This window comes from Mandrillus leucophaeus, unplaced genomic scaffold (assembly GCF_000951045.1).
Source record: "Mandrillus leucophaeus isolate KB7577 unplaced genomic scaffold, Mleu.le_1.0 Scaffold101, whole genome shotgun sequence".
Taxonomy (NCBI): Eukaryota; Metazoa; Chordata; class Mammalia; order Primates; family Cercopithecidae; genus Mandrillus; species Mandrillus leucophaeus.
Genome location: NW_012098210.1, coordinates 4,171,008 through 4,243,096, shown reverse-complemented (window position 1 = coordinate 4,243,096; position 72,089 = coordinate 4,171,008). Strand labels below are relative to the sequence as shown.

Here is a 72,089-nt window from a genome sequence, read left to right as displayed (position 1 = left end):
CTATGCAGAGAAGAGCTGAGAGACTCCTCTGACTGTCATCATAGCAGGCTTGCCACTCTCCATCCGATAGCAGAGCCTGAAGAGGTCATGAAATTCAACTCCACCCCCTTCATTGGGAGCTACCCTAATGACAGAGAGAACTTCTGGGAGATGTGCCCATCTATGCTAACTGGACAAGCTTGCCAGACTCTTATCCCATAGCGGATCCTTAAAGGGGTCCTGTCTCAGCTCCAGTTCCTCTCTGCAATAGCCTTAGAGTTACCCCACCTGTGCAGGAAACTCCTAGGAGATGCATCCAGACAGACTTGCTGGCCTCTGACCCATAGCAGTTCCATCCCACAAGTTCTAGGAAGGGCTCTGAATGTCAGCTCCAGCTCCTCTTAGCTCTAATAGGCAAGCAAATCTGCCTGCATAGGGAACTGCTGGGACCACTGCTGCCACTAGTTTGGGCTTGCCAACATTGGTCTCATAGCAGATTCTGATTAGCCCTGAAGCTCAGTTTCACCCTCTCCTAGCTGTGGTCTAAGAGCAGTTCTACCCAGGCAGAATCCTGCTGGGAGACAGGCCCATTTGAGTTCCTGTCTTAAAATTGTCAATGTCTATTTCTCAGCAGATCCTCAAATGGCCTTGGATATTGGTCCTGACCCCTTTCATCTATGGACTGAGAGCAGTTCTGCCTGCCTGGGAACTCAGAGAGAGGCATGTCTAATAGTGTTCATGGAGGCTGATGCCTGGATCTTGGTCACATTGTGAATCTTGAAATGACCCTATAAATTGGCTCCAGTTCTTCTCATCTGCAGTCTGAGAACAAGTCTGCTCACCCAGGAACCCAATGGGAGACACACCTATCAGTGATCCCAGAGACAGACCTGAAGATCTTGGTCTTGGCCGTGGACCTGAAACAACCCTGTGTCTCAATTCTAGCCCATCTCAGCAATGAGCTCAAGCAGTACAGACAGCCCAGGGAGCCATCCAGTTATCCAACAGGAGCTCTCTCAGAGACCCACAGGAAGACATACTCATCAGTGCACCTAGTAATAGACCCACTATCTGCAAATCCTGAAGTGGATGCTTATCCCAGCACCAGCCCTACAAACCAAGGTCCTAAAGACAGTCCAATACCCAGGAACAAGATAACACTTGCACCCAATAAAGTCCCTGGACATAAGCCCTCCAACTGTGGTCTCCACTAAGGACCTAGCATCAGCCACATAACCTGAATCCAACCCCACTCAATTGCAATCTCAGAGGCAATCCCTTCAACCCAGAGACCTAAAAAGAAAAGACTTAAACTTATCAAAACCATTCTTCAAGACTGAAAGAGGGGTATTTTTCCTTCAAACACACACATACACACCAATGCAAGATAACAAAGAATCACAAATAACAAAGAATCAGGCAAACATGACACTACCAAAGGAAATCCATAATCCAAATCATAAGGCTCCAGTAACTGACCCTAAAGAAAAGAAGATATATAAATTGCCTGAAAAAGAATTCAAAATAATCATCTTAAAGAAGTTCAATGAAATACAAGAAAATATAGACAATTAAATGAAATTAGGAAAACAATGTATGAACAAAGTGAGAAGTTTAATAAAGAAATAGAAACCATAAAAAGGAACCAAATACAAATCCTGGAACTGAAGAATACAACAACAGAACTAAAAAACTCAATAGAGATTCAACAGCTGACTCATCATGCAGAAGAAAGAATTAATGAACTTAGGTCATTTGAAATGAGCCAATTAGAGAAACAAAAAGAAAAATGAGTGAAGAAAGCATAAGGGATCTATGAGGACACTGTCAAACGTAAAAATATATGTGTTATAGACGTACCTGAAGAAGAAGAGAGAAACAAGGAGGCAAAAAACTCACTTAAGAAATACTGTTGAAAATTTCAGATCTTGAAAGAAATATGAACATACAGATTTAAGAAGCTCAAAAGAACCCAAAGGAAGATCTATTCAAAAAATAATACTCCAAGATATAATCAAATTATCAAAATCAAAGACAAAAAAAGAATCTTCAAAGAAGCAAGAGGGAAGAAACTTGTCATGTACAAAGGATTTCCCATAAGGTTATTAGTGGAATTCTCAACACAAACTTCATAAGCAAAAAGGGAGTGGGATGACATATTCAAACTGCTCAAAGAAAAAAAATGTCAACCAAGAATACTATACCCTGCAAAAATGCTCTTCAGAAATGAAGGAGAGCTGGGTGCAGTGGCTCATACCTATAATTCCAGCACTTTGGGAGGTAGGAGAATTGCTTGAGTCCAGGAATTCAAGACCAGCCTGGGAAACATAGCAAAACCTTGTCTCTACAAAAAAAATAATTTCAAAATTAGCCGGGCATGGTGGTGCACAGCTGTAGTCTGAGCTATTCAAGAGGCTGAGGCAGGAGCATAGTTTGAACCCAGCTGTTTGAGGTTGCAATGAGCTACGATTGCACCACTGCCCTCTAGCCAGGGTGACAGAATGAGCCGCCGTCTCTAAAATAAAGGAAAAGGAAAAAAGAAATGAAGGAGAGATATTCCAAGACTTACAAAACCTGAGGAAGTTTATCAACACAAGGCCAGCCTTACAAGAAATGCTAAAAGGAGTTATTTGAAATAAAAGAGTGATAACTATGAAAACATATGAAAGTATGAAACTCACTGGTAAAGGTAAACATACTCAAATTCTGGATACTGTAAGGGAAATATGAATCAGTCATAATTCTAGCATAAGAGTTAAAAGACAAATTGATTTAAAAAACTAGAGCTGTAAAAAAATGGTTAATGAATACCTAATATAAATAGATGATACTAATAGCATAAAATGTGGGGAGAAGGAGAAGTATAATTATAGAGCCTTTGTATGCTACTGAAGTTAAGGAACCATCAGCTTAAATTAGGACATTATGACTATAAGATGTTAAAAAATAAAGAGAAGGCCAGGTATGGTGGCTCACACTTGTAATCCCAACACTTTGGCAGGCCAAAATAGGAGGATTGCTTGAGGCCAGAAGTTCAAGACCAGTCTGGCCACCATGGTGAAACCTTGTCTCTACTAAAAATAATAATAATAATAATAATAATAATACAAAATCTAGCCAGGTGTAGTGACACATGCCTGTAATCCCAGCTTCTTGGGAGGCTGAGGCACAAGAATTGCTTGAACCCAGGAGGTGGATATTACTGTGAGCTGAGATCATGCCACTGCACTCCAGCCTGGGCCACTGAGCAAGACTCTGTCTCAAAAATAAAAATAAAATAGAGAGAAAAGAATCAAGTCATACCACTATAAAAATACAACAAATCGCAAAGAAAGTGATTGGAAGTGAGGAACAAGGGAAATATAAAATAGCTGATAAAAAATTAACAAAATGCCAGTAGCAAGTTCTTACCTATAAATAACCACTTTATATGTAAATAGGTTAAATACTCCAATCAAAAGACACATAGTGGCAGGATGAATTAAGATCCAGTAATATGGTGCCTGTAAGAGACTCATTTTAATCTTAAAGACACACATAGTTTGAGAGTGAAAGGATGACAAAAGATATTTCAGTCAAATGGTAACCGAAAAAGAGCAGGGGTGGCTATATTTGTATCAGATAAAATAAACTTTAAGTCAAAAACTGTATAAAGAGATGAAGAAGGTTATTATATTATGATAAAGGTATTCATCCATAAAGAGGACATAACAACTTTAAATATATGTGCACCTAACATTGGAGCACATAAACATACAAAACAATATTTATAGATCTGAAGGATGAGATAGACTGCAATATAAAAATACTAGGAAAGTTAAATACTCCACTCTCAACAGTGAACAGATCATCCAGACAGAAAATCAATAGGGAAACAGCAGACTTGAACAACACTTTAGACCAAATGGATCTAACAGACATATATAGAACACTCTATACAACTGCAAAAGAATATACATTCTTCTCTAGCACCTACAAAGCATTCTCTAGGATAGATCATATGTTAGGCCACAAACAAGTCTTAACAAACTTTAAAAGACTGAAATAATATCAAGTATCTTTTCTAACCATAATAGAAATAAAATTAGAAATCAATAACAGAAGGAGTCTTGGAAAACATACAAATACATGGAAATTAAACTACCTGCTTCTGAACAACAAATGGGTTGAAAAAGAAATTAAAATGGAAATGTAAAAATATCATGAGATAACTGAAAATGGAAACACAACATATAAAAACTTATGGGATGCAGCAAAATTAGTTCTAAGAGAAGCTTATAGCAAAAAACGCCTTCATCACAAAAAAGAAAGATCTCAAATAGACAAACTAGAATTACACTTCAAGGGCCTAGAAAAAAAAGAATAAACTAAGTCAAAAATTAGAAAAAAATAATGAAGATCAGAGGAGAAATAAATGAAATAGAGAATAGAAAAACAATAGAAAAGATAAAACAGTTGTTTTTTTAAAAAATTGACAAAACTTTAGCCAAAGAAAGAGAGAATATTGAAATAAATAAAATTAGACATGAAAGGGGAGATATTACAACTGATACCACAGAAATACAAAGGATTATAAGAGATGACTGTGAACAATTATATGTCAACACATTGGATAACCCATAAGAAATGAATACATCCCTAGAATCATACAACCTATCAGGCCTGAACCTAGATGAAACAGAAAATCTGAACAGACCAAGAATGAGTGAGAAAATTAAATCAATAATTTAAAATTTAAAATTTTCCATCCAAGAAAAGCCTAGTACCAAATGGCTTCATGGCAGAATTTTACTAAATATTTAAAGAAGAACTAATAGCAGTCCTTTTCAAACTCTTCCAAAAAATTAAAGAGGAGGAAGTATTTCCAAACTAAGTTTATGAGGCCAGCATTACCTTGATATCAAAGCTACATAAGGACACTACAAGAAAAGAAAAGTACAGGCCAATATCTTCATGAGTATAGATGTAAAAAATCCTCAACAAAATACTAGCAAACTGAATTCAACAACACATTAAAAGATCATTCACAACAATCAAGTGGAATTTATCCCTGGGATTCAAGAATGGTTCAACATACACAAATCAATAAATGTGATATACCAGATTAACACAATGAAGGATAAAAGTCATATGATCTGGATGGGTGTCCTGGCACATGCCTGTAATCCCAGCACTTTGGGAGGCTGAGGTGGGAGGATCACTTGAGCTCAGGAGTTCAAGGCCAGCCTGAGCAACACAGTAAAACCCTGTCTCTACAAAAAATACAAAAATTAGCCAGCCATAGTGGCATGTGCCTGTAATCCCAGCTACTTGGGAGGCTGAGGTAGGAGGATCCCTTAAGCCCAGGAGATCAAGACTGCAATGAGCCAAAATCACACCACTGCACTCCAACCTGGGTGACAGAGTGAGACCCTGTCTCAAAAAAAAAAAAAACTATATGATCATTTCAGTAGATGCAGAAAAAACATTTGACAAAAATCACCATCCTTGAATGATAAAAACTCTCAATAAATTAGGTATAGAAGGAATGTATCTCAACCTAATAAAGTCCACATATGATGAACCTACAAGTCACATCATACTCACTGGTGAAAAGGTTAAAACTTTTCCTCCAAGATCAAGAACCAGGCAAGAATGGCCACCCCTGCCACTTCTATTCAAATAGTATTGGAAATCCTAGCCAGAGCAATTATGCAAGAAAAGAAAAAGAAGACATCCAAATTAAAAAGGAAAAAGTTACTCTGTTTGCAGATGACATGATCTTATATACAGAAAACTCTAAAGACTTAAAAAAAAAAAAAAAAAAAAAAAAAGCTATGACCAGATGCTATGACAAAAGGAGAAAGGGGGTGGTCTCATAAAATATTATCAGGGTGGGCACGAATTTGGTTGAGCAGAGTCCGGGGGGCACACAGGAACTGCTGCAGACACAAGCATGGGAGCCACCACTGACAGAGGGAGCAGATGGTGAGGGGCAAGGTCCTAAAGGTGTGCTTGCTTCTCAATGAGGAAGCTTACAGCCTGGGACAAGGTCTGAGCAGGGAGGTACATCTAATTTTTACCTCAGTATTTAACATTAAGTATCTAATATTTACCTAAGTATTAATAATAAACTACAGACAGTGACAATTCACCTCGTAATATTTTCATATGCATCTCTAAAAAAGCAGGATGTTTTCTTACATAACCACTATCTTATCTTGTTCAGACTTCTATGACAAAATACCAGTGGCGGGGCATGGTGGCTCATACCTGTAATCCCAGGACTTTGAAAGGCCAAGGTGGAAGGATCACTGGAGCCCAGAAGGTCGAGGCTGCAGTGAGCCATATTCGCACCATTGCACACCAGCCTGGGCAACAGAACGAGACCCTATCTCAAAAAAAAAAAAAAATACCATACGCTGGGTAGCTTATAAACAATAAAATTTATTTCTCACAGTTCTGAAGGCTGGGAAGTGCAAGGGCACCATCGTGGTGAGGACCCTCTTCCAGGTTGCAGAATGACAACTGCTTGTTTTGTCCTCACATGGTGGAAGGGCCAATGAGCTCTCTGGGGTCTCTTTAATGAGAGCACCGATTCCATCCATTTGGGCAGAGCCCTTATGACATAATCACTTTCTAAAGGCCCCACCTCCTAATCTCCTAATCAATTTTGGGGGTGACGCACTCAGACCATATCATTATCATACCTAACAAAATGAGCAGTCATTCTTTTATATTACCTAGTACCCAGTCCATGTTCCGGTTTCCCCAATTGTTGCCAAAATGTCATGCAGTTGGTCCATTTGTGCCAAGATCCATGCAAGGGCTACACATTTCAACCTGTTCAGCATTGGTGCACTAAATTCAGCAATGTGTCTGGACAAAGCTGCATTAGCCTCTGGGACCTTAACAACGTGGCATGTCATCAACTCTGGGAGTGATGAGGTGCTCCTGGCCATAGTGCAGAAGTCTGGAACTGGAAAAGCAATTAGGCTTCCAGAAGATCTGATGGAATTCTCACCCGATCACATGTTACCATCTGACACTGTGTGGCTCTGGGAATAAAGGTAGTGGACAAGTTTACACCTCTGCATGGTCCAGTTAGTGTTTCTAATCTCTTTGCAGTGAATTCTGACCATGCCAGCTTCCTTCCCCATTCATGATATAAGTGAACCTTACTGACTTACCCATCAGTGTTTGTTTCTGGACTTTCTGCCAATCTGAGCCCTTCCTGTCATTTGTCAGTTCTACTGATAGTCACTTGTCTTCCCAGAATAGTTTCCCAAATTTGAAACATTTGTCATCTCGTCATAAAGGAAAACTGTATAACTCATTTTTAAAGAACTTGACCACAAGGTAATTAGTGAATTTCCTGTTCAGGCAAAAGACTTTCACCCTCATCCTTATAAAATGCCTCTACCCCATCCTTATAAAATGTCCCTATAAAGCAAGCTATATTAATGGAGCATCTCTGTCTTTAATTTAATTCATTTTATTTATTTAATTTTTTTTAAAAAACTAAATCTTTTTTTTGAGACGGAGTCTTGCTCTGTTGCCCAGACTGGAGGGCAGTGGTGCAATCTCTGCTCACTGCAAGCTTCCCCTTCCCAGGTTCACGCCATTCTCCTGCCTCAGTTTCCCGAGTAGCTGGGACCACAGGCGCCCGCCACCACGCCCGACTAATTTTTTGTATTTTTAGTAGAGATGGGGTTTCACCGTGTTAGCCAGGATGGTCTCGATCTCCTGACCTCGTGATCCTCCCGCCTACGCCTCCCAAAGTGCTGGGATTACAGGCGTGAGCCACCGTGCCCGGCAATCTTTTTTAGTTTTTATGGGGGAAGGGCGCGGAGCTTCAATGCCCTCCCTGGGTGCGCCACCTCCAGGAATCTCCACACGTTCAGATATCCGGAAGCTCAGCATCTCTGGCTTTGACCTCTGTGCTGTAACACCTGGCCTATGAAACAACGGTGGATATGTTCTTTATGGGAAATTCAATATTCTCACTGCAAAGTCCTTTCTGGTCCCCTCCCAATTCAAAGCAGATGACTCTTGGTAGTGTTTCTGAGTTTCACTTTTCATCAAACACTGGTTTTTCTTTGTTTTGTTTTTTTCTTTCTTTCTTTCTTTCTTTTTTCTAACCACTAGATGATGTGGAACATCAAACACTGTTTATTTTCATAAGTCATTATTATTGAGACTATATCTTATCTAGTTCATCTTTCCTTTCATGGCTTATTAAAAAGTACTTCTTTCAATTTATGACAGACACAGAGTCTGACAAGCACTCTAAGCTAGGACGTGTTAGAAACATCTGTGCTTTTATCAAACTGTATCACAAATTTCCCACCAGTGTAATTCGTTTTAATGTTTTCCAACTCTTTGGCAATATTTTCTATATTTCTTCCACTTATTCGACCAGCAAGGACTGCACTTTAATTTTGCCCCTTTGTTGCCTCCAGATATTCTTTCCATTGTTTTTATTCCAGCAGAATGAGACAACTGTTTATAGTGTATTTTCCACTCTTTACTCTTACATAAGAAATCTCAAAAGAGGCTTTGTAAGTATTTATCGTTAAGTTCAATCAAATTTTGTAAAAGTGTGAATTAGGTTTATCATGATAAAGTAACAAAAAACCGTGAAGCTTTTTCATTCTTGGGATGCTTTTTTGTTTTTGTTTGTTTGCTTTTTTGAGATGGAGTCTCACTCTGTCGCCCAGGCTGGAGTGCAGTGATGCAATCTCAGCTCACTGCAACCTCTGCCTCCTGGGTTCAAGCAGTCCTTGTGCCTCAGCTTCAAAAGTAGCTGGAACTACCAGTGTGCACCACCACACCTGGTTAATTTTTGTATTTTTGTATTTTTAGTAGAGATGGGGTTTTGCTATGTTGTCCAGGCTGGTCTCAAACTCCTGGCCTCAAGTGACCTGCCGCCTTGGCCTCCCAAAATGCTAGGATTATAGGCTTGAGCCACTGCATCTGGCCTAGGATGCTTTCTTTTAAAAAAACTAAAAAGAAAGAAAGAAAAAGTCATATTAATCATGATAACTTTATGTTAAATTGAACTGTATTGAATTCCTAATTTTGTATCAAAATATAGATAAATATTGTCAACTCCATATGATCCAGCCTAATACTATTTGATTTCTTCATTTCTCAAGACATATACACCTAAGGCAGGGTTTAAAACTAGTAAAAATAGCTATAAAGCCATAATCCAGAAAGAATTCTTAATAGTTTTGAATTTTTTGTAAACCAACTGTTGGTCAGCACTGATTAGACTGTCATTGTTTTCAACCTGATGTTTACTGATACTAGGAATGGAGACTCAGCTCCCCCATTTTCTTGTAGAGTCTGCGTAACTTGCCTCATTAGTCTCTTCAATCTGTCAGTTCTTTGCAGCAATTTTTTTAAGCCACTTGTTCATTTGGAGAGTATAACCCATAAATCTACTTGGCAGGCACATTTAAACCACAGAGAGGATGTGAGGATGCCACAGGCAGCACCCTTCTTCTTGGGGAGCACCCTCTCTTTTGGGATCCCCCACTCCATGGGAACCTCATAACCCGTGACCCAGCAAGGATGTCAGTGTCTATTGATACATGCAATATTAACAAGGCTTTAAATACAAATTAAATAGCCTAGGTATTACATTTTATTTCTGCCTTTCAGTATGGGCACTTCCTTTTTAGGAGGTCATTGTTCTAGGTTGGGCGTGGTGGCTCACACCTGTAATCCCAGCACTTTGGGAGGCCGAGGTAGGCAGATCACTTGAGCTTAGGAGTTCGAGACCAGCCTGGGCAACATGGTGAAAGCCTGTCTCTTCCTAAAATACAAAAATTAACTGGGCATGATGGCATGCACCTGTGGTCCCAGCTACTCAGGAGGCTGAGGTGGGAGGATCACTTGAGCCCAGGAGGTGGAGGCTGCAATGAGCTAAGATCATGCCACTGCACACCAGCCTGGGTGACAGAAGGGGACCTCATCTAAAAAAAGAGAGAGAGGCCGGGCGCGGTGGCTCAAGCCTGTAATCCCAGCACTTTGGGAGGCCGAGACGTGGATCACGAGGACAGGAGATCGAGACCATCCTGGCTAACACGGTGAAAATACAAAAAACTAGCCGGGCGAGGTGGCGGGCGCCTGTAGTCCCAGCTACTCGGGAGGCTGAGGCAGGAGAATGGCGTAAACCCGGGAGGCGGAGCTTTCAGTGAGCTGAGATCCGGCCACTGCACTCCAGCCTGGGCGACAAAGCGAGACTCCGTCTCAAAAAAAAAAAAAAAAAAGAGAGAGAGAGGTCACTGTTCATTATGACTGTGGGCAGATCCTCTGCAACAGGCTGCCCATCACTCTCCAGTCCCACCAGCAACTCATCAGACTCAGCCTGTGGTTGATGGCTCAGCCTCTCTCTTGAGGCTTATGTTCACAAGAAGCCACCTTCCCTGTCTGTCCTTCCCTAGTCTGCCCTTACGCCCACATTCTGTATTCTTAACCTAACATGCTCCTGTGGAGTCTCAGGCGCAGCATGTGTATACATTGCATTAGTAAGAATTGGCCTTCAGTCTGGCAAGGGAGGAAACTAATTTCTAAACTGGAAAGCACCTAGTCAGGCCCAGCCCAGGACTACTGGATCCAAGTCTCTGGTGCATGACCTGGACGTCTACGCTTTTATCCCCCTTCCTACTTGTTATGCGCAGTTATGTGTATTTAAATTTCAGAACTTCAGAATTAGACCTCACATCACCTGCCTACTCTTATTTTAGGAAATTTCTGACAATGCCGTACGATGTCAGAGAGTACTCTCTTCATTAAGAGTGAACTTAAAAGCATGTGATCAGTACTGCACTTGTTGAATGCAGTAATTCCTCTGGGCTTCTGGGAGAAAGATAACTTTTCGTGCTAGTTGGTTGGGGAAAAAAAATCTTCACTGAATCTGCTGTTGAGGACTGTAGAATTTCAATTAAGAGTCAAGTATTGGAATAACAAAGGGGGAAAGACGTGAAGTCAGGGAAGATTTTTGGTCTTGTTCTGGTTCTCAAAGAACTGGAAGGATTCTATTCCTTTAAAAAATCAAAATTATTAAGAAAACTTTCTGAACTGTGGATTTATGTCCACTCTCACTAGTTTTGAACCTTGCCTCAGGTAAATGTGTTTTGAGAAATTAAGTAATGATTGTACTATGCTGAGTCATACGGGTCCACAGAGAAGGCTTTTTGTGGAGTGTGTGTTTGTCTCTAGACATGGCTTTGAGCAAAGCATCTATGCAGTGCTTGAAACAGAGGAAGAAAAAGGAGCCTCTGATGGAATGTGCGCCCCAGGATAGGGTAGTGCTGCTGGCTCCAGGCACCAGTCCAGACACAGCCAGCCAGGACCATGGAAAGGCTAGACCTGAGTCCCATGATTTTTTTCTAAATCAAGTCCTATAGAGATGTTGGAAGCAGTGCTGGAATAAAAAATAATTAGCATAATGGACTTTAACAACAAGCACTCAGGAACTCTCTGGATAGGAGAAGAAAAAGAGGAAGGAAATGAGGAAGCGGGGGACTCGCCATTATGACCGACCCCACTCCACCGCAGAGACTGTCTGTCTACACAACCAGCAGTGCTGGGCTGAGATTCCTCCAAGAGCACGGCTTACTGAGCTCTGCTTGACTTTCACTGATCAGGTTGAGGGTCATGAAATAAAGTGGGTATATACCCAAAGGATTATAAATCATGCTACTATGAAGACACATGCACACATATGTTTATTGCAGCACTATTCACAATAGCAAGACTTGAAACCAACCCAAATGTCCATCAGTGATAGACTGGATTAAGAAAATGTGGCACATACACACCGTGGAATACTATGCAGTAATAAAAAAGGATGAGTTCATGTCCTTTGCAGGGACATGGATGAAGCTGGAAACCATCATCATTCTCAGCAAACTATGGCAAGGACAGAAAACCAAACACCGCATGTTCTCACTGATAGGTGGGAATTGAACAATGAGAACACTTGGACCCAGGGCAGGGAACGTCACACAGCGGGGCCTGTCTGGGGCTAGGGGGCCCCCTATCTGTTGGAGAAGTGGCAAAAGGTCCCCCCAGCACTAGCGTTCTATGTCTCTATAAATGAGACAACCCAACGTGAAGTGCTGTAAAAGCAAGAAGCTGCACATGCAGGAACACCATGGCTGCATCCCACGACTGTCCAAGGGAGAAAGGTTGACTGGTAATACCATTCTGGCTTCTGGCTCTGCCATCAGGTTTTGCGTCATTCAGATCCAGACAGGCTAGGTCCTGACTGCTGTTCAATCAACAGACATCATTACATCCTCTAGCCATAGGAAAGCTCTGTTCAAGAATATTTCTTCCGGCTGGGTATGGTGGCTCACGCCTACAATCCCAGCACTTTGGGAGGCCCAGGTGGGCGGATCACTTGAGGCCAGGAGTTCAAAAGCAGCCTGGCCAACATGGCGAAACCCCATCTCCACTAAAAATACAAAAAAATTAGCCAGGCACAGTGGCTTGCGCCTGTAATCCCAGCAACTCGAGAGGCTGAGGCAGGAGAATCGCTTGAACCCAGGAGGTGGAGGTTGCAATGAGCTGAGATCATGCCACTGCACTCCAGCCTGGATAACAGAGTGAGACTCTATCTCAAAAAAAAAAAAAAAATTCTTCCTACCTGTAGAATTAATTGATGTTCATAATAAGAGCCCAGTGACACTGCACAGGCTAGGAGTATCTTCTGAATCATCAAAGAACAACAAAAATATCTTTTGAAAAGTGTTCCTGTGAAGTGTGTTTGAGTGATTTCTTTGAAGTTCACAGTATTAGGTTAAGTCCCTTGAAAGAAGAGACGGAGAGAGGATTCGGGTACGGGGGATTTATTGAGGGTAACTCAGGAGAAGGCAGGTGAGTGAAGTAGGAGTGGGCAGGGGAAGGAGCTGAGCAAAGATGTGGTCTTAGCTGGAGTCAAACTTAGCTCCAAAGCAGGAACTGCACCACAGAGCTGGTCCCAGTTTAAGGCAAAGGGATTGGCCCTTTGTACCCCCATGTCAGTCAGTCATTGGCTGTGGGCTTCGGGAGAGAGGGCAGAATGTATAGAGCAAGGAAGATCTTGCACAAGGAAAAATTGAGAAGGGGGGTGACTGAGCTGATAGCAGCCAACACTCACAGCAGCTGGGAGATGGCTGCACTAGACTGGCTGATACAGGGGACCAGAATACAGCCCCCATGACATCCTCTCCAGTTGGTAATACATGAATGGAAGAGAAAGGGGGTGTGCCTGGATGTGGTCACCTACATTGGCTAGCTCTTGAAAGGCCAAGATTCTGGGTTAGCCTGGAAATCTCACCTCTCAACCCTGCTAGAAAACCCTGGCCATAGTGTTTCATTATTCCCAACATCCAGAGGCCACCAATAAAGACGAATTCCCCTAGTGTGTGGAAGCATTGGGAACACTCAGGCATCTCATTAGTGTATTTCCTACACCCATCTTAGGGTGGTTTATGCCTCAGGGAAGCAGGTTTTGATTGGCTAAGAATTATACATTTGAGAGCTCCTGCATTCAGGGTGTTTTGAGTAACAGTGGGCAAGAAATGCTATTAAACCAGGCATGCTTGTTGTCTTCTGTTTATGGAACATCTTCGCCTTTATAACGGTGTCTGGGGATACAAAACGTCACTGGTTGGCGAATGCTTTGTAACAACACAATCTTACTCAAAGATTTATTGATGGTTGGATTATGATGGAGAAGTGCTCAAACAGGTATTGATTTCTACTATATTGTGTGGGGGCGGGGAAGATATACTGCTATGACTTTACCATCCTCTCCACAATTAACAATGAGTTGCTTTTTGGTAAGGAACAGCTGGGCACTTGTTTAACCATTAGGTGGCGCTGTCTCTGTGGTAAAGCAGGGCAACCCTGTAGCTACATTGTTACAATTAGCCACAATGTTACAATGTTACATAGTTACAATGCTGTAAATTCATGACTGAGGCCATCTCTGAATTAAAAGTAATTTCCCAATTGTCTAAGCTGATGCACAGGACAGGAAAAAGCAAGGTCTACCATAATCACAATGAGCGAGTGGTGGGGTCAAACAGGACTTACATGGCTTATTGCAGTTTCTTTAGGGGACTTCGGAATGGAGAGCCCAGGTCTCGGATCTACTGACGTTTTAACAGCATCCTACCCTTTGAGCACCACCCCTAGCTAGCAGAAGTATGTTAGAATGAACAATGGAGCCACATCTGAGGTTGAAAAAAAGGCAGCTGGGAGAAGAGGTAGTTTTGCTCAGACTATCTGTGTCAATAATTATGGAAGCAGCAGGAAAGACAATATTTTTTGATACAGCTTTCTATTTATAAATGAAAAATATATCAATGAAACACTATGAAAGCACACATACAGTATTTTTCCAAACATTTCAAATCACCCCTCCTCTCAATGTACCTGTTTTGAATATGGTCTACTCTGCTGGTATTTATGTATATATGATTTTATATGTAAGTAGTTAACCCATATGTGTAATATAAGCATGTGTATTTATAATTTACATCTCCCTATATAATTTACCAAAATGAGGACTTCCTGTACACTCTGCTTCGCAGTCTGCAATCTATTGCAGTCAATATTATTTTATTGACTCAATATGATTTAGAACCTGACTATAGAACTGTGAAGTAAACCATCATATTGCCACACTTTGATCACCTAGCTGCATCCCAGGGGCCTTAGTCCATTTTCTGTTGTTTGGAACAGAATATCTGAAACTGGGTACATTGTAAAGAAAAGGAATTTATTTCCAACAGTTATGGAAGCTGAGAAGCCCAAGGTCAAGGGGGTGCATATGGTGAGGGCCTTCTTGCTTTGCTACTGGGGACTCTGCAGAGTCCTGAGGTGGCTCAGGACATCACATGGTGAGGAGCTGAGTGTGCTAGCCCAGGTCTCTCTTCCTCTTCTTACAAAGCCACCAGTCCCACTCCCATGATAACCCATTGATCCATTAACCCATTAATCCATGAATACATTAATCCATTCATGAGTGCTAAGCCCTCATGACCCAGCCACCTCTTAAAGATCCCACCTCGCAATACTGCCACATTGGGGGTTAAATGTCAATACGAGTTTTGGAGAAGACAAACATCCAAACCGTAGCACCAGGGTTAGATGTTTAGGTGGACAGATTTTCAATTAGCTGTTTCGTTTTGTTTTGCTTCCTTATCTTTGAGGCAAAGAGTTGGACTGCAATGGCCAAAGCAAGGATGAGGACTGAGAAGGTAGGCAAAAACCTTTCTGGTTTGTCCTCCTCCCCCATATGCCCCTGTCCCCCACCGTTTCTTCTACTTCCTCAACTCCACACAGGGCCCACAGTGCTTGAGTTAATTAGAAATGCTTGAGAAGCATGGAGTGATGGTAGTAGATTACATCTCTCAAAGCTCCATAGAACATGATGTCACATGGGATTATGAAATGCATTATTTATTTCAAACACAACTTGCCCCCAGGCAGGCAATTCAGCCTTTCCACAGTCTGTCCATGCTACTACTCTACTCAAGGACACGGAAGCTAACCTTTGTACACTGGATATTCAAGAAAAATTATACATTCAAGTGTGTGCTTGAGGTTGATCGGCAATTTGAGGCTGTATGGCATTTTTTTTTAAAACAATAAGTCCCAGAGTTCTCATCCTATCCTTTTTAGAAAATTTCCAGGAAGAAGGAACATTATTCTTTCATACAATTTTTCTGTTTCTTTGCTTGCTGTCATTCATGTGGCCAAGAGAGAATGCATCATACCCTGGATGCTCTGAATAAAAAGCAATTTCCAGCTGCGGTATGAAGCCTCAGGGTGGACTTTGAGCTCATAGAGTCCAATGTGACAAGAAAAATACATGTTTTAATTGCTTACAGTTTGTGCAGTAGCACAAACCCAGAGACGGAGGCACATGTGCAGGGGAGACCTATTGTTTTGCTTATCTTAGAGTCTTGAAGGGTGGGGCTAGTCAAGAAGGTGAAGATCCCCATGTGAATAGCTTAGGTGAGAGAGGTAAGGATAAAGAAGAGTTAAATTGCACTGCATAATAGTGTTAGCATTGCTTCCTGAGGCTTGAGGAAAAAGTGGAAGGGCAAGTGGGAGGAAATGGGTCCTAGCCATAAGGGGGAAAGAGAAGCCCGTAGGAGGACATGTGCAGCAATGGGAAGGGAGGATGGGGGCCAGTACTCCACCCATCCAGAGAAAGAGAACCCAACAAGCAAATGTATGAGGTGCTTTCAGCTGCCTGGAGGCAGCAGGCTCTGTGCCTGCTGAGAAGGAGAAGTCAGCAGGAGAAATGAGTGTCCCCCAGAAGTTGAGCCCGAGGCAGGGATTTCAGTACAAGTAGCTTATTAGGGAGGCGATCCCAGGAAACACTGGGAAGGGGTAGTGGGGTAAGCAATAGAGGGATGATAGGAAGTGTTAATGATCAGGACAGGACCCTGGGCAACTGGGGCTCAATCGTGTGGGATAACTCTGGGAGACAGGGTAGAACACACCTGGGAGTTACACCCCAGAGGGGCAAAGGAGCTGGGTTATCCAGTTCTCATACGTCATTGGCTGAAGGCCGCTCCCAGGGACACACACTCCTCACAGCTTCCAGCCCGCCCATCCCTGGTGGATAGAAAACCTCAGCACAAAGGCCCAGGAGCTCACAGTGGAGTACAGTTGGCGTGGCCTGGAACAGTCAGTTTCAAGAGCTTAGGATGGTCACTGATGGCTTCTGCTACAAGCAGTGGAGACAGGGACTCAACAAAGGGAATCACTAACTACTCTGCTAATATGTCGTGGTTATAATATAGCCTGTTTGAAGCTTGGCCAGGTGAAGGTAGAAATTTAGAAGACAATAAATCAAAGACTTGGGAGACTAAAATTAGGATCTGGGAGACTCAGATCATCCAGTTCAAATGCATTATTTTGCAGGAAACCATAGCCCAGAGGATTCAATGGCACCCTTTTGTCCATACAGCCAGACAGAGGCAGGAGATGAGAGAGGACCAGAACACCTAGGCTGAGGATTCTTGAGTGAAGTGATTGCAGTGGCCAGTTGGCATGGTTGCTGAAAAATTCACAGACTGAGCACCTCCAGGTCCTCACTGTTCACATGCATGTGTTCACTTAATGTGTCTTTGCAGGGCACTCACCATGGCCCAGCCACTGCTCTGGGCAACAGGAATACCTGAAGGTGAAAAGAAACTCACTCTCAAGAATCTCACCTTCTAGAGGGAGAGACAAATAAAGAACCAAGAAATATGTAAAATATGTAATATGTTAGGTATCAACAAGCGCTAAGAGAAAAAGTAAAGCAGGAAAGGGTGAGGGGTGACCAGGGGTGTAAGTGTGTGCACCGTCAGATGGGTTGCCTGAGAGAGCCCGCTGAAAAGGAGGCATCTGAGCAAGGACTTGAAGGAGGTGAGGGAGTAAGCCATGTAGACTTCCTGGAAGGGCAATGCAGGCAAAGGAACAGTGAGTGCAAAGGTGGGCCGTGCCTGGGACAGCATGTTCTTCCAGGGGCCAGTGCAGCTGGTACAGAAGGAATGAAGGGGACACGAGGAGGAAGGTAAGACAGATCGGAGGCACTGTAAAAACTCTGGCTTTTCCTAAGCAAGACGGGTGTCCCAACAGGGTTCTAGGTAGAGGAGGGACAGGATCTGAGTGAGCTGTTTCATTCTGTCAGCTGAAGACAGGAACAGGGACATAAGAAGTGAGACCAGTCAGGAGACAGGGACCATAATCCAGGGGTGAGGTTACAGTGGCACATTTCAAGGTGGTAGCAAGGGAGGGGATGGGATCACATGAGAAGTGCATCACTTGTAAGAGAAAGTATAAATAAAACATGCATTTTTTCCCAAAGCGATGTTACAGAGATCCATGTCATAAAAACCTAAATAGCAAGAAGAGAGCCAGACACGGACACTGCCAGTATGAGATGTGAACTCAGAGAGGCAAGGAGGGGGTGCCCAACTTGGCCAGTGCCTCACTCCTTCCTCCTATTCCTTTGCTTATGGCAAAGACGGTCTTTGCACTGTCACTATTTTCCCCATGAAGTGCTGATATGGTTTGGCTGTGTGTCCTCTCCAAATCTCATGTTGAAGTGTGAGTCCCATGTCGAAAGTGGGGCCTGGTGGAAGGTGATTGGATCATGGGGGCGGATCCCTCATGAATGGCTTGGTGCCATTCCCAGGGGTGATGAGTGAGTTCTTGCCAGTTGTTTACAAGAGATCTGGTTGTTTAAAAGATTCTGGGAGTTCTCCCTTCTCTCTCTTGCTCCCTTTCACCATGTGACACCGCCAGCTCTCTCTTACCTTCTACCATGATCGGAAGCTTCCTGAAGCCCTCACCAGAAGCAGATGCTGGTGCTATGCTTCTTGTACAGTCAGCAGAACCATGAGCCAAATAAACTTCTTTTTGTCATAAATTACCCAGTCTCAGGTATTCCCTTATAGCAATGCAAACCACCTAACACAAGTGTCCATGCCTGTAAGGTGCCCACAGCTAGAACTTGGATTGCAACTTTCCTGTTAAATTTTTTAAGGCCGATTAAATCTATGTTCACTGGATATTGAATTGCAGGGGGAACCAAAGTCAGCATTACCTCATTTATTTCCACACATCTCCCAAAGCTGGTTAGTGTCATGGTCTTTAAGACCCAACTGGTGGGCTCCTGAGTTTCCTTCTGCCCCTTTCTGTAGCGTAAGGGTGAGCTGTTATTTGGTGCTTGCTTTTACTATTTTTTTTTTTTAAGTAAAAGCTGTTCTTAAAGATGACCAAGGTGATTTTCCACTTAGTCTTTTGCAGCTTAATAGTTAATGCCCTCAGAAGGACCAGCCTGTATTTGAACTGATTTGGGAATAAATCTGTCAGCTCCTAGAACTGATTATGACTCATCTTCATATCCATGCTGACGCAAATGAAGTGCCTCTATTGTGCCCAATGGTTGATGAAATGACAAACTATGGAGATAAAGCATTCTTTTCTAAACCTTTCCTATTTGGCACTCCATTAATGCCTATGGCAACTCTGTCCAAATGAGAAAAGGATAGACCCTCCAGACATGACTCCTTGCAAGACACAAGACAAGGTAAGTGAGCTGGGCTACATTTTGGCCTCCATGGCCCCAACGCCCAGCTCCCAGCCCCCTTGTGTAACGTGGAATCTGCACCACAGCATCCAGCAGGCTGAGCCCACACAAGCCAAGTATCACTAAATGAAAGCTAGCTATATTACACATTCCTGAAAAAGATCTGCCACTCCCATATATATAATTTCATATATATATATGAAACTCATATAATATTTTGGCTGGGTGTGGTGGCTTATGCCTATAATCCCAGCACTTTGGGAGGCCAAGGCATGTGGATCACCTGAGGCCGGTAGTTTGAGACCAGTCTGGCCAACATGACAAAATCCTGTCTCTACCAAAAAATACAAGAAAAAAAAAAAATAGCCAGGCATGGTGGCACATGCCTGTAGCCCCAGTTACTTGGGAGGCTGAGGCATGAGAATCACTTGAACCCAGGAGGCGGAGGTTGCAGTTAGCTAAGATCAGGCCTCTGCACCCCAGCCTGTGCAACAGAGTGAGACTCTGTCTCAAAAAAAAAAAAAAAAAAAAAAAGAAAGAAAGAAATTCATATAATATTTAGGAGATGGAACCATCATGGAAATTCTTTTTCTGTTGTTTCTAAGGTGTGAGGATCTCAAACTGTGAACTGTCACTGGCAGTGACAGCATCCTTTGTATTATGCAGTTGTAGCAGCACTGTCAATGTCCTCCCCCCATGCCCTTGGCCATCACCATTCCCACACATGCAATGGCTTCCTACAGCAAGCGCTTCCAACTCATTGCCTAAGAGCTATCTCTCGCTGCCGGAATGTTCTTGGCTGCGGGTGCAGCAGGGAGGATACGCAGGATCTAATGCCCCTGCCTCATCTCTTAGTGGTAACAACTTTGAGAAGTGTTCTTTATAATCTCCCAAGTTTCTGCAGTAGAATTAAGCTTCAATTGCCCTTAGCAGCAACCTGCTCATTACAGGATCTTGCTCTGTCACCCGGGCTGGAGTGCAGTGGTGTGATCATAGATCAGCAGCCTTGAACTCCTGGGCTCATGCAATCCTCCTACCTTAGCCTCCAGAGTAGCTTGGACTACAGACACACATCACCATTCCCAGCTAATTTTTTGTTTGTAGAGATGGGGTCTCCCTATGTTGACCAGGCTCAAACGTCTGGCTTCAAGCAATCCTCCTGCCTTGACCTCACAAAATGCTGGGATTACAGGTGCGAGCCACTGTGCCCAGCCAGCAGCAACCTGCTCATCAATAAAATTTATCTGTATCGCCTCTCCACTGCACTGCAAGTTCTTCCTGAGCTCCTACAAGTACACTGCTTGCACTCAGATTCTTGTCTTGATGTCTGAAGCCTAACCCAAACCAGTTGCTTACTGGGTTAGTTAAATTGATTCCTCCTTTACGTCTTCCTTTAGGTCCTCTTCTTCAGAGTCCAGGATAGACAGGAAGTCTTTTCACAGAGGAATTTAAAATATGCAAATGACATTCAAGTCCCAGAGTAAGAACTACTGTAATTTCTGCCAACCTACTTATGCTCACACCCACCAAATGCCAGAAAAAGAGAGGCTGTCAAAACAAAGATAACAGAAACAAATGCAGCAAAGCAGTCAGCCCTGGCGAGCCTCATCAACTCCCAGATGAATAAGACTCTGCTGTCAAGAGCTCTGATCTCCAAAGTTGGGATAGAGAAACGGAGAAGTAAGGGTCCTCTTCCCTCTGAAACATCCTCATGACCTTTGCCCAGTGATGTTCCTACTCCCTCCCCATCCCCATAACAGCCTCTGCCCTACACTAAGCAGTAAGAGTCTTACAGGGAAATAATGGTACCCTGTCCAACTGTTGGGCAAGTCTAAAGACTTGTTTTTTGTTGTTTGTTTTGTTTTGTCTGAGACAGAGTTTCACTCTGTTGCCCAGGCTGGAGTACAGTGGTGCGATCTCAGCTCACTGCAACCTCTGTCTGCTGGGTTCAAGTGATTCTCCTGCCTCAGCCTCCCAAGTAGCTGGGACTACAGGCTTGCACCATCACACCTGGCTAATTTTTGTATTTTTAGTAGAAACAGGGTTTCACTAAGTTGGCCAGGCTGGTCCCAAACTCCTGACCTCAACTCAAGTGATCCACCCACCTTGGTCTCCCAGAGTGCTGGGATTACAGGCATGAGCCAATGCACCTGGCTAAGATTTGTTCTTGATTCCTCTTTTTCTCACCACTCTCATCCAATTCATTAGCAGGCTACAATGGTTCTGCCTCTAAAATACATCCCAAGGGATTCTGTGCCTCCCTTTCAAGCCTGACCGCCTTGGTTGAAACCATACCCTGCACCAGGGTTACTGCACCAGCTTCTTAACTGGTCATGTCTGCTTCCACCTTTGTTTCCCTACAGGGGAGCTAAAGATCAATTTCTCCTGCCTGTGATGCATGTAGTCCAACTGCACTGTAAGTCCCACTTCCACAATATCTGCTGCTTCTACTGGCCAACACACTCTTGGCAGGATTTAGTTTTTGGCAGCAGTGTAGAAAGGTCCTAGTACCTTAACCCCTACTTCATGAGGGTCAAGTTGGCCTACTTGTGGCAGCAACTCCCTGGTCTCCTCAGCAGGAGGTGTTTGTCCCCAGAGCCAGTCATATGGGCAGTAGCTCCCTGACCAAGGGGGAGCTCTCGTGATGGCCAATTCTGCAGTGTCACTCTGTAAATTATTCCCAGAGCTCAGCCTAGAGTCTGATTCTCTAGTTTGTCCAGTGATTTTTGCAAGCACCTAATTCTCTGTATAAATCCCTTTCTGCTTGCCCCAGCTGAAGAATTTGTCACCTATGGCCAACTCTGATTGTCACCACTGCCATATCTAAAAGGGAATTACAAAGATTGCATATGTTTGAGAACATGTTTAATAAGCCCTTCAAAAGAGATTAAAGTTATGTGTAATCACTCTCCCCATAACCATTGGAAACTATATCCAAGAACTTAGGTGCTTCCCAGGGGGTCTCCTTACATATCCCTGGTTCTTGCCCTTAGTTTCCAGCCTGAATGCAGCCGCTGCCTCCTCATCTTTGCTGGTGAATCCCCATGCACCTTCTAAGAATCCTGCCCCTACCCAGAGTGCCTGGTCTCACCCCGGGGCCATTCCTCTTCCCCCAGGATTATGCCCAGTGGCTCCCATGCGGCATTCCATAAAAGTGTCTGCCACTCCAAGATTGTCCAAATAGTAGGGAGAAAGGAGCTAAAAGCATCAAAGTCCCACCAAGTGGTCCTGTGTGTGCTCATGTTCCTCCCAAGCTCTGCCCCCCAGGAGGATTTGAAGACATGCCTGTTCATGTTTAATTTTCCAGTTACCTACTGTATCTCCCATAGATATCCATAAATTCTCAAAGACAATACCTACAAAGAAGAGGTGAAATAGTTCTCCAGCTGCCTATTTTCAAGCCCCCATATCCATGAGTTAGAAATTCCCAACTCTATGAAAGATTATGACAGTTCCTTTCCTTAATTCCCCATTTCCAAATTGAGCCCCTTGTTGAACCCGTAGGCTAAAGGGTTTATTGCTAAGCCACATACTTGCTTATAGCTATTCCACGGCTGCACAGACCAGAAACACGTTCCACAGTGACCTCTTGTAAGGATTGGACTAAACTCCTGGCTACCTTACCTTAGAACCTCTGCGTTGTGCGCAAAACGGGGATCTTAGCCTTTTAGTGATTACCATATTGAATATACAAGTCCAGGAATCTTAACTTATTTTTTAAACAACAATAATGTCTTCAGCAAAGATGTTGTAGCAGAAATGGTATTAAGTGCTCACTGGTTCTATTTGTTTCTAAGGGGACTCAAATCCCTATCCCTAAAGCATCAGTGAAAACTTACTGTGGCTTCCTAGGGACAGACAGGGAGGATGAGAGGATGAGCTGCTCATACCTTCGGGAAGGCAACGGGGAAGTTGGACTCTGTCTCCTCTCCTCACCACCCCTCCCCCTGCCTCGTGCAGGCTCACACACACACACACACACACACACACACACACAAATACACACACCTTTTTTAAAAAAATTTTTATTTTGTTTTATTTTAAGTTACAGGATACATGTGCAGGACGTGCAGGTTTGTTATGTAGGTAAACGTGTGCCATGCAAAGGTATCAAAGGCAAGAATTTGGCCACAAAGGTTTGTTCTGCTGATGAAAGCAGCTGAAAGAAGACTGGCAACTCATGCTGCCTGTTAATGATGAAATGTGTCCGTAGCATTTATCAAGACCCCATTGTGCTTTCACACCAGTCTCCCGAAAGTGGTGTATGACTGTGATAGAGAACAATAGTTGCCTGTCAATAACCATTCTTCCCTTTTTCCTTAGTAACAGAGCTCTTTCATTTCAGCACATTGCTGGCCAGAATAAAGGCTACTTTCCTAGCCCCTCCCCACAACCCTTGTTCTAGAGTTTGCATTTGGCTCAATTCTGGCCAACGGATTATAAGCAGACACGTTGCTGGGACTTCTGGGAAATCTAAAAGGGGATTTAGTAGATATTTCCTCTTCCCTTTCTTTCCCTGCTGCCTGGAATGTAGGTGCGATGACAAGCGCTCCTGCAGCCACCTTGGACCACAAAATCAAAGGCCACCCCCAGAACCAAAAGCTGGAAGGAGCTTGGGCCTCTGATAATTTTGTAGCACCAAAATCACAGCACTCAACCTTGGGACTTCTTTTACATAAGACACAGTCATCATGGCGGCAGCTGGGGCCCAGGATGGCATGGAGGAACCTGGCATGGACACGGAGGCCGGGATGTGTCCTGGGATGTGTTAGAAGATCCCCATAGATGTGTAGAAGATAAATAGAAATTCCAGGACCCTGAAGACTGCACAGGAGGCAATGACAAAAGAGTGTGGAAGTGAGAAGGCACCAGAAATAAACTTGGCCAACCTGGCTTTTTGCCAATGACTAATCCTACCTGTGGCCAACATGGCCAGGATCATACAAGCTCACATTGCCAGCTTCACGGGCACCTTTTCTGAAATGTACAGAGTAGCCTGCCCCACTGGGGAGAGACACCAATATGTTCAGAGGTCACATGCCTCAGCAACCCCGTGCACTGCTGCCCACCTCACTAAACTAGCTGGAAAAAGACTCACCAGCTGCCCATCAGGAAGGGCATCTAGGGATGTCATTTCCCATGCTTAAGGTTGCAACAGCTGCTGCATGAGGGTCAAAGTTCTCAGAGCCTGGAGGCCACCGGGGGAGGTTTCTTCAGTGAAAACCCGTGGCAGAAGCAACGGGCATGTCCAAAGTGCTGCCACGGTGTCCTGCATGTCCAGCATTTCAGTGTGTGGGCTCTGAACTCAGCTTGAACCTTGATTCCACTTCTTATCAGCTGTCAGATGCTGGGGCTATAACCTAAGTCCTAACTTCCTAGTATGAGGTAAGAGTGGAGCACACAATAACCAAAGGAAATATAATGCAAGCTACCAATGCAGCTAAATTACAGAGGTAATTTAAAATTTTCTAGTAACCACATTTAAAAAGTAAAACGAGGCCAGGTGCAGGGACTCAAGTTTGTAATCCCAGCATTATGGGAGGCTGAGGTGAGAGGGGGTGGGGAGGGAGGATCACTTGAGGCCAGGAGTTCGAAACCAGCCTAAGCAATATGGCAAAAGCTTGTCTCTACAAAGCATTAAAAATTAGCCAGGTATGGTGGCACGTGCCTGTAGTCCCAGCTATTCGAGAGGCTGAGTGGGAGGATCACCTGAGCCCCGGAGGTCAAGGCTGCAGTGAGCCATGATCGTGCCACTGCATTCCAGCCTAGGCAGAAAGTGAAACCCTGTCTCAAAAGAAGAAATGATTATATAAAATAAAAAGTAAAAAAGAAACAGGCGAATTTAGCTTAAATAATAATTTTAACACATTATATCTGAAATATCACTGCAACCAATATTATCACTGCAATCAATATTAAAAATTATTAGTGAGATATTTTACATTCTTTCTTCTGTCTACTGTCTTCAAAATTATTGATGTATTTTATGCTCATAGCATATCTCAGCTCCAACTGGCCGAATTTCAAGTACTCAGCAACAACATGCAACTGGTGGCTACCACACTGAACAACAGGGGCAGATGCTGTCAGTTCCCTTTACATGTACTGGCCACTAGCCGCTTCTTACTGTAACCACCTGTGGCTCTGCCTTGGAGCTCCCTTTCATCTGAACACGCAGCAGACCAGAAGTGCTGAGGAAGAAATGCCCCAAGGAACAGCCCTCAAACAATGAAGATTTGCAGTTGGCAGATTACATCCTCCTCCCCGACTCCTTAGATGGAGCAGGACTTCAATTAAATTTTAATTGAAACTAATTTGATGTGATTCAACTTGTGTTTTGCTTTTTTTTTTTTTTTTTTTTTTTTTGAGATTAGGGAGTCTCTCTGTCGCTCAGGCTGGAGTGCAGTGGCACAATCTCGGTTCATTGCAACCTCCACCTCCCGGGTTCAAGTGATTCTCCTGCCTCAACAGGCGCACACCACCATGCCTGGCTAATTTCACCATGTTGGCCAGGCTGGTCTTGAACTCCTGACCTCAAGTGATCTGTCCTCCTCGGTCTCCCAAAGTGCTGGGATTACAGACATGAGCCACCATGCCTGGCCATCTTTCACTTTTGTTGCTTGTGCTTCTGATTCCCCATCCAAGAAATCATTGTGAAATCCAGCGTCATGAAGATTTCCCCCTATGTATTCTCAGGGAAGTTGTACAGTTTCGGGTCTTATGCTTAAATCTTTAATCTATTTTGAGTTCATTTTTGTGTTTCAATTTCAAGCCTTGCATGGTTGCTCATGCCTGTAATCCCAGCACTTTGGGAGGCTGAGGTGGGTGGATCACTTGAGGGTCTCAAACTCCTGGTCAAAATGGCAAGACCCTGTCTCTACTAAAAATATGAAAATTAGCCAGGCAGGGTGGCGCACGCCTGTAATTCCAGCTACTCAGGAGGCTGAGGCACAAGAATCACTTGAACCTGGGAGGTTGGAGATTGCAGCAAGGTGAGATCATGCCACTGCACTCTAGCCTGGGCCACAGAACGAGACTGCATCTCAAAAAAAAAAAAAAAAAAAATTCAGTTTTATTATTTTGCATGTGGATAGCCAGTTTCCCCAACATCATTTGTTGAAGAGACTATCCTTTCCCCATTGTGTATTCTGGGTTCTCTTTTTGAAGATCAGTTGACCATATGCTATCTATTCTGTTCTATCTGTCTACACGTCTGTTTTTATTCCAGTATCACACTGCTTGAATTACTGTAGCTTTGTAATATATTAATATTTTGAAATCAGGAAGTACAATGTCTCCAGCTTTGTTCTTCTTTCTCAAAATTGGCTTGGCTGTTGGGGGTCTCGTGTGGTTCCATGTGAATTTTAGGATTGTTTTTTCTATTTCTGTTTTTAAAAAATGCTATTGTGTTAGCCAGGTGTGGTAGCATGTGCATGTAGTCCCAGCTGCTGGGGAGGCTGAGGTGAGAGGATTGCTTGAGCCCAGGAGTTTGAAGCTGCTGTGAGCTGGGATGGCACCACTGTGCTCCAGCCTGGGTGACAGAGCAAGATCTTGTCTCTGTAAATTTAAAATAAATAAATAAAATCTGTATGTAAAAAAAAAGTCATTGTGATTTTGATAGGAATTGTATTGACTCTATAGATTGCTTTGGGTTGTATGGACATCTCAACAATATTGTGTTCTAATCCATGAACACAAAATGTCTTTTCATTAACGTATGTATTCTTTAATTTGTTTCATTAATGTTTTGCCATTTTCAGTGGACAAGTCTTCTACCCCCTTGGTTTAGTTTATTCCCAAGTATTTTATTCTTCCTGATGTTATTATAAATGAGAGCATTTTCTGGATTACCTTTCACATAGTTCATTGCTGATGCATAGAAATTCAATTGATTTTGTATATTGATCTTGTATCCTGCAACCTTGCTGAACTTATTAGTTCTAATAGCTGTTTAGTGGATTTCTTAGGGCTTTCTATATACAAGTTCATGTCATCTGCAAATACAAATGGGTTTACTTCTTCCTTTTATCTGGATGACTTATGATTTTTTTCTTCCCTGATTCCTCTAGTTAGAACCTTCAGTGCAATGCTGCATAGAAGCAGTGAAAGTAGATATCCTTCTCTTGTTCCTAGTCTTAGAATGAAAGCAGTCAGTCACCATTAAGTATGACATTTGCTGTGGCTTTTATATAAATATCCTTTATCAGGTTGAGGAAGTTCCCTTCTTTTTCCAGCGTGTTGAGTGTTCTTATTATTAAAGCATATCGGATGTCGTCAAATGGTTTCCTGAATTTATTGAAAAATAAATGTCTTCTCAGGGGAAAACAGAATTTTAATCAGTGTGTCCTAGTAGGTGCAATAATTGTGGCATGGACAGGTTTGTATCCTGTGCCTTGGGTCGCTCCAGAAACACAGCCATTGGGTTTTCCCTACTTGGGGCCAGCCAGTTATGGCCCTAAACCTTCTGGAGCGTAAGACAAGTAGCCACCATCAATCCTTCTGAAATATATAGCTTAAAAAAAATCACACTCTGACTTTAAATTTGGCATCAGCACTCAGCCACATTATAATCATACCAGCCAGGTTTTTAATTAAGGCCTCAGGCTCCAAATAATTTGGGTGACACGTGGATAACAAAATGAGAAAGAGTTATTGCCAAATGACATTTGATTGATGGGCTTGGACCTGTAAACAGGATTATCTTGAGACCCCTAACAATATAGGTGACCAAGTTGCTAAATCTTTATGAGCCTCAATATTATGACCTATTAAATACGTAGAATAATATTTAGCTCATAAGGATACTATGATGATGAAATGAAATGGTGCAAATAAAGAGACAGTTACTTGGTCCAGGAAAAGCTTTGATAAGTTGTCATTAACAATTAACTATGAATAAGCCTTCCCACATAGTATTCCAATGATCCACGTAAAATGTCTCTCTTAATAACAAGAGCAAGGCATGATTTGTTTTTGTACATAATTTTGTGAATAAATAAAAGAACAATCCCAGCTAGTAAAGAAAGGAAAGGGAAGGGAGAGGAAGGGTAGGGAGGAGCACTTCTGAGCTCAGTGAATAACTAGGCTAAAGCTCTGTCCAATGACTTTCCTATTTCACTAAATGCCTTCTGGTTATGTTCTCAGAAGCCACCACCTCTCTCCTTTCCACAGGACCCCGACAGAATCTTAATCATCACAGATTGACAACTTCATAAACTCAGCACGTTGACAAAAATCAGCTGTCAATGACACAGAAGAGGTCTGTTTGTCCCCCTCCCACCCCCTTCTCATTCTTCAACCAGCAAACCACCTCTCCAAATAGAGGCCGATCTAGGCCAGGCAAGGGAGAACTATCAGCTACTTGCTGGGGAGCCGTGCTCTCTGGGAACTCAGAGAATTAACAGCAGGGTGCCTGAAGGGTAGGTAGTCTACCACCTAGGGAGAGCAGAACAGGGAGGATAGTCAGCTTTTAAAACTCTGCTCTTAACAAAAAAAGAAAGAAAAAGAAAACAATTGGCTTTATTATGAACTTCATAAGGACAAGAACCAGGTTTTGCAATCACTCAAGGTATCTAATACAGTGGCCCTTTAGTCTAATTTATCATTTTTTTTCTTTTATAGTGAGCCTTTTTGTGTCGTGTTTAAGAAATCTTTGCCTACTCTGAGGTCATGAAGGTGGTCTCCTATGTTTTCTTCAAAAGCTTTATTGCTTTATCTTTCACGTTTAGATGGATTTAAAAATCCATCTGGATTTTTTGTGTGTGTGTGTGGTATGGTGTGAGGTAATTTTTCACATGAATATATAATTGATCCAGTACACTTATTGAAATGACTGGCTGGGCACACTGGCTCATGCCTGTAATCCCAGCATTTTGGGAGGCCAAGGCGGGAGGATTGCTTGAGGCCAGGAATTCGAGACTAGCCTGGCCAACATGGCAAAACCCCATCTCTATATATTAAAATTACATTTTTTAGAAACCAGATATTTAACACCAATGGTACAGTTTATTTAGAAAAGGCAGGAAACGTGCTTGATTCTTTCCTTTCATTAACTAGTTTTAGAAATAGAGTTGGTTTGCCCACATCCTCCAATACTGATTACATGAATGTAGGTATTATTATGAATTCATGTATTTAAATATAATCAATGTGTTTCCATCGATTGCAGTTATTACCCTTACTGATGTTCAAAATGTCCCATGTTTAGGAGCCTCTTCTTGCTGACTCTGCCTCATTTTGACATGACCCTACCATTTGCTTTTTATGGCTTCCTTGCTCTCTAGTATGTTTGCAGCAATAAATAACGGACAAATAGAAAGTCTTCGGTCAGATAACAATCCCTCAAGGTTGACTGATGACTCTGTAGAGTTCAGTGTGAGCAGCCACTTGTGCAACAGCTATGTTCGGGGGCAGGGAGACCCAGACCCAAGAGTAACTCCCCTACCCAGAATGGGACCACCCCGGGGGTGATATTAAAAGGCCAAGCGACCAGGCACGGTGACTCATGCCTGTAATCCTAATATGTTGGGAGGCCATGATGGGCAGATCACTTGAGGTCAGGGGTTCAAGACTGGCCTAGCCAACATGGCAAAACTCTGTCTCTACTAAAAATACAAAAATTAGCTGGGTGTGGTGGCAGTGCCTATAATCCCACGTGAGGTTGAAGCACCGATTGAATCCAGGAGGCAGAGGTTGCAGTGAGCCAAGGTAGTGCCACTGCACTCCAGCCTCGGCGACAGAGTGAAGCTCTGTCTCAAAAAAAAAAAAAGAGGAAAAGGAAAGGCCAAGCCTTCAGATCAGGAAGAAAAGGGGGTACCAGTGGGAGCAGACACTGAAATAATAATGGTAATAATAATATTTATGAAAACTCACTGTGTGCCAGAAGCTAGTCTAAGCTCTTTGAAAGTATTAACTTATTTAATCCTCACAATGATCACAGGAGTGAGTGTGATCCCCATATAGTATAAACGGTATTATCTTCTGTTTTACAGACAAGGAGACTGAAGCACAGGAAGGTTAAATAACTTGCCCAAGGCCACACAGCCACTAAGGGATGGAGTCAGTAATCGAATTCAGGCACTGCCCCAGCCCGAATGGAAAAGAAGACAAGCCATTCCTCCATGGATTTGGTAACGATGGCTGTAGAGGAGGTTCTAGCACCTGATGGGAACCTGGACGATGTCATGAAATAGCCAGCATTCCAGTGTGAATTTCAGTTCGAGCTGGCCTGGGTGTGTTCAGTGTAAGGTTAGCCACAGTTACCATTTCATTCCCCTCCCCTTCATTCCCAAGAACTCCCTTCCCTCTCTGTGCCTCCAGCCTCAATGTCCGGCCCTGCCTCTCTTCACTGGAACATTTCTCTGCTTCTTCCCTGGCATCCCTGAGAAATTCACTTCTCAGCCAAGGTGGTAATATTACAAATAAAAGTTTAAAATAGTGCAAATAAAACTTTCTGTTGGATGATTACTAGATGCTAGGAGTGGACACATGCTTTGCAAATTTTCTCAATTACCCTCAGTTTATAGAGGGGGAAGCTGAGTGGTTAAGGGTTTTGTTCCAGACCACAAAGCTAGTGAATGCTGGGCTAGGATCCTCTGCAGATAAGGATGTCTCACTTCTAAGCCCTGCCTGTGCCTCACTCCTGAACCACTACTGCCCTCTGCTGGGCCCATGACAGCACTGCCTCACTAGGCTGGGTACCACATCTTACCTAGGCGTCTACGGCAGTGGCCCCAGGCGTTTCTATCACAGGAGGGAAGGGGTGGCCAGGAAGGAAGTAGGAAAGGTATTTCTTGTTCTCAGAGCTCCTGCAGAGTTCCTCAAATTGCACCAGTCAAAAACATGCATATTAATATTATTTGCTATGACGGACATTATTGGGATAATTGGTTAAATCTGAATAAGGTTATGTAACAGTAAAGGGACATAATGTCTACGATTTACAAATAATTCAGGAAAAAAAGTGTGTGTGTGGAGTGAGAACATAAACAAAGGTGGCAAAATGTTAACATTTGGAAAATTTGGGTGAAGGATGTAGGAAATTCTTTATACTATTCTTACAACTTTTCTGTAAGTCTGAAAGTATTCAAAATCCAAAGTTAAATAATTATAACTTCAGGAAGTCACAAACCCCAGCTCCCCAGACTCAGGAGGTTCTCTAGTAACCCACAGATTATCAGAGGGCTCCCTCCTGGCCCCACTTCCTGATGAACACCATGGTAGACAGGGCATTTAGGGGCCCGTGAGACTACGGCGGGGAAGAAGCTCACTCTTGGGCAGTGGCTACGGGGGTCTTCAGTGCCCACAGGATCCCACGCATGCCCCCTCCAACACACGCACTGGTGCACAACTACAGGAAGTGACTGCGGACCCCCAAAAAGGATAAGCTTGTGAGTGTCTAGAACTGGTCAGCATAGTGAAAGGAGTGGGAGGCATTTCTCGTGAGAAAGAGTGAAAAGAACAAGATAGAAAACTTGGGAAGAGAAGGCTGGGCAGCAAGGGGAAAGCCGGGAGGCACTTAAGAATCACTGTAGACATGTGTCATGCAAAAGAGGAATGAGATTCAGCCTGTGAGGTGTAAGAAGACAGAAGGAGGCCGGGTGTGGTGGGTCAGGCCCGTAATCCCAGCACTATAGGAGACCGCAGCAGGCAGATCAGCTGAGGTCAGGGGTTTAAGACCAGCCTAGCCAACATGGCGAAACCTCATCTCTACTAAATTAGCTGGGTGTGGTGGTGGGCACCTGTAATCCCAGCTACTCAGGAGGCTGAGGCAGGAGAATTGGTTGAACCCGGAAGGCGGAGGGTGCAGTGAGCTGAGATTGTGCCACTGTACTCCAGCCTGGGTAAAAAAGCAAGACTCTGTCTTAAAAAAAAAAAAAAGAAGAAGACAGAAGGAGTTCTGGGCAGAGGCACTGGGAGGCACATGCCATTCTGCACCATGGCTTGTGGTGTAGAATAAAAGCATTGGATAGAACAGCAGCACTACCCCAGAAGGGTCACCTCGGGACATCCTGAGGCTCACCCTGGGATGCTCCAGCAGAGGGTGCTGCTGACCAGTTGCGGCTGGTTTCTGAGAGGGGCTGGACTCACTGGAGGAAGTTTCAACCACTGTTTCTTAACCTCAGCTACACTTTGGAATCACTCCGGGGAACTGTTTTTTAAACACTCATGCCTGCGTCCCACGCCCAGAGATTCTTATCTAATTGGTCTGAGGTACCGCCCGGGCATTGGTAGATTTTTAGGTTCCTCAGGCGATTCTAACGTTGAGCCAAGTTTGAGAATCAAAGGCTTAAAAGGCTCTACCTCTACGACTCTTGAAATCTACGAGAAATAGAGACCATGTGGGCAAGATCGGAGAGCCCATCTTTGCTGCAGGAATAACTTCAGTTGCGTCAGTCAAATCCAGATCAGAGTTTACCCTGAACCTAGACTCAGTCTGATGGATGTGCTTTTTACCCTAAAAATGTACTGAAGTTTGTTAAAATTGAGAAGTGATATTAACGTAAATAACACAATGGTGTTTCTTTCATTTGAGAACTCCCTAAGTTTTGGTTGACTTGGGAACTGGCAATGTCTTTTGGTAAATATTGGATGGTGTGTAAGTTAGTATGCCATGGCCAGGCCATGAGTCCATCTCTGGGGCTCCCCAGCCCGACTGCCTGGCCTCTGAATAATCAAACAGAGAAGTTACTCTTGCTTTGTTCCCCTTCCTCTCCTTTCCCCAGGAGACCAAAAGGTAAAGCTGCCCTTTCTTCTCAAGGAAAGGGCACCCAGGTCTCTAGAATTCCGGCCCCAGGGGAAAATTAATAGCTGCTTCTGCTGTCAGGTGGGAGTGGGGTCACCTGAAAGCAACGCTACCCAGGCCTTTCCCCAGGCCTGAAGGCTGGATTGTCTTATTGAAGGGAAGCGAGTAGCCCTAGCTAAAAAGTAGATCCTCAAGTCCAAAACAATGGAGGGGCTCATCTCCAGACCTTAGCTCCTCTCTGTCGGTGACTTTATCCAGGCTTCTGGCTCCTGGTGTAGACTAACGCCCACACCCTGATCACTCTCAAATTTCTATTTCTATCTCAGACTCCTCCCCGGGACTGGATATCCCTGTGTGGGTATCTCACAGGCATCTCAAACCGAACGTGTCCAAACCCAAACTCCTGACTGTCCATCTGCATCCACCTCCCACCTGCACCTGTCCTTCCACAGCCGTCCACAGTTCAGAAATGGCAGCGCCATCCTTCTGGCTGCCCAAGCCAACTTCACAGCCATCCTTGACTCCTCTTCTTCCCTCTCCTCCATACCTAATCCTTCTGCAGATTCTGACAATCTGACCATTTCTCACCACTGCCCCACTCCCATGACCCCCTCTGAGCCACCTGTGTGTCTGGATCACTGCTGTTGCCTCCTCTCTGATCACCCTGCTTTCGCCCTTGGCCCGCTGTAGTCTGTTCTCAACATAGCAGCCCTTTGCAAACAAACACCACTTTGACACTCCCAGGCTCTGAAGAGTCACTCCTAGGTTCTGAACTCCCCAACAGCTTCTCATCTTGCTCAGAGTAAAAGCCAATGGCCTTGGCCCTGTGTCATTACTCAGGATCCCTGCAACCCCTGGGTTTCCTGCCAGTGCTCCTCCCCACTCCCCTGCTCCATCTACCCTGCAGTTCCTCCACAACACAGGTGTCTTTGCACTTCCCCAGATACCTGAACAGCCCCCTCCCCCAGAGCCTCGAGGTGTGTGCATTTGCCCAAACATCACCTCTGCAGTGAGGCCTTCCCAGTTCACCCTATTTAAAATGGCAATCTCTCCCTACCAGCATTCCCTCTTCCCTCCTCCTGGCTACAATTTTCTCCATCTCACAAGCTTTCTCAGGTTTGTGGTTCTTCCCTAAAATTAGCTCCATGAAACAAGGACTTTTTGTTGCAGTGTCTGGACAGGGCCCTACCCCAGAGCAGGCACTCCACAAGTGCTGGCTGAACGCACAACCAGCCGTGGCTCACGCCTGTAATCCCAGCACTTTGGGAGGCCAAGGCGGGTGGATCACCTGAGGTCAGGAGTTCGAGATCAGCATGGCCAACATGGCAAAATCGTCTCTACTAAAAATACAAAAAAATTAGCAGGGTGTGGTGGCACATGCCTGTAATCCCAGCTACTTGGGAGGCTGAGGCAGGAGAATCGCTTGAACCTGGCAGGCAAAGGTTGCAGCGAGCTGAGATCCCACCACTGCACTCCAGCCTGGGCAACAGAGGGAGACTCTGTCTCAAAAAAAAAAAAAAGAAAACAGAAAAAAAGAAAAGAAAAAAAAGAAAGGAGAGAGAAAAGAGAAGAGAAAAAAGAGATCATCAAGGCCAGTGTGTGGGGGCTCTGGATATGGAAGGATGCCAGATGCAGGCAACTGCACAGGTGCTCTGTGCCACTGGCCTAGGGCCTCCTATGGACTTCACAGGCCTGGACAACAGAACCTTCAGCAGCTGGAGTTGAGCCCAGGGACCCTCACCACTTCAGCACCATGTGAGCCCTCGGCTCCTAGTGCAACAAAAGGGAGCAAGGCAGCCAGGGAAACTGCTCATGTTGGTTTTCCCAACAGTCTTGGAAACTGGTGGCTTGGAGTCAGATTTTGTGGGGTTTAGGAAAGTAAGTGAATGCAGCGGGGTTTTTTGCATCTTGAATGTGGGTGAGCAATTCGCTGTGGAAGTTCCGATGGTAGTAGGTTTCCTGTGGGTGAAATGGCAGAGGCCACTGTCCAAAAGGTAATCAATCTAGAGGTCCCACTGGCCTCAGACATTTGCCCTGGTAAGGTTGGTCTGCTGGCTCCCAGGAGTTCAGATCCTCCTGTCCTGGGGCAGGAGACACACACACAGTGAGGAGACAACACAAGGCCTCCCCAAGGAAGTGCTGTTGACAGTGAGAACTGCAAGGAAAAGAGGAGTTAGGCAGGCTGAGGAAGAGCTGGGGAAAGGAAAAAAACTGGGCAGAGGAAACAGCACATGCCAGCGCCTGGGACAGGCGCACACCTGGAATAAGGCAGGACAAGCGGCAGCTGTGGCTGTGAGGGCCCGAACGCGTGGGTCAGGCACTGGCCAGCTCACAGATGGCCCCAGAAGCCTCGTTACCAAGTCTGAACTTTAACCTCAGGCCCCAAAGGGTTCCAAGCAGAGAGCTCATCCCAGCTATCATGTAAGAAATGGATTAGCAGAGGTGGCCAGGCTGTAGGGAGAGGGCTAGAGGCAGCCTTAGAAATCCTGGCAGGAGGCAGGGCCTGGCCCAGAAGGCTGGCGGTAAGGATTAGTCCAGGGATGTTTGGAAGGCAGAACGGGCAGGCTTGGGTGACTGATGAGATCACCCCAGTTACTGGCTTGTGTGACAGAACACATGGGAAGTTAGAGAACACAGGACTCAGGACATGGGTAGGAAAAGGCCATAGGTTTGGGTTTTATCATGCAAAGTCTGTGTGAGAGGCCTCACAGGCAGCTGGAAATGCAGGTCCACTTGGGCTAGAGACACAGACTTGGGAAGTGTGGTGATCAGGGCCCTGGGAGGGGGTGGGAACCCCCAGAGGGGAGAGTTCAGTGTGCGAGAGCCTCAGGCAGAATGCCACCACCCAAGGGATGGCCCAGAAAAGGGACACGCAGAAAGAAGACCGAGGAGGAGCAACCAAGGGCAGGAGGAAAGCCAGGGGGGCAAATTGCAAAGGCCAAGGACAGAGGGAGTCTCTAGAAGCAAGGAGTGGTCAGTAGCATCCTGGAAAGTAATGCTGGCATCACATAAGTGACCAAACGTCCACATCCTTGGCCTTCCGCCACCCCACCATCAAAAACCACACATGATCTAGAATTTAATATGTTTATTTGTGTAGTAGGAACATTCAGATATATAAATAAGGTAAATGCTTTCCAATGTACAGTATATCATGTTCTTACATTGCATGGAAAAAGAACCTACATGTATTTTTCAACACGGATCACGAGTGCACAGAGATCAGCTGCATTTAGTGAAACGCCAAGTTGGAGAAACGGCACAGCAGTAGCGCACAGGCACACACCTATCTGGGGAGGCCGTGGGGACTGTGACGTGGACTCTACAAACCGAGAGCTGCTTCAAGGTCGCCCGTGTCTGAGTGCGGGAAAAGTGAATATTAACACCCAGGCTATCAGGGTGAGACAACTGAATTCTGTCATGTCCATCCACTTTACAAAGGGGCGGGGGACACCATGGAGAAACTGACCAGAAATGCTCTGCCCTGTCACAGAGGAGACAGGGCCAGGGCAGACACAGGGCTGACCGCTGGGAGGCACAGACACTGGCAGTGATGGGGCCCATAGGATGCCTGGCACTCCCAGCACAGACAGCTTCTCAAAGCAGGTGGGGAGGCCCTTTCCGTGTCTGGAAACTTTTTAGTTAAACAAATCCTCAGAGTGGAATTAAGAAGGATGTCCACAGCTGTGCACAACTCAACCAGAAAAAAAACAAAAACCAAGGTTCCTAAGATCCTTCAACAGAGGCACTTCCCATCTGATCTTATCCTTCTGTTTTAGAAGGTATTAAATATCAATAAAAATTAAAACTTGTTATCAGTATCAACTCTAGAAGATAACCCATGGCTTCAAATCTCCCTGGATGGGTTCTCTGAGCCCAGATTTCTGGTCCCCAACTCACATGACATCCAGGGCTAGTGAGTGTTCAGCTGGCCTCTGTTAGAGTCTGCCCTCCGCTGTGAGACTCCTGGCCCCTCCCTGGCCCTGGTATTCCTCCTGCTGCTGCCCCTAGGAGTCCTCCAGCTGGATAAAAATAAAACAAACCGCTGTCTCCTAGTCCCTGACTTGTTCTCCTGACTCCTAGTCCTTTGGTTTCATCGACTGCTGATGTCTATTCAACTCTTCCCCTTTGTAATCAGCCCCTAGCACCCAGCGAGCATGATGTAAGACAGAAAAACGGTTTACTAAAGGCCAGAGCCCTGTGCACGGAGGATTTAAAAGAAATGCACCCAAAGGACACTCATAAAAACATGTATGCACATTCTGCCTGCTAGAAAACATTCTTAACCTCTTTTCTACTCTGGTGTTCCTTTAAGAAAAGCCAGCATAAGCAGTGCAAGAACCTAACGCAGGTGGAAAAAAAGGCACCCAAACAGCAAGGACAGAGGTGGCTATGTGGATGATTATTGGCAAACAGTTTCACTACAGACAGAATCACCAGGTGGCTAACACTTCTGAGTGCTTTATGCAGGGAAGGTCCTCTGGGGGGCTGCAAAGGGCTAAGCCCTGCCCAATGCCCAGGAGACCACTGCAAGGATATTCTCTGCTTGACTTCCAGAGGGCCCTTACCCCCACGAGTGGAGGCTTTCTATGGATACAAGGCCGCCTGGGTCCACTCAACCACACAGTGAGGGAGGAAGCACCAGGCCAGGCAAACACAAACCCAGAAGGGCAAGAGGCCTCTGAGGCAAGCCTGGGATTGGCCCATCACAGCAGCTGCTTCCTAGAAACCCCCACAACCATCTTCTCCTGGTTCATGGCATCATCATGACTTCATTAATTCACTGAAACAGAGGGACCATTATTTCCACACTTTTAATAGCAATGTGCTATTGGGTCCCACAAACACCCAGGAAATAATCCACAGTCAAACCAGTAGTTCAGCGTTATTATTCAACTGACCTAAGAATTCCATGGATCCCGTTAGCCAACACCATTCCTTCAAAGTGAGGCAGCCTCCCCTCACACACACACGTGCCCCAACTCCCCATCCCCATTCAGAAAACTAAGTTCAAGAAACTCTTTTCATTAAGTCCTGTGCCTGTTCTCCCATCATTCATGAGTCACCCATTTGAGTCTTTGCTAACCTAGAATCTGGCAGAAACACCACACATCATGTGTCCTCAATGGGTCACCCACTTCTACCCTGTTACTACTTTTAAGAAGGAAACATGAAGCTCCAAACTGGCTGCATCATAAGGATGTGGGCAGAACTTCTAGGCTTTTAGTCTACATAATCCCCTACAAAGCAGGATTCTGTTGTCCCCATTCTTCTCTTCTTGGCCCCTGATGACATCCACCCATACAGGGAACTGCTGCAGGTTCCTGAGCTATGTGCACAGAGGACAGCCCTTGGCCAGAGCGGGAAGTGGGGTCCAGAGCGAGTCACAGACAGGCCCTCCCTGCCCAGAGTGGAGGCACCACCAGGCAGGAGGAGATGGCCTCCTTCCCACAAGCAGTCTAGACTGTGGGCAGAGGAGATGAGCTGGATTCTCAGGCCAGCCATTCCCACTAAGAATAGAACTTCTGCACACCCTCATGTCCTCCTGCCTCATTAGGCTGGCCTCCTAAATGGTGTGTGAAGCACCAAGATGCTGTAGGGGATGTTCAGGTTGGCCTGCTTCTCTCGGAGGGACCCAGACTGTGTGCAGGATGATGGCAGTGTGGTGGCTGAGAATCCCATCTCTGGCATTGCACCAACGGAGATCAAACTACCAGCTGAGCTCAACAAAAGTAACTATCATTTATTGAGCGCTTACTATGTGCCAGGCATGGTACTACATGCTTACATGCATTACCTCATTATATCCTCACAACCACACCGCGAAGAAGGTACTATTGTCAGACCCACTGGCTTCAAGGTGGAAGCTTAGAGCAGCCTAGTAACCTGCCCACACCTAGGGTGATTTGATCCCAAAGTCGGTCTTAACCGCTGCTCTCGGCCTCAGTCATACTGCCTCAGTTTCCTCATCTATAAAATGGAGATAATAATACCTAATCAAAGGCTGTTTTCTGGATTAAAAAGGATAACGTATGTAAACCCTTAGCACTATGCCTGGCACATATTAAGCACTATACTATTGTAATCCTTATTAATAAACACACTGATATCTCACTGGCTCAACAATAAAAAGAAGGCGCCTCAGTAGGTAGGCATTTGATGGGAAAAGGAAGGGGAGGGTTGGGGAGGAGACAGGGTCTTTAAACAGTCAACGAATTTGAAACCCACTGGACATAAAACCCTAGACTTCACATATTCTGCCCCTCTATTCTCATAAATCATCCACATGACCTCAAAACTCCAACACTTCAGCATCCAAAGGATACCTCCTAAACTGCACTCAAAGTGTGTTGGGAAACATGGTCCCCATACAAACAGGTGACAGCCTTAATCAAGAGACAGCTTCAGGTGAGAACGGCTTCCATCCACCTGAGAGGCCAGGTAAGGCCACTGCTGGTCAACCTGAAAGGTAGGGGCACATTCAGATGGCAACAGCAGCCAGGACTTTTCTGAGAATAGGGCCCACCTTTTGCAGGGATGGGGATAAGGAGAGTCCAGGCCCAAGAGAAGGTGGGCCAGGCAGAGCCCTGAGATAAGAATCCTTCATCACTACTTGGTTTAAACCCTAGCACCCCATGCAGGCTATGGCACAAGGCCCCCACCGAACAAGAGAAAATGAGTCAGGAAGTGAGAGCTGTTCATCTCTTTAAAAACTGGAAGCTGGGCAACTGTGTGGAGGGTAATAAAGGGAAAAGGAAGTTTGTTTTGACCAAGTCAGGGAAGAATATGAGGCTCTGCCCAAGTATTAGCCACCACCTTCAGGAGCCCAGAGTTTGTTCCACCTGCTCTTTGGAGCCCAGTGTTCCAAAGCACAAGTGAGAGTCCATCTGCAGCTTACTGTCTTGCAGTGTGTCCACAAAAGTCACCTGGACATCCTCCCCACCCTGACCTCAGAAGAACAGAAACCAGGGTTCAAGTGAAATTGTCCTCCCGACTCCACCCCTTTCTTAGCACATAATCACTGTGCAAGAAAGGTGGGCCCAGATATGTTACTCTGGAAGACGAAAGACAATAGTGCCTAAGATATTACTAAAACAGGGAAAGGCTTCAGCAGTGACATACCACATTCAGTAAAGTGATGAAAATCTACTGCCTTGGACATGCATCTAGGGCTGGCTTTGTAACTAACAAGACCCCTGCTTCACAGTTTTCTGAGCAAGGACGCTCTGTCCCAAGTCCTTGATACCCTCCCACTACCCAACTCTGTCAACAGCGGAGATGAACCTGAGCTTTGGGAAACATGGTCCCCATACAAACAGGTGACAAGGGCTGAGTCAAGGGCTCACTGACAGTGTGAAGATCTCAACTCAAAGATCCATTCGAATAAGGCTCCAGTCGACTCAGCAACTAGCTCAGACCCAAATCACAAGGTCTGTGTAGTCTCCCTTAAAACATATTTTTGGGATTTTCTTGCATAAAATAGGTCAAGTTACAGGATAAAAACCCAGTGGGAAAAAATTCTATAAAAATGGTTTCGAAGTCCACCTGTGTAAAGTCAAAAGTTACATCCTCCCCAATGAAAGAGATTAGTTTCAAAGGATGTGAAACTAGTTCTCATACATTATAGGGCTGTACAATACTAAGAGTAATTACATTTTAAATGCAAAATACTGTAGCTATTAAAATGCCCAGAATATGAAACAAGTTGCCTAAGAGGGTTTACCTTTCAGGAGTAAAACATAAATGGAATCTTTTTGAATACTAAAAGCAGCTAAAAGGGCGACATGCACACACACAAAAGGCAAAGACTTGGCACCCTGTGAGCAGTCATGAGCAGAGCTCCCAGGGGCTGGGGGGGTGCCCATCAGCCCTGGTTTCTATGACCCCCTTGTTCCACCAGGCAGGAGCCAACAGCAATTTAAGCTCCCACCTGGCTCAGGCCAGGCCTCCTGAGCTAGAGGGAAAGAAACTGCAATACCGTGGTGTACTCACACCACATTCACAAAAGCAAGAAGGGCTGGGGGACCCTCCAGGTGTCCTGTGGGTAAAGTACAGGATAGAGTGAGCCCTGACTCCACCACGCTACGCTGGGAAAGCTCCCTGCCTGGTAAGGTGCTCCTGACTCTCACCCAAGGTAAGAAGGCTGTTGTGAGAATGTAGGGATAGAAGTTGGAAAGCAAAGCAAAAGTCTCTGAATCAGGATTATGCAGTATTTATGAATAAACAAATGAGAAGCATAAAACCACACATGGAAGTGATAAACAGGGAATTCACGACAAGGGAGGGCACACAGTTGCAGTCACATTTTATTTTTGACCAAAAAAAAAAAAAAAAAAGGGTCTAAAGCAAGTGATGCCATTCATTAAGATCTGAATGTATATACGTAAAAATGGTTTCTTGCATCTTGTCTGTGAATAGGAGAAAGAGAAACATTGTGCTATATGGACACAAGACAGCGGTGCTCTCCCAGCTACCTGACAAAAATTCTTCATCTCCAGAAAGCATGCAGGGGAAATCAGAAAATAAAACACAAGCTGACCCTCTGGCCTGCCTGCTAGCAGCTCTAGTGAGCACTCAGCTTTGGCTTCCTAGGACCCCCTTCCCCACCCCACCCGCCACCAAGTGAACATGAGCCTTGCCCAGTATGCTCGGCTCCCAAAGGCAGCCCTATTCAAAAGCAGGTCTCTGCAGCTGGGCCCCAGCTGAGACTTCCTCCTCTCGAGGAGCCCACCATATGCCCACAATGGGACAAAAGAGACAAATGAGGAGCCCTTTTGGTATCTAGTTTGGTGATCAAGGTTCCTTCTTCAATCTGAAAACTACAGTTTCATTATCGATCACCTTTACTGTTTGGGTGTGCTGCTGAGATACCTACTCACCTTGAGGATAAGCATGTAAGGGCCTGAAAACACTTCCTGTTTGGGGGGTGCCCAGGACCTCACTCAACGAGCCTCTACTGGCATGAACTTGCTCAGCCAGAATCACAGAAGAGTGGAATTGGGAGTAGCTCTGAAAAAGGGGCCTTTGAGAGTGATGCATCCTGCCTGGGGTCACACAGCCAGTACTGAAATGAAACCCCTTGTAATAATACGTTTTGTTTTAAGGGGCCTTGGACCTGAATAAGAAAAGCCATGAGGCTGAAATGGAAATAAAAGTTCAGCAGAAAGAAGCTGCTTCAGCCCTGCACACATATGGGAAGTCACTCAAGGATGTGTGAGCTGAAACATCCCGAGGACTCCATCCTCTGCTGGACGCTCTAGAGACCTGGGCTGACTGTGCACTTTCAGGGAGGCAGTGAGGCTAATTTACAAACAAAAACACCACAAACCAGCACTAGACCATGGTGCTGAAGCAAATCATTACACCCTCGTTGGCAATGAAAACATCCATGGCACCGAATAATTTAATATATTTGGGCACCAAGTTCCCTCTCCGGCACTCCATTGCTTATTGGCCTGACAAAGAACTAATCTGTCCTCCCAAAGTCAATCTCACCCCTGAAATTAGGGAGGGGAAAAAAAATCACAGTTTAAGCAAACAACAACAACAAAAGGTCCCCCAGTACAATATAAACTACATTTAAACTGGTCACATTATATAAAAAGTGTGCATTTAATCTTCAAAATAGTCAAGCCTCTAATCAGGTTAGGTTTTCCATAGTTTTAAGCAGGATTTTGTGGTTTTAGTGAAGAAGTCATGGTACAATTGAAATCACTGTAAGAAATAAGTAACTTTTAAAACAAACACAGACACGCACACTCCTCTTAAGAGTAATATATACACAACACAGCAGCTACATGGGTGTTCGGGCAAAGGGTGCATGAACGACAAGCCCTCTGCTCCCTGCCTGATGAGAAAGTCCCCAGAAAGGATTCAGCAGCAGAAAGTCTACAGCACATACGTGGATGGCATCGTCCCTGAAAACACACAGTTAGGTGGACTGACCTACAGGAGACACTGGAGCTTAGACATGTGGGAAAGGGCTCAGTTACAGTACATTCTACTGCATACACTTGAAATATTACAGTGTGTTTTTTCTCCAGACTACTATAAATAATTTTTCGTGCTTTCTGAAAAAAATAAAAACTGAAATTTTATTTCAGTCTGTGATGAAGGTGAACCCATCTTATAAAGCAGAGCTTATTTACATTCTGCAGGATTTTGGTGTGGATGGACAGAAGGCTTATCTGGTTAGTAAGCCTCCATTCCTCCAACCTACAGAAGGCAACTCTCCTGCAGCTCCAAGCAGGGATTTCTAGAAAAGACTAGGTGTACAAAACATCCAAGCTGTGCCTCCCCCCACAGGTGGGGAAGTCCCCTGATTTGGTTGGACACAGATGAATGTCTGTGTTTGACTGAGCCCAGAAACAGTTCAATTGATAGGAGCTGGAACCACTAAGAAAACACTCCTGACCTGGGCAACACTGTCTTCCAGATAAATACTTTTGTTTTAAAAAAATTCAAATGGTTTTACAACCCATGACTTCTTTCCAACTCAAAGCTGTAGTTTACTCACAATGCAAATTCTAAACACATAGACTGCTGTATGTACAGATTTGTTGAACCCACAAATAAAAAATATCCTACAAAAAAAAAAAAAGACAGTGAGTTGAAGCCTCATCATTGTCTAAGTCACACCAGCTGGGCTTGCCTTGGAGACCTGCCCCTGCTCAGTTCCGCTCCTGTTCTTTTGGCCCTGGGTGGCCCCTACTCGTCCTCTGTGGCGGATGTCAGCATCCCCTTGTCGATCAGATGAGACCGCAGTGTGTTGAAGATATGGAGCTGCTGATCTGGCCGTAAGGTCAGGAACTGCTGAATCAGTTTGCTTGGGTTAGGGCCTCTGGAACAGAATGTGAAGAAACAGCACTGAGCTGGGCCCCGGAAGCTTCCAGGGCCTGATTATCCGAGTGACTGCTCTGATCTCTGGATCAGAGAGTTATCTATTAACAGATGGCAGGAGAAGGCCTCAGAAAATCCGTAAGCAGCAACAACTGAAAATTGTATTATTTGGGATGCTTTTCACTGGAACTGAGATGCTGCTAAAATTCTAGAATTGCACCATACTTAAAAATCCACCAACTTGGTTCAGATAGAAAGGTACTATACCTGATAAAACTGGCGATGTATACATTGACAAAGGTGGCCATCAGATACTGGCAGTCAAAGCGATCCATGATACCTCCATGGCCAGGAATGGTATTGGCAAAGTCCTGTTAGAGGCAGGGGAAAGACGGGTGAACTTGGGCTCAGCCACTGATCAATCCCAACCTAATGGTCCCACCCCAATGTCTGGCTTCTGTCCTGAGTAGCTGAGGGCAACAGAAGGTGAGAAGTATTAAATCTACTGGTGAGGCTATATTAGGACACAATTTTATTGCATTACAAAATGTTCTTATTTCATTTACTTAATAAAGACAGGAGTCTTGCTATGTTGCTCAGGCTAGTTTCGAACTCCTAGCCTCAAGTGATCCTCCCGGCTTGGCCTCTTAAAATGCTGGGGTTACAGACATGAGCCACTGCCTGGCCCAAAATGTTCTTTTGAAGAAAGCTATTTTTTTTTTTTTTTTTTTTTTGAGACAGAGTCTAGCTCTGCCGCCCAGGCTGGAGTGCAGTGGCCGGATCTCAGCTCACTGCAAGCTCCGCCTCCCGGGTTTACGCCATTCTCCTGCCTCAGCCTCCCGTGAAGAAAGCTATTATTAACAAATAAACTGAAAAACAACGATTGCATTTTCCTGAGAATAAAGTATTGTTATTAATTAACTCACCTAAATTCAGTGCATGGGTCAAGATCACACATTAAATGCCAGGGTGTATAGTCCAGTGTTTTGGAGGGAGCAGGGAAGGGTGAGAAAGGCAGAAGATGGGTGAGGAGGGAGTGAGATGAGAGGAACACAAGAGGGTTTTCCTACTTTGATTTTAAAGGCTCGTTTGAATCCACTTGCGAAGAATCCTCCAAAGGGGCCAATGAGCGAGGCAAAGGTGGAGAGGGCGATGCTGTGAATCTGGAAGGGGTACATCCGGACCGTTTTCTGAAAAGAGTAAATGAAGTAAAAGTTAAGGTGCGTACGTGCCCAGTGTTACGGTCTGAGTTGTCAACTCATGTTGAAATTTGACCCCCATTGTAGCCTCACTGGGAGGTGATGCCTAGTGGGAGGTGTTTGGGTCTCAGGGGCAAATCCCTCATAAATGGCTTGGTGCCTTTCTCCTGGTAGTGGGTTCTCTCTGTCAAAAGACGAGATGAGCATTGGCAAATGGGTTGTTATGAAGTGATGAAGCTCCTGGTTTTCCTCTTTGCATGTGTCTGCTTCCACCTTTGACCTTCTCCGCCATGTTACAATGCAGCACAAAAAGCCCTCACCAGAGGCCAGGCAGCAGCCAATGCCACACTTCTCGCACTTCCCGGCCTGCAGAAACAAGCTAAGTAAACCTCTTTTCTTTATAAATTACCCAGCCCCAAGTGTTCTATCAACACTACATTGTTATAATATACCTATAATATATATAATGTGTAAATATATAATAATGCTATAACAACAGACAGACCAAGACATCCAACCTCATAACTCTTTATGAAACTAATTGCATATATGTAGGTTTTTAAATCAATAAAAGGAGTGAATTTTTCCCGTTTTTGTAAATTTCTAATATCGAAGTTAATGGAAAACATTAAAACATTCTGCATTCAATCTGTTGCAACATGCTGTTTTAGTGGAAGTATATAAAGAAAATCCAGCCTTACACAGATACATAGTTGAAAAGAGTATTTTAGTTGTAGTCTCAGATGGTTTTGGGTATTCTCTGACACTACACCAGAGCTTGACAAGCAGTCATTTCTTGAATATTAGGTGTGATATGGAATCCAGAATTCTATCAATGTAATTTGTTCTCTCTTACATTAAAATCCATTGGTCTATCTTATACTTGAATGTATCTTTTACCCATGTATGACTATATAGCACCGTGTATCAGCCATTTTGAAAATAATGGTTCCAAATGTAGACACATTTCATTATACAGTGTCAAATATGTTTGTTTTTCTCATGTGATCAACACACACACACACACACACACACACACACACACACACACACATATTAAGAATCATCACAGACCTCATCAGAAAAGGCTTTAAGTATTAGGAAGTTGTCAAGTTCACACTGGCAGGTTAAGTTTTCCAAAATTCTAATGTTCATTTGAAAGCCAAATTTTATCCTTGGTAACAATTACTGTCAGTCATTTTTCTTTTTTTCTTTTTTTTTTTTTTCTTGAGACAGTCTCACTCTGTTGCCCAGTCTGGAGTGCAGTGGTGCGATCTCGGCTCACTGCATCCTCCGCCTCCTGGGTTCAAGCAACTCAACCTCCCGAGTAGCTGGGACTACAGGCACACGCCACTACGCCCAGCTAATTTTTTGTATTTTTAGTAGAGACGGGGTTTCGCCATGTTACCCAGGCTGGTCTGGAACTCCTGACCTCAAGAGATCCACCTGCCTCAGCCTTCCAAAGTGCTGGGATTTCAGGTGTGAGCCACCATGCCTAGCTCAGTCATTTTCTTTAAAGTGATAGGCTCACTTCATTTCTTTTCAAGAAAAATGGCTGCCAAATACCCAAGTCTAAAAAATTATAATTTGTTGGTTCTTTCCAAGTAAAATTTACTTTCTTTTCTAGAAAAAAGCAGCTAATTCAGTTCACAAGTCAAACAACTGCACACCTGCTTTCCCTTTAGGCAAGCAGAAATGTTTTACACATACTTTCCATTTCAGTAGAGTATTAAAAAGGTGTGTATACAAAGGTCAAGATTTAACAAAATTAGTAACTTTACTATTTCATAGACATTCATTAGAAGAACTGGCCTGTTGTACTGTGAGTGTGTGGCATTAGGAACCCACTGCCTTAACTCACGTGAAGGCATCAGCAGTTTTAACCACTGTTGCTTTTGCGCCGTATCACAGCAAATGTCAACACAATGAAAAAGGCAAATAATGTCACAGTCTAATTATAAAAGAGTTGTGACCTCACAGACCCCCCACACTACCCCTGCAACTAAAAGGATCCCACAGCCTTCCAGGGATTCACAGAGCACACTTTGAGAACCACTGGTCTAAACGATCTGACGTTGGGGGAAACATCTTCTGCCCATACCCTGACCTGGCGTGAGCAATTCTCCCTCATCCTGGGGCTTACAGCTTTGGGAAGGAGGAAGCTAGCTTTTTTTGGAAGGCAGGTGGTGCAGGGGGATTTCTCTTTGTAGCCACTGTCCACAGAGGCCGCTGACCCCCCGTGAGTGGCACATACCCAGCCAATGACTGACTGGATCACCCCAGGAATGTTGTACTCCTGCAGGCGAAACAGGTCCGAGGGCTCACAGTCCACAGTGAAGCTGTTGGTGTCGTTGTTGTACTCCACAGGGCAGACGAAGCATCTGTACCCGGACATCACATAGGACAGCTGAGAAGGAATAACAGAGAGACTGGCAAGGAGGTAAGTTCCAGCCATCCAGCCTAGACACGGGCACCTGGTTTGGCCATGTTCCTCAGGGTGCCCAGTACCCTGCTAACTGCAAGCTATGTGCTCAGTGGTTCATGTTTTACCATACATATTTTACCTCAATTTAAAAAAAAAGAGGCTCATGACCCATCAAGGTTACACATAGGCACCCAAACACCTAGGCCCCGAAAGAATCTGGGAAAACCTGAAGGGACTGGGTCAAAAAACTATAGGAAGACTCTCCCCATTTGGGGAGCTAGGACCACTTTCCTCGGAATCTCTGAACTCAGTGATAACTGGACAGAGGCCGTGGGGAAGGGGCACAGTGAGAGTCAGACCTCAGGAGGAACAAGGCTGGAAAGCAACAAAGCTGGGCAGGGAGCATGAGGGGCAGTCAGACAGCGCTGAAGAAGGAGGACTGGCCCAGGGGTCAGAAGCAGAGAATGGTGTTCTGGAAAGGGTGGGAAGATCACCCACCTCTGGGCAAGGCACATGTAGGAGAAAAGCTGTGTATCTCATCTTCCCTTGGGTGCCCTCACCCTGACCTTGGAACATCAAATGCTTGACAAGAAGGCTACCTGCTGATGTCACCGTGCCTGGGCGTGAGAGGGCACAGAAGGTGCTCTCCAACTGCTAGCACCCTGCCTGAAAGCTGGTGGATGGCTGGCATGGCCAGTGGCCCTCTTCAGGGCAAGGTTGCCATTCAGCAGGACACAGTCCTGGTCTCCAAAGACACTCTCTAGCTCTGGACAGGCCTTGAAAGGTGGTGTGAGACCTCTGTCCACCCAATCCCTCACACAGCTAGAAGCCACCACCTACCAGAAGGCCAAACACCACAGTAGCAAAGAAGCCCCCAATGAAGCCTTCCCAGGTCTTCTTCGGGGACAGCTGTGGACAGAGAGCAAGTTCTTAGCAAAGGATGTTTTGATAACTACAGTTTTGGGAACAATAAGTACTTGTTAAGAACCTTTCTTTCATGAAACCCCATTCTCTTAACCATATCACCTTCCAAAGCTCCCCCAAATATGGTTTCCTTGTTCCCTACCTTATACCCTCCCTTTGGTTCCCTTTCTGTTTCAGTCATTCGAATAGTTTTATATTAGAAAACTATATACTAATTAAATGACTACACTCAAATCCAGATTGAAGTCCCAAAAAATGTGTCCCAAAAAGAAGATTATATAAATCTGTAAAAATATTTTCCTTTCTTCTTTTTTCAAGACATGATCTTGCCCTGTCAGTCAGGCTGGAGTGTAGTGGCACTATCACAGCTCCCTGAAGCCTCAACCTCCTGGGCTCAAGAGATCCTCCCATCTCAACCTCCCAAGGAGCTGGGACTACAGGTGCATGCCACCACCATGCCCAACTAATTTTTAAATATTTTAGTAAAGACACGGCCTATGTTCCCCAGGCTGGTTTTGAACAACCTGGCCTCAAGCAATCCTCCTACCTCAGCATCCCAAAGTGCTAGGATTACAGGCATGAGCCACCATGCCCAGCCTATTTTATTATCTTTTTTTTTTTAATCAGTTGTCAGTGTTTTCCTTTGGCCTTTCTCCAGGATGACATGAAGACATGGTCACAATACAACACAGGAAGATTTCTTCTGTCTGCCAGGCTGATCTACTCACATTGAGAGCACCACCCTCCTGCTCACAGTGGTATTTCACATTAGGGTAATCCATTTACCTTGATAAGTGGGGTCCGACCAAAGAAAAAGCCAAACATATAGGCCATGATGTCATTACAGATCACACAAGATATGGGGACAATGAACCTAGAAATGAACCAAAGTAAGGATCAACTCAACCAAGGTGACAGTGCCTCAAGAGTACACAAAACAGTGCCATTCTTAAATTCCAGTACCAAAATCACCCATAAAATTCTGATAACCCACTAAGGAGTAAGTTAAAAACATAAAAATACCAAAAAAGTCATACCTAGCACCTGACACAAAGTACACATTCAAGTGTTTACTGAATGACTACTGAATAAGTGGAGATTGCAAACTAAAAGGTCATCTGTCCTTTTTTCATGATAAAGAAATATACATAAACAATGATAGAAATTTAATTTTAAAAGGAACAAAAAGTTTTCCTTCTTTCCCCCATCCCTATCTCCATTCCCAAAAATAACCACTTCTAATCGTTTCTCGTTTTTATTTTTTTAGTGGTTACCTCCCCGATTCTAAATAATATGCTTTAATGTCTAATTACTGACTTTTTTTGCTGTTTATTACTAGCTCTAGTAGGCCCTACCTTTCCCTAGGGCTGTATTGAGCATGAAACCCCAACACGCACAGCTAGATTTCCTCTCTGCCCATCCCCTGCTGTTCCAGTCATCCTCACTGTGAAAGAGGTGGTTTCCACACTTGCACTCTCTCTCTCCTCACTATTCCATGCTGACACTTTTTAAAAAGTTCTTTGATTACTGTTTTTTGTTTTGTTTTGTTTTTTTGAGACAGAGTTTCTCTCTGTTGCCCAGGCTGGAGTGCAGTGGCACAATCTCGGCTCACTGCAACCTCCACCCCCAGGTTAAGTGATTCTCCTGCCTCAGCCTCCCGAATAGCTGGGATTACAGGCGCCTGCCACCATGCCCAGATAATTTTTTGTATTTTTAGTAGAGACGGGGGTTTCACTATGTTGGCCAGGCTGGTCTTCAACTCCTGACCTCATGAAATTTAATTGTAAAAGGGACAAAAAGTTTTCCTTCTTTCCCCCATCCCTATCTCCATTCCCAAAAATAACCACTTCTAATCATTTCTAATTTTTATTTTTCTAGTGGTTACCTCCCCAATTCTAAATAATATGCTTTAATTATTTAATATTTAATTACTTAATATCCAGCCTCCCAAAGTGCTGGATTACAGGCATGAGCCACCGCACCCGGCCTTTTACCTTTTCACTAAGATCACCTAGCTGCTTCGGTTGGCCAGTGGTTTCTATCAATGCTGACAGATGAAACCATTGCATTTTTGGAATAAAATCCACTCAGTATTTGCATATTATTCCCTTGACACACTGCCAGATTCTATTTGCTAATATTTTATTTAGAATGATTTATCTACAATCGCAGCAGAAATGGGTTTATCATTCCTGCTTCTCTCTCCTCATCAGCTTTGGTATAAAGGTTAGATAAAACTCAGCTGTTAACCCATTTGGTCCTGTTTCTTTTTCCAGATATGGAATCTTACATAATTTTCAAAGCTCATTTAAAGTTACTGATCTATTCACGTTTTCTTCTTCATGACTTTTAGTACACATTTTGCCAAGAAATCATGAATATTTCCTCTAGGTTTTCAAATCTGTTGCCATACGTGTTGCATTGTCTTTGCGTCTTTAAATATTCCTGTACCTGTTAGTCTAGAACAGTGGTTCTCAGAGCATGGGTCCTGTCCAGCAATATCAGCACCACCCAGAAATGTACTAGAAATTCAAATTCTCAAGCCTACCCTAGATCTAATGAATCAAAAACTCAGGGGTGGGGCTCAGCAATCTGTGTTGTAAGGAGCCCTGCAGAGGATTCTGATGTGACAGCTACTGGCTTAGAGGGTATCTGTACATGAGAAACATTCACAAAATAAAAGGGAAAATCCATCTCCCAACTCTCACCAGATCATTCCTTCAAATAAATTGTGGATAACAAGATGTGACTGTGTTACAACAATCAGCAGCGTCACATGGGTCCAGCCAAACTGCAAAAAAAGAAAAATAAACACTACTTACCAGTTTACCTTGAAAGTAACTTCAAAGAACAATCAGTACCAAATAGAAAATTGCTGAGAAACAGGTAGGAAAAATATCTGCTTTTGTATCTGACTTACTGAAAGTGAACAGGTAAGATCAGGCTTCTGAGAGTAACACTTTGTCCCCCACAGCCCACTAGTGAGTGAGCTCTCCCAAGCTCTGAAAGCCTGGGTATTTTTCATTTTCTTAGTAGTTATTGAACACCTGGAGCACTCACAGAGGAGCTGTTCTCTAGTGAGTCAGGAATAAGCGGCAGCAAGTGATGTACCAGACAGGACATCTGCGGGCAATGTCTGAAGCTTTAGCTTGTGCTTTCTCTGGAACCCACTTCAGAGTCCTAGTGGAAAGGCTGCTTAAAGTGTAAGTTAAATAACAGTGACTGGGTCTAAGTCAATGTAGAGTCGTTAAACCTAAATGGGCATTCTTCCTTCATGCTCTAGATCCTTACAGATCAGACCACGTTCCTGAGTTTTGATTTGTCACAGAAAGCATGAAAGGCTTGTTGAGTTCCTGAAAAACTTTATTTAAATCAAGAATTCTGACACACACACATGCATTTCCTTTACCATGTAGAACTGCAGTCGATAATGCTTCTTGACCAGACTCAGTACAAACATGCAGAATCCTAGTTTGAGGTGGGAGGAGAAAAGAAAAATGAATTATGTTCTGCATTTATCTTTGCCCTTCTTTAGCTATGTTAAGTAGTTCTTTGGCTGATTTATTCCCAGCAGCTAACCAGTACACAATGTCAAAGCCCAGGGGAGGAAAACAGTATCCAGATAAACAGTCACAAGGAAAAAATAACTCCTCCAAAACAGTAAAAGGAAGGCAATATTTTATAGTCATGCAGACCACACTAAACTTAGAACATGGTTCATCAGATAGGAATGTTTATTCCTAGAACAGGGACCAGCAAACAGGGGTCAGGCCAGCTGCTTGTTTTTATTAATAAAGTTTTATTCAAACACAGTTATGTCCACTTGTTTACATATTGTCTATGGCTGCTTTCAAGCTACAACTCAACAGAACTGAGTACAGTCATGCTCTGAACAACAAGGTTCTGGTCAACAACAGACCACATATACAACAATGGTTCCCTAAGATTATAATACCCATTAGATTGTAATACTGTAAGATTTACTAATTACCATATAGTACCTTTTATATGTTTAGATACACAAATACTTACCATTGTGATATAATTGACTACAGTATTTATTTAGTAAAGTAACATGCTGTACAGGTTTCTACTTTAAGAGAAATAGACTACACATTATAGCCTAGGTGTATAGGAGGCTATATCATCTAGGTCTGTGTAAGTTCACTCTACGATGTTTGCACAATGATAAAATCACAACAATGCATTTCCCAGAACGTAGCCCATCATTAAGCGACGCATGGCTGTAATTGCCAGAAAGACCCTATGGTCCCCAAAGCCTAAAATATTAACTGTTCCTTTGGAACTTTAATAAAAAGTTTGCAGGCTGCTGTGCCTACAGAGTAGCAATTCTTTTATTCCTTTACTTTCTTAATAGACTTGCTTTCACTTTACTCCATAGACTCACCCCAAACTCTTTCTTGTATGAGATCCAAGAACACTCTCTCGGGGTCTGGGTCTGGACCCCTCTCTGGTAACATCTGTCTGGTGAACCCCAAAGGGACAATACTGAAGAGACCTCCCCCAACCCAAAGGAAATAGACTGCAGCACTGATTGGCTGACTTTTTTTTTTTTCCTGCAATTTAAACTGCTTGTTCCTGTGAACCAACCAGTGATCTCTGGCTGCAGCTCAGAAGAAACAAGAGGGACTGGTGATATAAAAATCTGAATCAGTATTCTAATTCTGGGAACATATTGCAATCAGCTACCAACGCTGTATCAGCTTGGTTCCAACAATTACCCAGTTCATGGAAAGCCTTCTTTAGTTTACTTGGGATAGTTTTGCTTATTTTGTTTTACTGATATGGAATATATTGCTGTTGTACTATTTGTGTAGGAATGCAGGATAAGCTTACTCAATGTTCTCTTAAACACTTACAAAATCTTGCAGATATCACTTTGTGTCCCAGTTGTGAATGGCCCTCACCATACTGACACTTTCTGACTGACCTCGATAGGTAGGCAGGAATATCATTGCCCCTAATCAGCCTGAAGAAGTTACAGAGGATGGATCTTCATCCCTCTGCAACCCTTAGGATTAAGGGTTCTCTTATAAAAGTGATGGGGGAAATGTCAGAGGCATTTGAACTAGAGTAACTCCATCTTGAATAGCAGCTGGGTAAAATCAGGCTGAGACCTACGGGGTCTGCATTCCCAGACCGTTAGGCATTCTAAGTCACAGGATGAGACAGGAGGTCGCACAAGATACAGGTCATAAAAACCTTGCTGAGAAAACAGTTTGCAGTAAAGAAGCCAGCCAAAACCCTCCAAAATCAATATGGCAAAGAGAATGACCTCTGATCGTCCTCATTGCTACACTCCAATCAGTGCCATTGCAGTTTACAAATGCCATGGCAATGTCAGGAAGTTACCCTATATGATTTAAAAAAGGGAGACATGAATAATCTACCCTTTGTTTAGCATATAATCAAAAAATAACCATAAAAATGGGCAACCAGCAGCCCTTGGGGCTGCTCTGCCTATGGGGTAGCCATTCTTTTATTCCTTTACTTTCTTAATAAACTTGCTTCCTCTTAAAAAAAAAAAAAAAAAAAAAAAAAAAAGGTTTGCCAACAACCGTCCTAGTATTCACAGGGCTGGGAGAAGAGGGATCCACATGGTATAGGGTCAAGACCACCTTTTTATCTCTCTCACAGTGACCTAGATGGTAGCAAAACATGTCTGCAGACCCCTTCTCCAGGAAGGAAAGGAACCTTTACCCATAAATATGCAGAGCCCCTCAAAAGCAGTCCTGCCCAGAAATAAGTATGTCGCTGTTCCACACCCCTGACCTCCCACTGTGGAAGGCTGCTTTCGGCGTCTGCAGCACACTCTCTGAATATCCTCAATGGCAGCAGACCCCTTCGCAGATTTTATATTTTAATAGTCAGGTGTCATTCACAGAGGTATTGCTATCAAGCTGATCAAAAATAGGTCAGACTGACATTGCGGACAGAAGAAATTTTTCTGTACCTCAAACTAGCTTTGAAGGCAGCTATGAAAAATTATCAGCATTATTAGAATTAGTACGTGGCCTCAGCTGAGTTTATATTAATATAACGCTTTAATGTTTGTGAAGTTTTAAAGTATTTGATTTAACCCAGAGTAACCCTGCAGTTTTAGCTCTAGATTACAAAACAGCTGAGACTCAGAAACATTAGGTTCCTAGCTCCCTCTGAGGTTGCAGTCTTTTTAAGCCTAAATCCAGTAAAATTTCCACCATGCTACAATGTCACCCAAGGCGGTCTCCTAAAACGACTCCCCTAAAGATGGTAAGTTCCTAGATGATTTTTGTTTCAGTCCCACTGCAGAATCTTTGCCAACAGGAGAGTCAAGACAGGACCATGCTGTGCTGTTCCTCAATGGTGGCTGAAACACAGGGGCAGGTGGCACAGGCTACAGTCCCGCCCCCACACTCCGTTTCTCTTAAAAGAGCTCCTACAAGGGCAGGCGTGTGGCTCACACCTGTAATCCCAGCACTTTGGGAGGCTGAGGCGGGCCAATAAGTTAAACTCAGGAGTTCGAGACCAGCCTGGCCAACATGGCAATAGCCTGTCTCTATTGAAAATATAAAAATTAGCTGGCCATGGTAGGATGCACCTGTAGTCCCAGCTACTTTGGGACCTGAGGTGGGAGGATCACTTGAACTCGGGAGGTAGAGGTTGCAGTGAGCTGAGATCATGCCACTGCACTCCAGCCTGGATGACAGAGTGAGACCCTGTCTCAAAAAAAAAAAAGGAAAGACCTGCTACAGCCTGACATAAAGCATCAGCTCTGCTCCCCTGCATGGTCAGAGTTAATGTCACAAAACTGTACACTAACCAAGAAATTCCCCAATTCCTACTTGACAGACATACAAAAACAATACAGACACAAGAAGTGGTGAACTGCTTAATGCATACCTATTAGATAGAGAGTAAAGGAAATGAACCGGTGGTATTTACTGAGAATCCGCAAAGGCTCTTCTCTCTGGACCAGGGTGAAGAAGTAATCCGTCACTGTCTCACCATAGAAGAAATAGTTTACACACAGGAGAAAGTACCTGTAAATGAAGACAGGTCATTGCCGCGGGGAGCACCCTTGCCTTTACAGCAAGGCAGTCATACATCCCAGAGGAGGGGACAGAGGGCAGCAGAATACCCTCCACCCTTGAGCCCCCCAGCACAGCTCACAGAGGGACAGGCAGACCACAGTTTCCTGCTCTCTGGTGACACCACAGGTGAGAAATTTATCTAGAAACAGACAGCAGCTTTCATTCACTCTCCATTTCTCCCAAACTTGAGACTCCATTTTTGCCCCTTTTGTAGCATTCCCATACCTAACTGAGGGATCCTTGAACCATACGACCTTCAAAAACACGCCTCATCCTGCTTCCCCAGTCTCGTTTCCACTCTTCCCAACAGGAACTCCTTCACTGCTATCACAATGGTTTCTTCCAGCTATGCCGCCTGTCTGCTGTTCTCCTGCCTTCTTCCTGCTCCTGACATTCTCTTTGCATCTCCATTTTTTCACTCCTTGCTCAAATGCCATTTTATTCATAAAACTTTGCATGACCTAACATGACATCTGCCTCCCCTGCATTTATTTCTATAGCAGGTAATAGGTGATTATCTGACTAAGCAATTCATGATGCATCTCCGTCTCTGAAGCCTGGCTCTGACACAGACCTTCCGCTAGCATTAACTCTTCACTTGTGTATCCTCTCTCCTCAACTGGCGTTCGTGAGAAGAGAAACCATCCCTTGCAGCCTCCCCAGTACTGCCGAGTATGGGACCATGCAGCCACCACTGCAAACCCCCAGCAAGGATCCCGAGACAGAGAAGAAAGTGGAGAGCTTCTCTTTCCCATTCTTTTTTTAAAATTATGAAGTACAAAAATTTCGTATTTCGTTCCTTTTCTGTTACATGGAAAAAGCTTTCTTTGTAAAGTGACCACAGCCAGGAGTCAGGCCTTCTGAGTATGTTAACAAAACGCAAAACACTGCTTTCCAGCTAAAGAACAGCCGCAACAGGGACCTGCATCTTAAGCCACGAGGCAATCACAGTTCCATCTGGAGGCTGGAAGGCAGCCCGTGCTGTTGGGTGACAGGAAACCCCTCAGGAAGTGGGTGCCCAGCCTACATCTGAGCACATCAGCTTCCTTGATGGTGACCAGGTTGCTGGGGCAAAAACCACTACTCTCCAGCCGGCTAAGTCATGGCCTCAACCCCTGTATCCCCCGCACAGTGGGGTGAGAAGGTCCGCATTTGCCCCAGGTCTTCTCAGCATTGTGCAGTGCTCTGCTCAAAAGTCACCACCTGAGAATACTACAGCCAATAAAGCAGAGAGTTTCAGATCAGAAAGGGGTCTCAGACATGTACTACAGGTTTTTCTTTCATTTTTGCTTTAAGAAAGCTGAGTCCTAAGAAACAGAGAAAGCCAACTTTCCCAGCAGAGCCCAGATCCCATGCATTCAGTCTCACTCCTGTCCACTCTGGCACTCAAAACACCTCTGATGAGGTAGGGCTCAAACACCAGTCTGGAAACCACAAAGTCTCAACCATCTGTCTTAGATATAAGGAAACCAAGTTCCAGAGATAACAAGCAAAGCCGGCAGCAGAACCTAACAACTTCCAGACAACTCTAGTGGGATGCTGAGATATGACAGCATGAAAAATATACTGATCTAGAAAAACGGGATCATCATGCAGAGTTTAAGGAATCCAAATACCGAGGCAAACACAGTCACAGAATGCAGCCCATCTGGTTTCTTCTCAGGAAGAGTCCAGACTTCAAGTAACTATTAAAGACACCTCCAAGGCCAACCACACAGTCTGGCCTATGAAATACTCAGGTCTCAAAGGCACAGTGCAGGTCTGCAGCAATCACCTCCTTTTCTCCTGCTTTTTCCTGCTAACATTCTCTTACCCATTTCTTTATTCGTTGCTCAAATGCCATTTTCTTCATAAAACTTTACATGACCTAACATGATATCTGCCTCCCCAGCATTTATTTCTATAGCAAGTAATAGAAATACCCACCATCACTGTAAATACCTGCCAAAAAGCACATCATCCAAATTCTAAGGGCCTCTGTTAGGCGGAGAGCTTACCAGCTGAGGGTCCTGAACCAGGGCAGATCATAGGAGTGGTAGACGTTGTAGCCAATAGTGATTATCTCGTGGAAACACTTAATCTGAACACACATCACCTGCGGGACACAAAACATTCACTGACACCCCAATTCTTATGATTTTTGGAAATGGAAACCAATAGGTCATGAGCCTTCCAGAAAATCCATTGTACTTAAGAAAAATATTAGGCTTCTAATGGTTCTGCTTGCCTCCTCTTCCTTCCTCTCTCACACCATCCCACAGAGCAATGCAGCCCTCTGTGTAACAGGGAGTAGATCCAATTTTCCACTCACAATAAAATACACACCCTGATGTTTCAATTAACTTTTTTATTTTTTAAGACAGGGTTTCACCATATTGCCCAGGCTGGTCTTAAACTCCTGGGCTCAAGCAATCCACCTGCCTCAGCGTCCTAAAGTGCTAGGATTACAGGCATGGGCCACCGCACCCAGCCAAAAAGACTTTTTTTTAAAGTAGAGACGAGGTCTCACCTTCTTTCCCAGGCTGGTCTTGAACTCCTGGGCAATCTTCCCTACTTGGCCTCTCAAAGTGCTGGGATTACAGGTGTGACCCACCATGCCCGGCCCTCAATTAACTTTCTATTCTAGAACCTCCTTTTTAACTTTTTATTCTAGAACCTCCGAGGATTCAACCAATCCATTCTCCTTTTGACTTTGAGTACTTTAAAAGTCTCATCTGCTTTGCTCACATGCAGCTGATGGTCACCCGACCCTGTCCAGGACAGTGGGAAGACAGAGAGAGCAGCTCTGTGGACTGGGATTTCTTAATAAAAGCTCTACACTCAGGAGGGAGGCCCCATGAAAACAAGAAACAAAACCAGGAGTCACATAGAGACATGGCTAGGGTAAAATTTTACAGAGTTGGAATAATAAAGTCGGTTGTTTGTTTTGAGACAGAGTCTCACTCTGTTGCCCAGGCTGGAGGGCAGTGGTGTGATCTTAGCTCACTACAACCTCTGCCTCCTCGGTTCAAGCGATTCTCCTGCCTCAGCCTCCTGAGTAGCTTGGATTACAGGTGGCTGCCACCACGCATGGCTAATTTTTGTATTTTTAGTGGAGACAGGGTTTCGCCCTGTTGGTCAGGCTGGTCTCGAACTCCTGACCCTGTGATCCGCCCGCCTCTGCCTCCCAAAGTGCTGGGATTATAGGCGATAAAGTCAGTTTTTTAAATGAAGATACATCTTCCACCACATACAACTAGCCTACATCAATGGCCCTCCAGGTGGCTACTGAAAAGTGGAAAGTCACAGATGTTCTATGGCAGATGTTTTCTGAGCAGCCTGGACCCCTGTCAGTTCCCCCAACCAACCCAATACCTGGCACTTAAGACAACCGGGCCTGCAGCAAAAACTGAAAGGGAAACTAAAATAGTATGAAATGGCACTTACGATTATCATTAAAACCATTGGTCCCAGGTAAATGATGATGAAGAAAAATGCAATCATGGCCAAAGTCAGGATGCCTCTCACCCACCAGTTCTTCCATCTATGTCAGAGTAGGGGAAGGAGAAAACACCAGTTAAAAAAAACCAATGCACAAACTCAAGGGACATGAATCTTTCTGAGATTTGAGGGCCCTGAGCTCAGTCCTTTCCAGATTCACCTTGACGGAAGCACCAGTCACATGCTGGCAGGAGCAGGGCCACAGTACCAATGCCTCAGCCACAACCAAACTTGGCAGAAAAATACACCTAGCTTATATCTTAAAGAAGGTATCAGGCAAAAAACAAACAAACAAAAAGCCAAGGGAAATGTAGTACCCTCTGCTTCTGTATCCACTTGGATGGTCTATCTGAAGAAAAAAAAAAACTTTTTTTCCAGCAGCAGGATCCTACACTGTACTGCCCTGAATAATTATGGGAATAACAGTAACATTATGCAATGATAATAACAGCTACCACAAATATGCATAAGGTAATTTTATGAGGACTTTACATATATTAACTCCTTCAATCCTCAACACACTTCGCTTTTATAGACGAAGAAACAGAGGCACAGGTTGAATAGCTGGCAAACAGTAAAGCTGGGATCTGAATCCAGGGGTCTGGCTGCAAAGTCCATGCCCTTAACCACTGCACAATTCAGACTCCCAACGGCACAGCTGGAGGCACACATAGGAACACTGAGATAATGCTTTGGGGTCTTATAAGTTGTTTTTGATCTACTCACATAGCTGTGTTAAAAGAACTAAGTTCTCAAGGGCCAAAAGTTTTAACTAGATTCACCTAGGTTAAGATGTTTCCCAGTTCTTCCTGGAGAATTTAAGGAATTGTTCACAATGGATGTGGGAGAGAGAAACTAAACTGAACTGGAAACATGGACTCCTCAGTGAAAAGCAGCCTTCCATTAATCATAAACCCAAGGCCGGTTTCCTGTGCTGTGCAGTGTCTGCTGACCTCACCCACCTCCATCCCTCCTGTCCCCTCTTCCTCTTTGGACTGCACTTCCTAGTCCAGTCTGGAGCACCCTTCCAGGGCCAGATCCTTCCAGCCTTGGTTGCCCTCCCCTCCTGGTCACTGTGCTCACTGCCACCGCTAAGCACTAGATTACACTCAATGGAGCCTGGAGCAGCGGCATGGGAGGCTGAGGCAAGGGAGCAGGCCTGTTCTGCAAGACCACGGGCTCTCTGCAGGCTCTTCCAGGGCACTTGGACATGGTGCAAAGCCCCCAACAAGCACCTGCCAGGTTACCTTGAAGACAAGTTGGAAAGCGCCCTATTGAGGACCTCTGGGGTATCATCTGCAGAGACTGGCAGGGGTGCAGATTCTGCCCGGCTTTCACTGTCCGATGCAGTCTCTCCATCTACCTTTGCTTCTGACTCTGACTCCTATGTGGCAGAAATATAGAAGAGAAAAAGGTCAAAAGTGCTGAGTCAACCATTGAGAAGTCTATGCTTGTCATGAGAGATCTATGGGGAAAGACTCCAAACAGGGCCTAAGAACCTGGCACAGTCAGGTGATGGGACCGACAGGACTAGCAGCAATCCTGACGCTATTGTGACATGTGCCGAGGTGGCCAGCCGCACTCTGCTGGAAGAGAGGTGTGCATCTGCACCGTGCACCATCTGCTCAACTGCAGAGGACAGATCCAGAAGAGAGAATATGGCTCCTTTGTATCCAAAGAATGCAAAAGGGAGGCAGGGACCGGTTTTACCAGGAGGTTATCCCTGAGCCTGCGAGGGCAGTAAATGGCACTGACCAGGCTCTCCCAGGGGAAGCCAGGTAGTGTGAGCTATTGCCCCGGTAGACCCATTAATGTCAACATGCCCCAAGTCCACAGTGTTATTTCTGGACTTCACTAGAGCACTCTGTGAGGTCAATCACAGTCAGTGTGGACGACGAACCAGACAGCCTACTCCAGCCAATGCTTGAGCCAGGACTGGTGCACCTCAGTCCTTTCCCTGCCACCAGGCCCTGGGTGTCAAAAGACCCGAAGGAACTCACCCTGCTCCCAGCCTGGGTGAGGGAACCAGAGCCATGCCGGCAGTAAGCTCTTTACCCAAAGCATCAAGGGACGGGATATTCTGAATCCTAGGAATCATCCTACTACTCAAGTCTTTCCTTTCATAAGGGAATTTAGAATAGCTGCTATGAGAAGAGGTGGAGGAGAAATTAAATCACTTAGAGTAACAACACTACTTAGTATCTGTATAGCATGCACGGTCTGAAGAGCCTTTCCCATGCCTGCAAGCTTCAGAGCAGTACTGGGAGGAAGGGAAAGGACAGAAGCCCCATTTACAAATAAGAAACAGGATCTGGGAAGTTCAACATGTGGCCCAATGTCTCATATTAACCCAGGTCCTCTGACCTCCCTGATGATTGATAAATACATGGAATTGAGCACTGTTTCACATGTTCATTGGCCATTTGGATATCTTCTTTTGTCAAGTGTTTTTCAAATTATTGGCGAGTTTTTCTCGGAGTTTTCTGCCTTCCTTTTTTTATTGATTTGTAGTGGTTTATGTGCTCCAGATTTGAGTACTTTGTGTTACCAATATGTTCTCTCAGACTGCTCTAACCCCCACCTTCACCTCAGACAAGGTTAGACACTCCAGTTATTTGCTTTCTTAACACTCGGACCTTCTCCCTCTCAGCGCTGGCCACAATGGGGACTTTCATAAATGTCTCCTTGGCTGACAATAAACTCCTTAAAGACAAGAACATAACTTCTTGTTCTCATTATCCCCATGCGTGGCACACAGCAAGACACTTACTAATGGATGGAAGGAGAAGAGAGGAATTAGGTCCAGGTGTGTAAAGAAAAACCCAGCTCCTGCCCTCAGGGAGACAGCTCTTTCTAAATTAATTTACAACTGTGACAAGACAGAGGGCCTTAACTAGTGCAGATTAGCAAAACAGAAACACAAAACAGATTAGCAAAACAGAGGGCCTCGCCTAGTGCAGACTGCTGATAAAAAAGAGACAGCTGGCTTTGGTAAAGGCCTGATAAAGATGCCTCATCATTAGGATCCGAGAGGAAGAGCCACAGCTTCTGACAACAGTGACTGCTCCCTACTCTGCCACAGCCGAGCCAGGTGGCTCTGGATAAGTCATCCAAGTGCCTCTATACTTTGGCGTCTTCACCTCATAAAAGGGGCCCAGTAAGGTAAGGACCCTCCTTCCAGTGGGGATTCCTTGAAGAGGTATAACCGAACTCTCACCCGGAGCTGTGTCCCAGTACACCACTCCAGAGGTTCTGAAACACAGTAAGGTCTCCAGAGTCGCCCCTCTCCAGGGAGACTAAATGAAGACGAAGCATTCAGAACAGCTGTCCAGTCTTTATTTCAACATTGACACCCACACACCATCGGTAACCACCAGTTGCCAGTAATATTACGGTAATCATTATGAGTTACAAGGTAATGATGCTGCCTGATTATCTGGCTCTGACCTCTAAAATCTCGGGGCTTCAAAATGCTAGCACCTGGACCCCACCGAGACTCCCACAGATGCATTCCAAGAGCCTCTAGAAGCTGCAGGGACTGTGCTCCAGCACAGCAGGCGAGAGGGCACTCACACACAGAAAGCTCCGCACAAGGTTATTTTTAACTTATCCATCCTGTTGTCAAGGAGACTCACAAAGGCTGCTAGTTCCCCAGGCAGGGAAGGACAGGAACGGAACCCAGGCAGCGTCCTGTGAGGGAGGAGCAGGCAGCTGCAGCTCCGTGCTAAGAGCTTCTCTGGATTTCCCGTTAGCCCAGCACTGCATCCTGCAACACTGTCAGACCTGACTCCTCTCGTTCCTTGTAGGAAGGGGTGAAGTGAAGAGGGGTATCCGGAAGCAGGGAGTAGTAAAAGGAGATAGAGAACTGTTACAAAGATACCGCAACTATTGTTACCAAGACCTCAGAGGGACCGATCTGAACAACTAAGAAATGAAGTAATCACCTGAACAAACAAGGCTGAAAGAGATTCACTTTCTAGGTTTCCCCTGCCTTTAAGTGAGTAACTCCAGGTTCCCTGGGCCTCACCTGGGCCTGCTAAGGAAGCATCCTCTGAGCAGGAGACCAACACAGACCACGCTCTCCCAAAAGCTGAGATAGAGCATGTGCCAAGGGCAAATCCCTGTGAGGGGGGAAACTGCACAGCCTGGGGAAGACACAGAGGAGGAGGGGGGGACAGGTCAGCCAGCCACCCAGCTCCTGATGTCCTGTGGATGCCAAAGGGAACAGAAACGAGAGAACGTGGGGGTCTGCAGTCTTCTGGCTCCTCCCCACCCCGTGGACAAAGGCATTCTGCTCGGGGAAACAACTGCTCACACCTGGGAAAAGGAAGCTGCGTGCCAGCAGCAGCTTCCACAGAGGGTCCGGAAGGAGGCAGGGACCTGGAACCCATGCTCCTTCCCACAAGAAAGGTGGTACATTCTGAACATGTTCATCAGTTTGCTCCTCTGGGGCACAGCGAGGCGGGAAGATGTCAAGGAAAACTTTCTGCAGAATGAGGCAGCAGCCAGTCCAGGAAAGCAAGGCCCAGGGCCGGCTCTGACACTCATGATACGCAGCACGGGCCTCCATCCTCTGGGTCTTCAGTGGGGAAAGGACTCCCTATCTCGGAAGGTTGTTGGGATGACCAATGTGACCTCAATGAAAGACTATGAAAACTATAAAGTACTGAATAGCAGCAGGTGCCTGCCGCACTCCCCACAATAGCCTAACCACAGCACACAGGACAGAAGCACGAGAGCCTAAAACACCCACCCCAGACAAGCTGGACACCCTTCCCAAGGAGAGCATCAGGCCTTGCTGGGGCCAACTGCTAATAAATGATCTGGGCACAGCATTTGCCTACCTTGCTTCAAGCTCTTTCACACCGGCAGCCCCGACTCAAAACTGTGTAAGTGGTGTCTGAAACACAAGGGCTAACCATTAAAGCAACAGTCCATGCTAGTAGACTCTGAAGCTGAACCATCTGCCAAAGTGTGGGAGGAAATCTTAGGACTTGTTTCTACTTACCTCATTCTTTTCTTTCCCATGTATGCTTTGTAATAGGCGTTATCAGGACACATGTATATGTTCATGAGTGTAAATTGGGACACATGGTAAAAACACCATATACATGTCAGACATGGCGGTGTGTCAGGGGCCAGGAGTTACCTGTTCACTACTGCACTGAGCGGTGTCTGGAACATAGCAGGTGCCCCAAGATTTGCTGAACTGATGAGCTAATTAATTCTACTTGACCTATGATGGACCAAAGTGTCCAGACTACACTGAGATATGATAGCACACACTTTCCTGCTCGTGTGCCTGACTGGTGCCCCTGCAGCAGCCCTGGAAGCAGGACCAGACCAGCATCCACTCCTGCCTTGCTCCTGGTGGGAGGCGAGACCAGCACGGCAGGGAGAGGCTGCCATGCCTCTTCCGACTCATACCCACCCAGCTCCCAGGCACCCCTCCTCCTTCCTTCCCTTTCGATCCCGAGGGCCAGGAACAGAGGCCAAGTGGGGCAGACCCTCTCAGGTTCTCTCTCAACCACCGCCCATCCTCCCACAGTTCCTCAGCCACTTCCCAAGGGGGCTGTAGTGCTAGAATAAACAGGAAACAAGAGTGATGTTTTAAAGGAAGGGGGAAAGCTCCTCTGAGGGCCCACCCCTTTTGGTTTACATAGACCCTCTAGGGAAAGGCAGAAGCACTTAGGATGAGGGACACATATAGTGTCCTGTGCACTAGGGGCTCAGTAAGAGCCATTAGCATTTTTGGAGAAACTTATGCTCAGAAAGCTTCTCCACCAACTGCCCAGAAGCTTCCATACACACAGCACTGACCCGAAGATCAGAACAGAGCAGAAGCAAGAGAAGGCAGTGAGGGAGGACCAGAGGGAGCAGTGGGCGGGAGGGGATGTTCCTGCCTCAGCCTCCCAAGTAGCTAGGATTACAGGTGTCCGCCACCACGCCTGGATAATTTTTATATTTTTAGCAGAGATGAGGTTTCGCCACATTGGCCAGGCTGGTCTTGAACTCCTCACCTCAGGAGGAAGGAAATTTCATTAAAAGGCGGAGTTCAAGGTACTGGTGGGTTATACCTCCAACAACTCTGCCTTTCCCACTGACCCTGCATTCAAATTCACAAGTTTCACTGACTAACTCCATAACTTACACAACTTTTTGCATTGCTTTATATACAAATTATCAACTTTCTCCTGGAGGAAAGTCATTAGTCTAAGCCTAACCTTTCTGCTGAATACTATGGCCTCCATCTTCTAGATCAAGCCCTGTGGCCAGTTGCCAGGGAGGGCAACACCCCACTCACACAGACAGGATCCTAGGAGAGAAATTACCAGAGATGGGTCTATCCTTAATAAGCATCCTTAATAAGTGTCAGGGACTTAGGTGGCCATCTCAATGAAAAAGCCAAGTAGCCTTTCATCTGAGTTCCCACTGAAAAAAAAATATACATATATATGTGTGAGAGTATGCATCTGTGTGTGTGTATTGTTAGGAATAACAAAGAAATACTTTAGCCCTAATACTAACTCCATTTGGCAAGTTCAATTGTCAGAACAAAACACCAAGCAGAAGGAGGACCCCACTCTGCATGAATTTACAATCATCCCCAGCATGGCCATACCCTGTCCTTCAAAAGCCTCATAGCAATAATGGGATCCAAAGCTACCCAAATGGACAGCTTCACTTCTGGCATCTCTAACAGGTTAACTGCACTCAGAGAAAGCACAAGAAAATACATGAATGTGGCAGATTCAGCTTCTTAAAACCTAACTCTGGCTGTGAGCCATTTTGCCTCCAGATAAAGCTATTTACAAAGGACCACAGGGGACTTGGTAGAGGACAGACCACTGGTGGCAAAGGACAACTGTCCCCAGGACAGTCACACTCGGAGCCAGCCATGTGCTTGCCATGCCCTCTCTTCCTACCTCCTCAGAGACTCACTCCATTGCCCTCCCCATCTTCTCACCTCTCTCCCTCACTACAGCCCTACTTACAACCATCTAGGCAGGCTCAACAAACAACTTTTGACAGCTCATCCAACCAATACACTTTTTTCCCCACTTCATGGGTAAACCTCTGGGAAGAGCTGTCGACATTTCATGTCCCCTCCCTGGCTGTGCATCATTCCTCAAACCACAACAACCCAACTTCAGCCCCACCTGTTCCACTGAAGCAGCTCTTCCAGGTCAACAAGGACCTTGTCACAAAACCCACCGGGTACTCAGTCCTCACCTCATTCAATCCCTCAGCAGCTTTTAATGCTATTATTGAAAAACACTCTTCCTCTGGCTTCCAAGCAGCACCTCCCCCTAGGTTTCCACCTGCCTCTCTGGCCAGGCATCTTTAGCTGGCCTTCTCCTTAGGAACTGCCTCTTCCTCGGCCTGTCCCTTCATTTGAGGGTTCCTTGGGGTTGGTCCTAAGCTCTCTTATTATTCTGCTGCCTCCCACTCTCCCTGAGTTTTCCCATTCATTCTCACGCTCCCTGCTGTCTCTTCTTGAGCTACAGACCCTAACTCTAAATGCCGAATAGATGTCTCCACAGACACCTAAAACTCAACATGTGTCCAAAACCAAGCTCATCATCTCTTCCCACAAACGTCTTCCTTCTACTACGTGACCTATCTTAGCAAATGGTACCCTTTACCCTGAATTCTCAAGAGAACAAGGTGGCCATCACCCTTAGTGGCTCCTTCCTCAGCTTGTAGATCTCCAAAACAGCTGTCAGCTGCATCCACTCATTATGCCACCCGTCATTCCCGTAATTCAAGCCAACATCATCCCTCCTCTGAGTAACTGCAACAGCCTAACTGGCTACCTCACCTTCAGCCTAGAGTCCATTCCCACCTACACTTTCGCCACTGCAGCACAAGGATCTTCCCAGAAATTCTGATTGTGTCACTCTCCATCCTGAACCCCTCCCACAGCTCCCCAGTACCTAGATAACAGCTCTTTAAAATGGCATACAAGCCCCTTGGGATCAGGGTCTTATCTACTCATCCAGCCTTATCTCTCATAGCCATTCTGAACTAGAGTCAGTTTCTAGAACAGGTTGTACTTTCTCACCTTTAGGATTTTTGCTACTGTGTTCCTATCTAAAACAGTCTGCAAACCACCCTCTACTGAAACCCACTTCTCTTCCGGCAAATTTTCATTGATCCTTTAAGAGTTCCCTTTCTCTCCAAATCTTCCCCAGCTGCCTGTGTGTCCCAGCAGCCCCTGTCCTTCCTTAGGAGTGCTCCCCACCATGGTTCATGCCTGTAATCCCAAAACCTTGGGAGGCCAAAGTGGGAGGATCGCCTGAAGTCTAGGAGATTGAGGCTGCAGTGAGACCTGATCACGCCACTGCATTCCAGCCTAGACGACAGAGCAAGACCCTGTCTCAAAACCAAAAAACAAAAAAGGACTGCTTCCCACACGGCACAGTCTCCACCTCAAGACCATCATCTCTCTGGGGGAGCCATGTGGATATCCTCACCACTGTACCCCCAGCACCTGGCCTGGCACCTAGAACCACATCTGCATAGGCAGCCACAGTCAATTATGTTGAGAGAATCCAGGGTTTGCTACAGTGGCAGGTACAGCTGGGCTACATATAGCACTGGCCAACCATTCATTTTTGCACTCAATAGCACTATAGGAGGCATTTTAGGGCTGCAGCCAGCTGTCCCACTGTTTATCTCCCCGTCTTCTTAGGCGTTTGTGGCCAAATGTATCCTAAGTGATACGGGGGTTTCCAAAAAAAGTACAGGGTCTGTATGTCTCAGAAAGGACAAGGAAAGCCTGTCTGAAATCCAGTTTCTAGGAATGCAAGGCTTTCTAATTCAAATACATACAGTTGTATTGAGTCCCAACCTCTGCACAACTGCCAATCTCATATATTAAACCCATAATTTTTGTGACAAGGAATGATCAGGAATCCTTCTTTCTCCCAACACTCTCTCACACCTTGCCCATTAAAGCCTCCTTCTGGAGTAAATGCATCTGTTTACTAACAGCAAGCATATAACTATAAATGTGAAAGAGTTGCAGGAAGTACCAACCTCCATCACAAGCCATTACTTAATTCAGAACAGAGACTATCAGAGACAAGAAAACCACTCAGGTCCCCAAGAGGCTCTGCCAATGGCTCTGTTCTGATGACATCACTTGTTTTCCTATTGCCTTCCAGGGTTAGGGGAAAGACACCAAAAATCAGAAGCCCCACTGGAGTTCATTAGGTCCTCCTATTATCAGTTTCTTAGTCGGGCATCTTTCTTTAGTATTTAAAGGAAAATTAGTTTTCAGCCTTACTGGGAAAGGAAGGAATTTTTTTTTTTTTTTTTTTTTAGTTTATTAAGATAAAGCTCTTCCAAGGAGGGAATATGTCGAATACTGCCAAAAGATCTAGTAAGATGGAGAAGAAAAACATATTCGCAATCTCAAAACTGGGCTCAAGTGTGCTCCCCAGACCCCTGCCAGGAAGCAGAACCAAGACAGCTGCTGGGTTCCACATGCAACGAGCCCCTAAATCATAAATCACTATCTGGTACCTGCTTCGCTGTCACTCACTTCACAACAGTGCTTTCTACAAAGATTCCTAGACAAAATAAGTAGACATGAGAGCAAATGTCCCCAGTGTCTCAAGCCCCAACCTCTCCTATTCCTGTGGGCAGGCAAGCACCCTGGGGCTGTTTACCATATTGGAACTTTATATTGTCACTTTTGTACTATTCCTGGTTTATAACCAACACTCATGGAATCCAGTACCAATCAAATAGACTCTAACTATTCAAGGGAGAAACTAGTATGTTTCTCCCTTGAAGGACATGGAATTAACAGTGTTCTCAATCCCAAATTTGTCATATTAGTTATAGAAGAAATTATGGGCTGGGTCCAGTGACTCACTCCTGTAATCCCAGCACTTCGGGAGGCCGCGGTGGGTGGATCACTTGAGGTCAGGAGTTCAAGACCAGCCTGGCCAATATGGTAAACTCCGTCTCTACTAAAAACACAAAAATTATCTGGGCGTGGTGGTAGGCACCTGTAATCCCAGCTACTTGGGAGGCTGAGGCAAGAGAATTGCCCGAACCTGGCAGGTGGAGGCTGCAGTGAGCCAAGATCGCGCCACTGCTCTCCAGCCTGGGCAACAAAGCTAGACTCTGCTTCAAAAAAAAAAAAAAGTAAGAAAGAAAGAAAGAAATTATGAAAGCCACAATGCTAAATAGTTTCTCTTTTTGATAAATCACTGGGGATGCCTGGGGAAAAAATTATATTGAAAATGAGAAAGGCATTGAAGACAGACTCCTAATGGCCAATGATAGGACAATTTGAGCATTAAAATAATAAACAAAAAGTGATTTAAACACAAGTATATAAAAATTTCTGAGTTCATAATGATAACTGTAAGAAACTACTGGCCAGGCGCAGTGGCTCATGCCTATAACCCCAGCACTTTGGGAGGCCAAGGCAGGCGGGATCACCTGAGGTTGGGAGTTTGAGACCAGCCTGACCAACATGAAGAAATCTCATCTCTACTAAAAATAAGAATTAGCTGAGCATGGTGGCCCATGCCTGTAATCCCAGCTACTCAGGAGGCTGAAGCAGGAGAATCGCTTGAACCCAGGAGGCAGAGGTTGTGGTGAGCCGAGATTGAGCCATTGCACTCCAGCCTGGGCAACAAGAGCAAAACCCCATCTCAAAAAAGAAAACAACACTACTTTGGCCACCTTTGAAGGGTGCTGAAACACCAAATCTTTTTTTGAAAACCAGTAATTAAAAGGAAAGAGCCTCCCTACATTGCCCAGGCTGGTCTTGAACTTCTGGCCTCAAGTAATTCTCATGCTTTGGCCTTCCAAAGTGCTGGGAGAATAAGCATCAGCCACAGCACCTGGCCATCAAATTACTTTCAAATATCCATTACCTCAGCAAAGAAAAGTCAATGTGGTCTCAGTGTGATCTCCACAGGCTCTGGAGACTAAAGTCTTCAAACATAAGTAAATAAAACAACCTCCATGCTGCAAATCAGATAGACTCTCCTGCCTTCATCTTATCATATATCTTGGCAATGTCAGATCTAGTTGACCATTTCCTCCTTGAAACATTCTCCGCTCAGCTACTTCCATACCATACTTATCAGATTCTCACTCTACCTGACTGGCCGCTCTTTGTCAGTCTCCTGTGCTATTTTATCTCTATCTGACTTCAAAATGTTGAACGGGACCTGGGCTCAGTTCTGGACCTACCACACTCTCTCCCTAGGTATCATCATCCAGTCCCTTGGCTTTAATTACCAATTCCATGCCAATGACCCCAAGACTTGTATCTCCAACCGCCAACTTCTCCCTCAAGCTTCAGACTCATATTTCCAACCACTTACCGACATCTCCACGAGAAAGTTTTCACAGGTATCTCAAAAATAACACATCTAAACAGAGCGCTTTTGACATTGTCTGTAAAACTGTTGATCCTGAAGTCTTGCCTAGTCAGTCAGTTGACAGCATGCGAGTCTATGTACCCTGCATAAGCCAGACACCTGAGAGGTACAGACTGAATATCTCTTACCCAAAATGCTTGAGACCGGAAGTGTTTTGCATTTCAGAATTCTTTTCAGAATTTGGAATATTTGCATTACACTTACTGGTTGAGCATCCCTAGTCAGAAAATCCTAAATCCAAAATGCTCCAATGAGCGTTTCTTTTGAGCATCACATTGGCACTCAAAAACTTTCAGATTTTGAAAATTTCAAATTTTTGATTTTGGGATGTTCAACCCGTAATTCTTATCTCCCCATCTTCCCCCAGGTACTGGACACTGCAGTTAGTTCCCTCTTAAAAATCCATTCAACTCTTTTCATGGTATACAGTAGCTCGTACAGTCTACTTATTTTTAATCCTGCCCCTCTGCCACAGTGATAGGTTCACGAACACGCATTTACCCCAGCCTAAGGCAATGTGCACCTTGACTGTTTTGGAGTAGGCACTTGACTCAAGATGGTACAATCAGTTCAAATAGCAAAAATAGCTACTGGTATTTTAGGCTATATTAACACAGGCATGGTCTGGTTCTAGTTAGCATTAGTCAGACTTTACCTAGAGGCTAAATATGTCCAATGGAGTGGTTAAAGCAGTAAGGAGACCAAAAAGAGCAAGACGATAAAATGAATAGATGAAGAAACCAGAAGGGCTAAGCGTGGAGACAACCAGGAAATAAGCATACTCTACTGCAGTACTGAAAAGGAGAAACTGGTTTTATGTCCCTAACAAGGAAAAATTATTAGGTAAATGACGGTAAATCAATTTTCTGTGCAGCTATTAACAAGACAACTATAAACACCGTGCAGCAACATGAAAAAGGCAGAATATAAAACTATGTCTATACTGGGCTATACTACATACACAAAGTATGAAAACAATTGATGTATGTGTCAGTTATCAATGGATTGCCTCTCAAAGTATGTGTCAGTTATAAATTGACTAAATCCTTGGTGACTCTGCTGGGCTTGGATCAATCCCTTTCAGGTCCACTGCTACCTCCAGGTTTTGTCAGTATAGAACTTTCTGCAATAATGGAAATGTTCTCTCTGTACTGTCCAATATAAGAGCCACAGCTGCGTATGGCTATTAAACAATTAAAATGTGGCTAGTGTGACTAAGGAAGTGAATTTATGTATTTATTTTTAATTAAATTTAAACTGCCACACACTTCACATCCACTAGAGTGGCTATTTTCAAAAAAGAAAAACCAAAATAACAAGTATTGGTGAAGATGTGAAAAAACTGAAACCTTTGTGCACTGTTGGTCAGAATGTAAAATAATGCAGCTGCTATAGTAAACAGTCTGGCAGTTCCTCAAAAAATCAAACACAGAATTACCACATGACTCAGCAATTCCACCTCTGGGTATACACCCAAAAGAACTGAGGGCAGGGACTCAAAGAGATATTTGTACACCCATATTCACAGCAGCCTTATTCACAATAAACAAAAATGTAGAGGCAATCCGAGTATCCATCAACAAAGGAATGAACAAAATGTAGTATACATACACAGTGGCATATTATTCAGCCTTAAAAAGGAAGGAAATTCTCACACATGCTACCACATGGATGAACCTTGAGGACATTGTGCTAAGCGAAATAAGCCAGACACAAAAGGACAAATATATGATTCCACTTACATGAGGTACCTAGAGTAGTCAAATTCATAGAGACAGAAAATAGAATGGTGGTTGTCAGGGGCTGGGGGAGTGAGTGGGGAGAGTTGCTTAATAGGTACAGAGTTTCATTTGGGGAAGATGAAAATATTCTGGAATGTTTGTTCTGGTGACAGTTGCAAAACAATGTGA

At 44.7% G+C, this 72,089-nt stretch overlaps 1 protein-coding gene across 1 annotated transcript; it reads right to left on the bottom strand.

The window, feature by feature from the left end:
- Window positions 1–42,392: 42,392 nt before the first annotated feature.
- CDS2 (CDP-diacylglycerol synthase (phosphatidate cytidylyltransferase) 2) lies at window positions 42,393–66,136 on the bottom strand. Its single transcript, XM_011975338.1, has 13 exons — window positions 66,119–66,136; window positions 60,013–60,149; window positions 58,712–58,808; window positions 57,283–57,380; window positions 55,095–55,234; window positions 51,601–51,659; window positions 50,900–50,982; window positions 48,978–49,065; window positions 48,108–48,176; window positions 47,097–47,249; window positions 44,714–44,833; window positions 43,911–44,014; window positions 42,393–43,644 (listed from the first exon to the last, which is right to left on the bottom strand). The coding sequence occupies exons 3-13, from the start codon at window positions 58,766–58,768 to the stop codon at window positions 43,512–43,514; spliced, it is 1,104 nt and encodes a 367-aa protein (XP_011830728.1). The 5' UTR covers window positions 58,769–58,808; window positions 60,013–60,149; window positions 66,119–66,136; the 3' UTR covers window positions 42,393–43,511.
- Between the last annotated feature and the right edge of the window lie 5,953 nt (window positions 66,137–72,089).

Excerpts from the sequence above, each read along its gene's own strand:
- CDS2 (XM_011975338.1), bottom strand. The coding sequence starts at position 58,768 with ATGATTGCATTTTTCTTCATCATCATTTACCTGGGACCAATGGTTTTA. Across the intron at positions 57,381-58,711 it reads CAATGGTTTTAATGATAATC|GTGATGTGTGTTCAGATTAA; the intron begins GTAAGTGCCATT and ends TGTGTCCCGCAG. Across the intron at positions 43,645-43,910 it reads TACATCGCCAGTTTTATCAG|AGGCCCTAACCCAAGCAAAC; the intron begins GTATAGTACCTT and ends ATTCTGTTCCAG.